This window comes from Schistocerca nitens, unplaced genomic scaffold, assembly GCF_023898315.1.
Source record: "Schistocerca nitens isolate TAMUIC-IGC-003100 unplaced genomic scaffold, iqSchNite1.1 HiC_scaffold_385, whole genome shotgun sequence".
NCBI classification, from domain to species: Eukaryota; Metazoa; Arthropoda; class Insecta; order Orthoptera; family Acrididae; genus Schistocerca; species Schistocerca nitens.
The window spans coordinates 1,130,645-1,192,808 of NW_026045919.1; the positions used below are offsets into that span (position 1 = coordinate 1,130,645).

General features: G+C 42.0%; 1 protein-coding gene across 1 annotated transcript; it reads right to left on the reverse strand.

Moving 5' to 3' along the window:
- Window positions 1–6,723: 6,723 nt before the first annotated feature.
- On the reverse strand, window positions 6,724–60,728 carry LOC126230413 (RISC-loading complex subunit tarbp2-like; the record flags this gene model as incomplete). Its single annotated transcript, XM_049942404.1, is given in 3 exon segments — window positions 6,724–7,298; window positions 36,266–36,558; window positions 60,608–60,728. Coding segments are annotated over 3 exon segments (425 nt in total), but the record flags the coding sequence as incomplete, so codon positions are not given.
- Between the last annotated feature and the right edge of the window lie 1,436 nt (window positions 60,729–62,164).

Here is a 62,164-nt window from a genome sequence, read left to right on the forward strand (position 1 = left end):
GTGCCGGCCGGTGTGACCGAGCGGCTCTAGGCGGTCCAGTCTGGAACCGCGCGACCGCTACGGTCACAGGTTCGAATCCTGCCTAAGGCAGATGTTAAGTCCCATAGTTCTCAGAGCCATTTCCATTCCCACTCTGGTAGTCTGACTATGGATTTCCCTCGTAATTATAACAACGCTGATCATTTGCAAACCCAATCAACAATATAATCAGACAGCGATTGGCGTTAACTCGTTCGGCTTTACTCCGCTCAGCACGTATAGCCCGGTCCCCTTCTGCCTGCTGGAAAGTTTATTTCTAGATGCGACGAGGATTCCCCTGACAGACATCACGTATACTATGCACGCATTCAAAAATCAACTTATGATTCATTCAGAAATCAACTTAAGAGTGTGTTCAAAAACCAACAGGGATGCGTTTCAAAATCATATGAGTAATCAATACACCAACGTGCACTGGATGCTAAGCGCTTTGCGAAACAAGGTTTTTTTCTCCATAAGAATACGAATTTGTTGCCCCCCCCCCCCCCACCGCAATTGTCACCGAGGTCAGATACCTCGGTTTGCCCCCCACCGCCACAGATCCGCGCCTGCTGCGCATGAGTGAATCTAGCAGCTTGGGCGCGGCAGAAAAAATTTTACAGGTTACATCTAGCTGCTTGCTGCGATTGCTTACACAGCCAACAGCCACATTTCTGTAGCCAGAAGGGGGAGAAGGTACAACTCATACGCCACTCAACTGCGCATGCGCATGAGCCCGCTCGTTAACTGCTGGAACGAATCTAATGTAAACATTGTGACGTCACGCTCATCGGAGGCAATTTGTTGTTATGAAGCATTGCATAGTCTTCCTAAAGCCTTTGACACATTTTGCTGTTGGCAAACAGCTTGTATGAGCACTGTGATTTGTTGTGTATCGCACATTTCATATGCAATTTATGTTTTATTTTCATATTTTTTCTCGTTCAGTATTATTCTGCAGTAGCAGGATACAGTAATATCCTTTGTTAGACTATCGATTCTTACCAGTCAAAATTGCAAAAATTTAACGGAAAACTAAAACAACAAAAAATTCCCGGGTTTTTCCCGGTTTTCTCCCGGATGAAAAAATTCCCGGGTTTTTCCTGGATCTGCCGGTTGTCTCGGGTCGTATACACCCTGATTCTTATAAGGTAAAAAATTCCACTTACTCGCAGGTCAAAAATCTTTAGTTTCCTTGTTTCACCCTTCAGCCGCTTTACCTGACAAAGCCTCTCATCATCTTCAATATTGGGCATTATTTTTGTCGAGATATAATTACGAGGTCCATTTCCACCCTATGTTGCAGCACTGCCGATGGGGCCCAATCCCCTGTTTGATCATGGAAGCACTGTTGTTTCCAACTTGAAGCAGAAAGTAGGCAGACTGTTGATGGTTTCCCCATTATGAGCACCAGCATTGCATTTGCACTAGCTCCAGACCAGTGTCTTTAAACAAATTGTGTGCATGATACACCATGCATGGCCTGACCATCCGCTGGATCAGGCAGCCATCCCATTGCAGAATTATGCTTTCTGTTATCTTACCATTAGATGGTGTCATTATCTTATCGACAGAACAGGGTACTCCCAGTGTTGTGATTCCAGCAACATTGCGTGGGGTTTTCTCAGACTGTTACATCAAGGTCATTGGGAAGCCTCCTGCAGTTTACAAATGGCATGTTTGCACATTTTCTGGCCAGGCATTGATCACAAGGTGGAGTACCAGGTTGTAGCCTGCTGCCAAGCGTTCAAATTAACAGGTGACACCACACAGTGTTTTTCTCCCTTGGCCATTGCCCACACTACCATGGAAAAGCTTGCTTACTGATTTTGCTATACATTCTACAGACTCTCATTAATTGTTGATCCATTTTCCAACTCACTTGTGTTGCTCACTGTCTGTCTACTGCAGCAGATGTGACTGACAAGTTGCTCTCAATTTTTTTTTCTAAGGCCTACCTTGTACATTGATTATGGACAGTGGTTCTCAATTTTTGGCTCAATCCCTTAAAAATTTTTGTTCACGCAATGGCATTTGCCACATCACAGTGCCTCTCTTTCCTCTCCAATCTAATGGCAGGGCCTAATGTCCAAAATATAAATGCACAAGTATGTCACATAATTTCCAGTGGAGGAGGCTCTTACAGTCTCTCTCAGTTCTTACAGAATGACTCCAATCGGGGACAAGAGCCCAGCCGAACTCCCGCATGGCCTGCAACTGCGGACACTGCTCTATCTCCTGCTGCTGGACATTCATCCTGCATTTGTACCAACATCAGCACAGTTTGCACCTATAACTCCAGTCTTAGCCTGACAGTTTGGCCGACACCTGCTTTGGATTCCCAGGCATCATCCACAGCTGTGTTTTCATGGAGAGTACCAAGAAGTGCCTTGTACCACGCCACTACAATCAGCTGCTCCCTCAGGTGGGCATAGATGCTTCCCTGTGGTTCATTATGCTAGTCATTCCTCCCACTGACATCACAGTTTGCTGTGGGCAGCATGCTGTCTGGGCTGCAAAACCTACCAATGTCATATCCAGGTGTTCCACCAGTGGACCAGCCCCACCTGGCTTGGCTTCTTGATGCTCCTACATAACCACCAGGCACTGCGGCTCCCAAGCCCATGGCACTTAGAGAAGAGTCCAACTTCGAAATGAACCCTACCTACAGGGTGCTGGGTCATCCACCTGCTCTCTTGGAGGAGGCAGAAGGCACACCTTTTTGCATTCACACGACTTCTGTCTTTACTCACTGGTACTTGTGGATCAGGAACTGTTGACACCCAGTCCACCCACTCCTGTTGACAACCAGTACATCCGCTCCAGAGAATATGGATGTGTCAACCATAGTGCACCATGGAAAAATTAGGCATCTGGTTGCTCTACTCCTTGCCGCCCCCCCCCCCCACCACCACCACCACCACCACCACCACCACCACCACCACCTCTCCAGAAGGAGGGGTGTGGTAACCCACACATTACTGCACATTTGCCATTACTACCATGTCGTGTGTCAATATGCGCATTCATTTATGCAGCATGCCATTCAACCACTCTCGTGTACACCAGAGGCAGCCGAACTTAAGTCTGGAACCTCTATCACCTGCTGCCAATAGCAAGCAGCCCCTGGTGGGCAAATGCTTCTTATATAGCCATGTACCAGCTCTGACTAGCTGTCCTAAACATTTTCTCTAAACTGTATTCTACTTATGCTGTCACACCACAACATAATAAACAATTGGTTTCTGACAACCTCATCTTTTACTGTGGTTGGAGTTATAACAGCTACAATGAAGTTAGATACAGCGGGAATTAGTGAAGTGCAGTGGCAGGAAGCACAGGACTTCTGGTCAAGTCAGTGAGGTTATCAACACAAAATCAAACATGGGTAATGCAGTAGTAGGCCTAATGATGAAAAACAAAATAGGTATGCAGGTAAGCTACTACAAACACCACAGTTGAAAGCATCATCATAGCCAAGCTGGACATGAAGCCAACACAGTAATAAAAGTTTATACGGCAACAAATGCTACAGATGAAGGGGCTGGAAGAAGTTATGATCTGACAAAGGAAATTATTCAAATAGTTATGGAAAACAAAAATTTAATTTTTTTATAGATGGTATGAAAAGGAAGAGAAGGAAAAAGAAAGGAACATGGACTGGGGGAAAGGAATGAAAGGAGCAGCTGCCTGGATGAATTTTACCAGAGGATAATTTTATCATTGTTACACTTCTTTTAAGAATTGTGAACTATAGTTTTTTACATGAAAGAAACCTGTGGAGACTGGAAGGTTTCAGATTGATTATATAATGGTAAGACAAAGATTCTGAAGCCAGATTTTAAATTTTGAGATACTTGCAGGAGCAGATGTGGACTCAGCTAATTTATTGGTTATGGGCTGTAGATTGAAACTGAAGAAAATCCATGGCCGACACAAGAAATGCCAAATTTCATTGACAGAAGGGGAAAAATATAAAAAGGCAACAAATGACACAGGTTAAAGAGAATACAGGTGTCTAAAATATGGTTAAGCCAGAATGTCTTTAGGATAAATGTGAGGCTGTAAACCTAGGGAAAAGATAGATACTGACTACAGAAAAAATTAAAGAGAACTTTGGAAGAAATAGAAATAGCTGTATGAATATCAAGAGCCCCAATGGCAAACCAGCAGTTCGTTGCTGGTCATTCCCACATAGAAGGCTTCACAGCGTAGGCAGGTCAGTTGGTAAATCACGTGGGTGCTTTCACACGTGGTTCTACCTCTGATCGTGTACACCTTCCGGGTTACAGGACTGGAGTAGGTGGTGGTGGTGGGAGGGTGCATGGGACAGGTTTCACACCGGGGGTAGGGGCCAGAGGGTAGGGAAGGTGGTTTGGGTATTTCATAGGGATGAACCAAGAGGTTACCAAGGTTAGGTGGACTGCAGAAAGACACTCTTGTTGGAGTGGGGAGGATTTCATGAAGGATGGATCTCATTTCAGGGCAGGATTTGAGGAAGTCGTATCCCTGCTGGAGAGCCACATTCAGAGTCTGATCCAGTCCCGGAAAGTATCCTGTCACAAGTGGGGCACTTTTGGGGTGGTTCTGTGGAAGGTTCTGGGTTTGAGGGGATTAGAAAGTGGCTCTGGTTATTTGCTTCTGCACCAGGTCGGGAGGGTAGTTGCAACAAACTGTCCATTCACATGAACGGACACAGGCAGACAGTGTTTGTTGGTAATGAGGACCACCCTGTGGCTAAACATGCCTTGGTGCACGGCCAGCACATCTTGGCACAGTGTTACACCGTCCGGGTTATCTGGATACTTCCCACTGACACCAATCTATCAGAACTCCGGAGATGGGAACTTGCCTTTCAATATATCCTCTCTTCCCGTTACCCACCAGGCCTCAACCTCTGCTAATTTCAAGTTGCCGCCCCTCGTACATCACTTGTCACTCAACAACATCTTTGCCTCTGTACTTCCATCTCAACTGACATCTCTGCCCAAACTCTTTCCCTTTACATATGTCTACTTGTTTCTGTATATGTGCAGATTGATATGTGTGCATGTGCGCGCGAGTGTATACCTGTCCCTTTTTCCCCCTAAGGTAAGTCTTTCCGTTCCCGGGATTGGAACGACTCCTTACCCTCTCCCTTAAAACCCACATCCTTTCGTCTTTCCCTCTCCTTCCCTCTTTCCTGATGAAGCAACCGTGGGTTGCGAAAGCTTGAAATTTGTGTGTGTTGGTGTGTTTTTATTGTGTCTATCTACCAGCGCTTTCTCGTTTGGTAAGTCACAGCACCTTTTTTGATATATTTTTCCCATGTGGAATGTTTCTTTCTATTATATTCATAAGTTTATACCTTTATAGATCAATAGAATGATTTCAGCAATGTTTACTGCTATTTGAAATTTTGAGTTGCCATGGATAAAATGCAGGGAGCAAAAATGTTATTATTAGCTGTACAGAAATTAGACTGTAGTTATGCTTAATGATGTGAAAGGGAAATCATAGTTAAATAGGAAGAGAGAGAGGATTGTAGCCTATCAACAATACTATTCAATCTGCACACTGAGCAAGTAAAAACAGAGCATAAATTTGGAGAGAGAGTTAAATTTTGGGGAGAAGAAATAAAAACTATGTGGTCTGCTGATGATATGATAATTCTGAGACAGCAAAGAAACTTTGAAGAGCAACTGAATGGAAAGGCTTGTATATTGATGAGAGATAAGAGGAACATGAATAAAAGTAAAATAAGGCTAATGGAATGTAGGCAAATCAGGTGATGCTGGCAGAATTACATTAAGAAATGAGTCACTGGAAGTACAAGATAAGCTTTGTTATTTGAGCAGCCAAATTACTGTTGATAGCCGAAGTAGAGATGATACAAATGCAGACTGACACTAGCAAAAAAAGCATTTCTGGAAAAAGAGGAATTTGTTAACATCTAACATCAATTTAAGTGTCAGGATTTCGGTTCCTTGTACAGAAGTGAAATGTGAAAGATATGCAGTCCAGACAAGAGGAAAACAGAAGCCCCAGAGATGTTATGCCACAGAAGAATGCTTAAGTTTAGGTGGCTAGACCAAGTAACTATTTAAGAGGTACTGAATAGTATTAGAGAAAAAGGAAATTTATGACACAGCTTGACTAAAAGAAGGGATCTGTTGATAGCAGACATCCAGAGTTATGAAGAAATCATCAGTATGATATCGGATCGGAGTGTGGGTTTGGAGAGATGATAGTAGGTTACCAGGGGTACATAAAATAACATGTTCAGCTGTTTGTAGGTTGCAGTGATTATGCAGATACGAAGAGACTTGCACAGAAGAGATTAGTCTAAGAGCTGCAAATGACGACGACGACGACAACAAAACAACAACAACAACAACAACAACAACGCCACGATCATTTTTTAATAATGTGTCGTATTACTCAGTTTCAATGTACTGTTGAAACGTACGTACGTACGTACGTACGTACGTACGTGTGTGTGTGTGTGTGTGTGTGTGTGTGTGTGTGTGTGTGTGTGTGAGTGCGCGCGCATGCGTTTTGATTATGGAACACATCAATGTGTTGCACCAACCCACTTTCGCACAAGACATTCAATAACTTATTTGTTGAAAATTGCACAGTTTCGAGAGGCCTTTGCCATGTCAAATGCTGCACTATTGAAACTTATTTCAAATGGGAATAGGATGTACTTCTGGGACAAAAAAATTCTACAGTTTAATTAAAAATTTATTCCTTAATATTTACATTAAAAATATAATTCAGTACAATGTGGAAGCCTAAACTACACAACTCTCTGGCTTCAAAATTACTTTATAAACTTCTCACACATGTAACACACACAAAACATTAAAAATGTAGCCAACAAACCGGCAATAAGTTTTTAATAAGCATATATTTTTTACATAACATTTCTGTCCCACTGCTAGAACTCATTGCACTGTTGTGCTGCACACAGCCACTTTTATATCAGAAATTCCTTAACTTACGTTTTGATGACTGTTTACTTTTATCAGAGTCCTATGCAACGTAAAATGTTGCGCTTCTTACAGTTATTTCAGATGGAAATAATTCAAACTTCAGTTGTGAAAAAAGGCTCCACTTTAACTAAAAATTTTTTACTGAATATTAACATCAAAATATATTATAAACTCTGTTCATTACAATGTGAGAATGTCAACTGTATAACAATTTCTTGCTTCAAAATGAATTTATATCTCGCACAGACACAATCCTCACAAAATATACATAGTAAAATGCAGGCTTCTTTTCTCAGTTCTGATCTGAAACAGATTTTGAAAGGATTTTTAGATAATTTCACACACCAATAAACAAACAGATTAATGGAATTTGAAGAGACATAAATCCAGTTATATTAACTGATCAAGTGGATACACTTATCAAAATTACAGGCAATTTTATAGCAACGAGTTACATAAAAAGTTGTGCCACAAGTAAAAGCCTTACACACTCCCCCACCCCTCCCCACTCCCACCCCCACCCAAAAAAAAGGTAGAATACTAACTGAACTGAACAATGAGAGGCCACATCATCTTTCGCCTTTTTGAGGAAATTATTCTGGCATTCACATTCATTGAAGACACTCAAAATCTAAATCACAATTTCTGCATGTGAACTGACTTCAAGGCACTTAGTAAAAACTTAAGTCAATTGGTTTGATATCAACAAAGATTATAAATGAGACTACTTAAAGCTACAAATTTAATAACAGATAAATGTAAAAAAGAAGCAATTACAATTCATAAAAAAGCAGCTTTCAGTCAAAAATATGGTTTTTAATTCAAGTCTAATGCATTTTGAGCACTTGCAGCACACCTTCAGATGCTTACATATTTTGACATCATATGCAAAAAACAGTTTCTTGTTCATCCTGTCATATAATTTTATTTTAATCTGATCATGAAACAAATGTGAGTAAAATAAGTAACTATCAAAATTTACTTACTGCTTTTATCAGGTACAAATAATGGCAAAATAATGTGCTACGGGCTTAAAAGATAGACATCGAGTGCTCAAAATGCATCCTGCTTTGTTTTTTAACTGAAGGCTGATGTTTTCTTTTCCTCTATAGCTTACAAATGTAAATCACTCGTCACTCTAGCCATTATGCACAAAAATGACGATAAGTCACTATTAAGATTACAGGAAAACTTATCATCAAATAAGAGAACAACTTAGAAACCCTCCAAATTACTGATTGATAGAAATCGCAAATGGAAAATAAAACAAACCACCGTTTCACCTCTTTCATTTTCCTGTTTATCAATCCTTCAGAAATGAAATTCCAAATGTTTTCTAAAGGGCATTTACTGACCACTAATACCTTTACACTTCTGGAGTTAACTTGCCAAAACTGCACCCAGACCTTAAAAGGGATCTTTGTTAGTTTTTATGTGACATTTATTGGAGAAATCCTACAGATATTTTTTAATTTGACTTTTCATAAACCAAACATACAATTTCAAAAAAACTCGTTTACTGTTCACTTCACAATACATGAAAATATACCAAAAAGAAATTGATCAGGAAACCTTAAGTAGGCACGTGTTTAGTTACAAAGTGCTTTAGCAAGCTTTACTGCCATTTAACACTGAGCATGAGTTTTGAATTCTGTGGCTTGTCCCAGTTGGTTGGTTGGTTTGTTTACAGGCGGGAGAAGGGACCAAACTACGAGGTCATCGGTCCCTTGTTCCTAATAAAACAATGCCACAAGTGTGAGAATAAAACGAACAAAACATATAACACAAAACAGAAAGAAAGGAAAAGCCACAACAACGAAGGGAAGGCAACAAACACTAAAAGGAACAAAAGAGGAGAAGAAAACAAGAGAGAGATGCTAGAAACAGAAGAGATGAAAGCAAATTACAGCGGCTGGTCAACCACGAGAATAAAAAGGGGAAGCCAGCAACTCTGCAACACATTGAAACCTCCACCCTAAAAGCACTAGGGTGGAGGACACAGAGGGACAAAGGACAAGCGCTAAAACCTACATAGAAGTATAAAACAGACTCTCATAGATAAAATTTAAAACTAAAGCTGCTGTGGAGGCATTGTCACCCAACGCCGAAGGAAGCATTCTGGGAAAGTTAAAAGTCTGCCACAAAGCGGCTAAAAGTGGGCAGTTCAGCAAGAGGTGGACGACTATCATTTGGGAGCCACAGCGACACTGAGGTGGGTCCTCGTGACGGAGTAGGTAACCATGCATTAGCCACGTATGACCAATGCGGAGTTGGCAGAGGACAACTGATTCCCTCTGAGAGGCCTGCATGGAAGGCTTCCACACATTCAAGGTCTCCTTAACGACATGCAGTTTGTTGCGCGTGCTGTTATGACATTCCGTCTCCCAAAGCTGGAAAACCCTGTGGTGCAAGACAGAACGCACGTCAGCTTCTGAGATGCCTCCAGAAGCGATTTCCGCATCACCTGTTTGGCCAGACTGTCAGCAAGTTCGTTGCCGGGGATTCCAAAGTGTCCTAGAGTCCACACAAACACCACAAAATGGCGGGACTGTTACAGGGGATAGCTGGACTCCTGAATGGATGCTACCAGAGGGTAGCCAGGTAACACTGGTTGATAGCTTGTACGCTGCTCAATGAGTCAGTACACAAGGCGTGAGCGGATGTCCTCAAGAGCACGAGATATGGCCGCCAGCTCTGCAGTGAAAACACTGCAGCCAACTGGCAAGGAGTGCTGCTCAATATGGCCTCCATGAACATATGCGAAGCCTATGTGACCATCAGCCATTGAGCCATCGGTGTAAACCGCTTCAGAGGCCTGGAACACGTCAAGAATCTAGAGAAAGTGACAGCAGAGAGCAGCGGGATTAACAAAGTCCTTAGGGCCATGCAGAAGGTCCTGACGAAGCTGCGGCCAAGGCATACACCATGGAGGCATACGTGAACAGACGGCAAGTAAAGGTGGTAAAGGGAAGGACTCCAGTTCGGAGAGAAGGGACAGCAAACGAACCACAATCTTTGGTCCTGATCTGGGCCGCCGATGCAGGAGATTGACTGACGCGGGCGGGAAAAGGAGACTGCAATTCGGATGCTCAGGGGAACAATGAATGTGTGCCGCATAACTGGCGAGCAGTTGTGCACTTATGATCTGCAGTGGAGGCACACCAGCCTCCACCAGTACACTGGTCATCGGACTCTCCTACAAGCTCCTGTCGCTAATCGAACCCCACAGTGGTGCACAGGATCGAGTAAATGCAATGCTGGAGACGCTGCCGAACCATAAACCACACTCCCATTGTCCATTCATGATTGGACAAGAGCTCTGTAGAGCTGCAGCAACGTACAGCGATCCACACCCCAATTGGCGTTGCTCAGGCAACGGAGGGCATTGAGGTGCTGCCAGCACTTCTGCTTAAGCTGACAAAAGATGAGGGAGCCAAGTCAACCGAGCGTTGAAAACCACTCCTAGGAATTGATATGTCTCAAGTACAGTGAGTGGATCGTTATTAAGGTAAACTGCGGGTTCTGGATGAACAGTACGACGCCGACAGAAGTGCATGACACATGACTTTGCGGCTGAAAACTGGAAGCCGTGGGCTAGAGCCCATGACTGCGCCTTGTGGATGGCTCCCTGGAGGTGTCACTCAGCAACAACAACACTGAAGCAGCAGTACGAAATGCAGAAGTCGTCTGTATACAGAGAAGGTGAGACAGAGGGCCTGACAGCTGCTGCTAGACCTTTAATGGTCACTAAAAACAGAGAGACACTCAATACATTGGGACTGGTCCCCAGAGACCCCACTCATACCATGTCGCAAGGATATGATGTTGCCAACTCGTATTGCATGCTTTATGCAAGTCAAAAAAGACGGCAATCAGGTGTTGCCGTCTGGAAAATTCTGTTCGGATGGCAGACTCGATGGACACAAGATTATCAATGGTAGAGCGACACTGGCAGAAGCTGCCCTGACATGGAGCCAGCAAGCCACGTGACTCCAGGACCCAACCAAACCGCCGACATACCATACGTTCCAGCAGCTTACAAAGATTTTTGGTGAGGCTGATGGGCCGATATCTATCCACATCAAGCGGATTTTTACTGGGTTTAAGCACCAGAACGATGGTGCTCTCCCGCCATTGCGATAGAAAGATGCCATCGCACCAGATCCAGTTGAAGATGATGAGAAGATGTCACTTTTAGTCAGATGAGAGATGTTTAATCATCTGGCTGTGGATGCGATCAGGCCCAGGAGCTGTGTCAGGGCAATGTGTAAGGGCACTGAGGGACTCCCACTCTGTAAATGGGGCGTTATAGGATTCACCACAGCATGTAGTGAATGACAGGACATTCCCTTCCAGCCTCCGTTTGAGTGTGCAAAAGGCTGGGGGGGGGGGGGGGGGGGGATTCTCCAACGCAGAGGCTCAAGCAAAGTGCTCAGCAAACGCGTTTGCGTCAGTACATAACTCGCCATTTATGTTAACACCAGGGACAGCTGTTGGGGCCTGATACCTGAAAAGACGTTTGGTCTTTGCCCAGACTTGGGAAGGTGACATGTGGCACCCAACAGTGGAGACATCTCTCTCCCAACACTCCTCCTTCCGTTGTTTGATAAGGTAGTGAACACATGCACAGAGCCGTTTAAAGGCTATGAGGTGCTCCAGGGAAGGGTGCCACTTATGCCACTGTAGAACTTGCCGACACTCCTCAATTGCTTCAGCGACTTCCGGCGACCACCAGAAGAGCGAGGGATCGCGTTTTCTGCTGCAGAAACAATCGTGCTAGTCACCTGCTCAACCATCTCATTGATGTTACCATGTGGGGGACATTCAGTGGTGACAGCAGAGGTGAAAGTTCCCCAGTCCGCCTTGTTCAAAGCCCATCTGGGCAGGCGATTGAGTGCCTGATGCTGGGGCAGTGACAGGAAGATGGGGAAGTGGTCACTACCACACAGGTCGTCATGTGCTCTCCAGTGGATAGATGGGAGAAGTCCTAGGCTGCAAATTGATAAATCAATGGCCAAGTAACTACCATGAGCCATACTGAAATGTGTGGCAGCCCCAGTATTTAAGAGGCAGAGGTCGAATTGCGACAGTAAAGTTTCGACATCTCTGCTTCGGCCAGTAAGGACGGTACCACCCCACAAGGGGTTATGGGCATTAAAACCTCCCGAAGTAGGAAAGGTTTAGGGAGTCGATCAATTAGTGCAGCCAATACATTCAGGGGTAGTGCACCATCTGGAGGAAGATATACATCGCAGACAGTTATTTCCTGCGCTGTCCTTATTCTGACAGCCACAGCTTCAAGAGGGGTTTGAGGGGGCACATGTTCACTACAGACAGAGTTTAGGACATAAATGCAAACACCTCCTGAAACTTTATTATAGTCGCTATGGTTCCTGTAATACCCCTAATAGCCGCGGACAGCAGGGGTCCACAATGCTGGGAACCAGGTTTTCTGGAGGACAATGCAGATAGCAGGTGTAAAGCTTAACAGTTGCCATAGCTCAGCCAGGCGGTGGAAAAAACCGCTGCAATTCCACTGGAGGATGACATTGTGAGACTGGGAAGGCATGGAACATTCAGTGAGGCAGTTTGCACCTCAGTCACCTGCTGCCACCGATTTACTGCCTGAGCAGTCTATATCCATTGTGTCTGCATGTCTGGCGAGATCTAGGTCCTCAGCGGACGCCAAAATCTCCATCCCATCCTCAGCCGCAGAGCTTGTAGGTGGTGGTGTGGGTGCCACTGCAATTTCTTTGGTCTTAGGGGTTTTCTTTTTGGATTTCTCTCACTGCTCCTTGGGTTTCCCTGGCTAGTAGGTCTTCACTGGCTAAGTCTCCGGGACTGAGGATGAGCGTTAAGCCCTGCAACCAGCTGCTTTTGGACTCTTCAGCCACTGGCAGATGTTGTCTTTCCCACTAGAAGAAACCTGGGAAGTGAGAGACCCAAGCGACCCCTTCCTACTTACGCTTCTCCGGCTTAGAAGTGGGGACAGACGTCCCCCACGGTTGAGGAGTGTTGCTCCTGAAAAAGGTGGTGCAGGAGAAACAGGGAGGGAAATGCCCCCCACCATCAATGGGGCAGGAGTAGTCTTCCGGCTCTGAGAGGTGACCTAGGTTGGCAGCATAAGACGATGTCGTACACACAGGATGCAAGCGTTCAAATTCTCCTCTTAGCCTCAGCGTAGGTCAGTTAGTCCAGGGTCTTGTACTCCATGATATGCCTTTCTTTCTGGACAATCCTGCAGTCAAGCAAGCAAGGTGAATGGTGCTCTCCGCAGTTGACACAGATGGGAGGCGGGGCACAGGGAGTATTGGGATGTGATGGGCGTTCACAATCTCGGCATGTGATGCTGGAAGTACAGTGGGAAGACATATGGCCGAACTTCCAGCACTTAAAGCTACGCATTGGGGGAGGGATGTAGGGCTTTACATCATCTTGACCTTCTCAGGCAATGTGTCACTGTCAAAGGCCAAGAGGAAGGCACCGGTGGCAACCTGATTATCCTTCGGACCCTGGTGGACACGCCGGATGAAATGTACACCTCGCCACTCTAAATTTATGCGCAGCTCATTGTCAGACTGCAAAAGAAGATCTCTGTGAAATATGATACCCTGGATCATATTTAAGCTCTTATGGGGCGTGATGGTTACACAACATCCCCCAGCTTGTCACAAGCAAGTAACTCCCGTGACTGGGCAGAGGATGCTGATTTGATCAAGACTGTCCCAGATCTCAGTCTGGACAAGCCCTCCACCTCCCAGAACTCTTGCCGTAAGTGCTCAACAAAAAAATTGAGGCTTCATCATCATGAAAGATTCCCCATCAGCTCTCGAACATATAAGGTACTGGGGCAAATAAGATCCGCTGCCATCCTTAGCCTGACATTCCTCCCACGGTGTGGCTAGGGAGGGGAACGATTTGGGGTCATACTTCTGTGCGATGAATTGAGCTCGTGATTGCTTAGAGACTGCTGGTGTTTCACCACCAGCAAGAGATGATGGACCACGCTTCATCAAATGTCATCCACCCTGATGCCACCCACTCGGACCAGGGGCCCTCCCCACGGGCGCCACCTAGCCACAGCAAAGGCCACCTGGCAGGATGGCGATTGCTGGGAGTCCCCATGCCCCAGGGGGAAGGGCATGTACCCCTTGGCATACGTGGGGAGTTAACGGCACAGGCAACAGCTGAGCGATCCCTGTGTGGTCAGAGGGCTACAACCAACAGGGTACATGGCGGCCCCACCACAACAGACTGGCTACCATGCTGGATATCAGGTGCAAAGAAGTCCATGGTCATCGTCAACACAGAAATCGACACTGCATACTGCATGGTGGAAAACGCACCCAGAAAGGTGTCCTCGCCCAAGAGATGGATAATGGGCAGGACTGCAATGCGGCGACAAGAAAGTGGGCTGAAGATCTCAATGCACGATGGACACGATGCACCTTTTAAGACGCCCTTCCCCTATTGGCTCGCTCTTCGGGAAAGTTTTGACGAATGGAGGTCAAACCCTAGAGGAGACCATCACATAAAGGGCAAACGTGTGAAACTCCTTTTAGTCGCCTCGTACGACAAGCAGGAATACCTCAGGCCTATTTGAATCCCTAGATCTGCAGGGGAGCTTGTCCCAGTTTTTCCTGAAACAATGAAAGTGCAGTTTATTAGTTTTGAGATAGAGGCCCCTGAATGATTTGCAGATCTTTAAAAATCGATGGTGGGAGTGTGAGGAATCTTTTTGCATTTGATTTATTGACATCAGAACTTGAAATTTTATGATATGAGATTTATAGCTGTCACACACTAGTTTACAGGTATTGCACATTCTTTGTTCTGGCATTAGAAGCACCATTTATATAAGGCAAAATTGATAAAGTGGGTATCACTCCAATTCTATAGCTTCAAAATGTCTGTTACAAAGTAACAAATGAAGATACATTACCAACAACATGCAGCCAACAAACCAACTTAAAAAACCTCACATAATTCTTTTATTCTGTGTAAAGGTCCTTTTTGAAGTACTTCAGGGTCCTTTTGAGTGTCCAGGCAATGTGACACACACAGATTCATTATTCAACAGACTGCGTCAACGTTCATGATGTGCCTATAAGTCATTTGTTTCTGACACATTGTGAGCAGATCCTTCAATTTTTATGCAGCAATCTGAATGTTTTCACATATGCCATAGAAATAGACATACATCCAGACTGTTGCTCCTTTCTTTTTGAGGGTACTTCAGTACTGTCACCATTAAATTCTGTCTTAAGAAAAAGTTTAATTTCTTTCACAGTGTATTATGTAAAAGTCGTGCATCGAAGTTTTGGGAGCTGTCCTCCTAGATACTTAAACATGAGAAGAGTAGTCTTACGACATACTGTAGACAACGAAAGGATAAAGATTCCCCCACAGTTTTTCGTGTGCCCAACCTTCAGGAAGATGGAGCACATACTTTATCTTTGAGTCAACAGAGTCACACTTCATTTCTATGTGACCTGTTTCAAAAATATCTGATGAACGGACTGCAATTTTAGGTCATTCTCATGCAGCTGACCACCACATACAACTAACACCATCATCACTTATTTGACACACCGTGACGTAGCGTAGACACGTGGCAATTTTAATTCACACTTTTTATTATTATTATTATTATTATTATTATTATTATCTGTCTCATTCCATGACTAACAAGTAAAATCTTCAATTCTCAGATTGTGTAAAGTCAAATTATAAGCCCGCAATTTTAATTTGGTGTAATATTTAGCCACAGGATCCATTTCGAGAGAACAACAACTTTTAGATCAAATTACACAGCCACAACACTTGAGTTGTACATAATAAACACTGGGCTTCTTTTGAGCCAGTTCTCTTCCGTACAAATATTTTTCATCATTATCATGTTTCAACAGCTTTCTCCCCCTCCCCATTGTCAGATTACATTTGGAACATTTATGACACTGACCTTTCATCGGTCTAAGAATCCTAACTATTGTACTTGTGGGATACTTGTTTGCGGTTTGTAAGAGACATTGGTTTGCAATTATGGTTTTCAAATCTGGCTTTACTGTTGCTGTACATCACAGTAATATTCAGGCTTGAGTCAAGAAACCTTCATTATAAATTCTGTTGACAGTGATTCCGTGGTAGGATAAGTCAAGATGTACTAACAGTTTGCAATGTTGTCAGTGTGTGACAATTTTGTACTACTCAACAGTACTGTAACAGCATTTTGAAAAAGCATTTAACACCAAAGCTTCCACCACACTAGAAGTTGATAACAGAAAAATCACAACTGTATGCTCTCATGGAATGGAAGGCAATCTTTTATATTTCTTGTTATTTGATTTTTATTTCCTGAAATGTTTCATTAACTTTCATAGCCTACTCTCTATTACAACTACATAACAGGAAATGTATTTGAGAATGATCTTGACATTTTGCTATTATAAAACCTACATTTATATTCTATGATGAGAATCATAGTGATGAAGTTCCACTACATTTTCACTTTGATAATTTCATCCTGATTGCAAGTACTTTTATTAGACATTATCACAATAACAATGTGGCCATTATCATTTGAGGTGGGTGTTTTATCATCATTTGAGGTGTGTATTTCATCACAACTTTAAGACTAAAATTGTTCACTAGACCACGTGAGATTCCAGTAGAATTGGAACCATTTAGACTTCTGAATATATTGGTGTACTTTGTAGCTATTTAAGTTGTCCTAAATACCTGTCTGTAATGTACTGTGCACATAAATGTACAGCTAGAGCACTCTGGGCAACACTTGCACTTGAAATGACTTAATAATGAAAGTTTAAATTGCACACAAAAAATTGTTGGCACATCCAATCAATGTATGTAGATCATCCATATTTGAACAGTGAACTGAGAGCATTCAATGGACTGTCAAAATTGCTAATATGACATATTTGTTATTCTAGCATTAGATAGTACGTGCCAAAACAGTCCCATACTCACAAAATGTATTACATTCACTGTTGTGGCACTACAAAGTAAACTTTTTAACCTGATAACGGATCTTACGGATCTTGCTTTTTATCCTAGACTATCACTGCAACACATTCAAGATTTCCCCATAACAAAGAAGACAAAAAAGGAACTCACTGATGTATGTAAGTCAAAATGCTGTTTTCTGCATTTTGTGACATAGGAGGGACGATATTTGAAACTCTGTGTGTGTGTGTGTGTGTGTGTGTGTGTGTGTGTGTGTGTGTGTGTGTGTGTGTAAAAAAAAAAATCACTGTTGCTAATACAAACGTCCATAAATCTAATTTCTAAATAAATGGAAATAGAAAACCCGTCCCTTGAAAAGAGCCTCGATAAATCAAAGAAATCATTTGTTTTGGTACACCTGATAAACTTAAGCAATTGTCATGACAGATCCTCCACAACTGTTGACTAATTAGCCACTCCCAAGTGGAAGACTTGCATTGCTGTTGCTCCACATTTTTCATTGATTTTGTGCGGCATACTAATGCTGCAGCACTCATCTTTAACATGCTAGTGTAAAAGGCAACATAAAATGACCAAAGTGAAAAAACTGTGCAATTCACATAATTGTTCATGTACATAAGCTGATTTTTGGTTCTCTCTCTGTATGCCAAGTTAAATCACATGTTTCAGATAAAAATCACTTTAAAAACTTAGCCACAAAAATGTGACAAAAAATTTAAATTTGTTTTCATGTTGATAGTATCACGACCTGTGAGCATGTTACGATATGTGGAGTATTTTCATAAACTATGTCACGAGAAACATACTTTGTGCTATAGCATCAGCTATAATCAACATTTGAGTCTAATGTACAAGTCCAGCAACAGTATTCTAGTTCAAAGAATCATTCACACGGAATTTCAGTGTATACTGTTGAATAAACATACATTTTTGAAAAATTTTGGATAGTTCATTAAGTTATGAGTGTTGTTCATAACCTATTTTGTAGTAAATCAGGATTTTTTAGTTACAGATACTGTAAATTACCAACATACTGGCTCACATTAGTTTTGTGTTTTAACAGGCGCTTGTATTGTCTGCATTAATCCTAAGTTAACACCACTTTCAAATTTGTTAGTGAATATACCCTGAAAAAAATTTCAGAGAAACTGTAAAATTTGATCTACATTTTTCTGTCACCATAACAGATCTCATTTTCTATCTTTCCGCAGGAGCTATGATTTCCCTTATTTTATCGTGGTGATCGTTCTGCCCTATGTAGGTCAGCGTCAACAAAATATTTTCGCATTCGCAGGAGAAAGTTGGTGATTGGAATTTCGTAAGAAGATTCTGCCGCAGCAAAAAACGCCTTTCTTCTAATGATTTCCAGCCCAAATCCTATATCATTTCTGTGACACTCTCTCCCATATTTCACAATAATACAAAACGTGCCGCCTTTCTTTGAACTTTTTCGATGTACTCCGTCAGTCCTACCTGGTAAGGATCCCACACCGCGTAGCAGTATTCTAAAGGAGGATGAACAAGCATAGTGTAGGCAGTCTCCTTAGTAAGTCTGTTACATTTTCTAAGTGTCCTGCCAATAAAACGCAGCCTTTGGTTAGCCTTCCCAACAACATTTTCTATGCGTTCTTTCCAATTTAAGTTGTTCGTAATTGTAATACCTAGGTATTTACTTGAATTTACGGCTTTTAGATTAGTCTGATTTATCGTGTAACCGAAGTTTAACGAGTTCCTTTTAGTACGCATGTAGATGACCTCACACTTTTCGTTATTTAAGGTCAACTGCCACTCTTCGCACCATTCAGATATCTTTTCTAAATTGTTTTGCAGTTTGTTTTGGTCTTTTGATGACATCATTAGTCGATAAACGACAGCATCATCTGCAAACAACCGAAGACGGCTGCTCAGATTGTTTCCCAAATTGTTTATATGGATAAGGAACAGTAAAGGGCCTATAACACTACCTTGGGGAACACCTGAAATCACTTCTGTTTTACTTGATGACTTTCCGTCAATTACTACGAACTGTGACCTCTCTAACAGGAAATCGCAAATCCACTCGCATAACTGAAATGATATTCCATAAGCACGCAATTTTACTACGAGCCGCTTGTGTGGTACAGTGTCAAAAGCCTTCCAGAAATCCAGGAATATGGAATCAATCTGAAATCCCTTGTCAATAGCACTCAACACTTCATGTGAATAAAAAGCTAGTTGTGTTTCACAAGAATGACGTTTTCTAAACCCATGTTGACTGTGTGTCAATAGACCGTTTCCTTCGATGTAATTCATAATGTTCGAACACAATATATGTTCTAAAATCCTGCTGTATATCGACATTAACGATATGGGCCTGTAATTTGGTGGATTACTCATACTACCTTTCTTGAATATTTGTGTGCCCTGTGCAACTTTCCAGTCTCTGGGTACCAATCTTTCGTCGAGTGAAGAGTTGTATATGATTGTTAAGTATGTAGCTAATGCACCAGTATACTCCGAAAGGAACCTAACTGGTATACAGTCTGGACCAGAAGACTTGCTTTTATTAAGTGATTTGAGTTGCTTCACTACTCCGAGGATATTTACTTCTACGTTACTCATGTTGGCAACTGTTCTTGATTCGAATTCTGGAATATTTACTTCATCTTCTTTTGTGAAAGCATTTTGGAAGGCTGTGTTTAGTAAATCTGCTTTGGCAGCACTGTCTTCGATAGTATCTCCATTGTTATCGCGCGGATTTTCTGCTAGGTTTCGAGACAAAGTTTCGTTGTGGAAACTGTTAAAGGCGTCTTGCATTGAACTCCGTGCTAAGTTTCGAGCTTCTGTAAACGATCGCCAATCTTGGGGATTTTGCGTCTGTTTAAATTTAGCACGTCTGTTTCGTTGTTTCTGCAACAGTGTTCTAACCCATTTTGTGTACCAAGGAGGATCAGTTCCGGCGTTTGTTAGTTTATTTGGTATAAACATCTCAATTGCTGCCAATACTATTTCTTTGAATTTAAGCCCCATCTGGTCTACACTTATATTATTAATTTGAAATGAGTGCAGATTGTCTCTCAGGAAGGCGTCAAGTGAATTTTTATCTGCTTTTTTGAATAGGTATATTTTTTGCTTATTTTTCGAGGATTTGGGGATTACAATATTCAATCTCGCTATGACAACCCTGTGTTCACTAATCCCTATATCGGTTTTGATGCTGGTCATTAACTGAGGATTAATAGCTGTAAATCGCTTCATTCCTAAAAAGCTACAGTTCATACTTATAATATATCAGACCCACAAAGTAAGAAACAACCAGCAAGCTCAGTTTAATGTTATTTGTGGGTTAACTATTCTGTGAAATACTGCAGCAGGCACAATGCAGCCCCACCATGTATGCTGGCTGAAAATCACCCACACTACCGTCAAGCAACTGGAAATTGCTGCAAATGGGTGTGTTAGGAGAGCTTCAAGTACTATTCTCTGCTGTGGATACTGTCTCCTCTGCAGGAAATATGGGATCTATCACTATTTGTCCACCTGACTATGAGTGATGTGTCAGTGATAAGACATCCTTTATATGGGAGACAGAGATGATGGAAAACTCGGGCTGTTACATCCATCCCCCTAACCAACAAGTTTGAGGTGCTTTCTTCCACTGAAAGCAAAACAGAGCCAGTGAGACTCATTTCATCTGTTTGTAAACATGCTGTGTCCCGTGAAAAGGGGAGGCGAACATAAAATGGTATGGGTCTATTGGCAGTTCAAATATACAGCAAACAATGGTACTTCTTAGGAAAGTGACAGCAATGAATGGGAAGGAACACTGCACGCACTCCATGTGTATGCCTGGGAGACTCACTCAAATGCTGAAGAGGCTATTTTGGCTGCCACTGAGGGAACAGGGGTAACCAACTGCAGACTATAGTGCACATAGGGAAAAATGATGCCTGTCAACTGGGCTCTTAGTTAACACCTGAATTATTCCAGCAACTGGCAAAAAAGGCTGAATGTCAGTATTGGTCACAAAGTTCCAATGATGCTCACAATCTACAGCACTGTCCCCAGAACAGACAGGGTCAGAGTCAAATGAAAAGCTTGAACAAGAGACTGCTGAGCTTCTGTGACAAGCTCAGCTCTGACTTCCTAGATTTGTACCATAGGTCTGAGATTGTATGTTGTTGTTGTGGTCTTCAGTCCCGAGACTGGTTTGATGCAGCTCTCCATGCTACTCTATCCTGTGCAAGCTTCTTCATCTCCCAGTACCTACTGCAACCTACATCCTTCTGAATCTGCTTAGTGTATGCATCTCTTGGTCTCCCCCTACGATTTTTACCCTCCACGCTGCCCTCCAATACTAAATTGGTGATCCCTTGATGCCTCAGAACATGTCATACCCTTCTTCTGCTCAAGTTGTGCCACAAACTCCTCTTCTCCCCAATCCTATTCAGTACCTCCTCATTAGTTATGTGATCAACCCATTATCGTCCATGTTTCACTTCCATACATGGCTACACTCCATACAAACATTTTCAGAAACGACTTCCTGACACTTAAATCTATACTCGATGTTAACAAATTTCTCTTCTTCAGAAACGCTTTCCTTGCCATTGCCAGTCTACATTTTATATCTTCTCTACTTCGACCATCATCAGTTATTTTGCTCCCCAAATAGCAAAACTCCTTTACTACTTTAAGTGTCTCATTTCCTAATCTAATACCCTCAACATCACCTGACTTAATTCGACTACATTCCATTATCCTCGTTTTGCTTTTGTTGATGTTCATCTTATATCCTCCCTTCAAGACACCATCCATTCCGTTCAACTGCTCTTCCAAGTCCTTTGCTGTCTCTGACAGAATTACAATGTCATCGGCGAACCTCAAAGTTTTTATTTCTTCTCCATGGATTTTAATACCCACTCCGAATTTTTCTTTTGTTTACTTTACTGCTTGCTCAATATACAGATTGAATAACATCGGGGAGAGGCTACAACCCTGTCTTACTCCCTTCCCAACCACTGCTTCCCTCTCATGTCCCTCGACTCTTATAACTGCCATCTGGTTTCTGTACAAATTGTAAATAGCCTTTCGCTCCCTGTATTTTACCCCTGCCACCTTTAGAATTTGAAAGAGAGTATTCCAGTCAACATTGTCAAAAGCTTTCTCTAAGTCTACAAATGCTAGAAACGTAGGTTTGCCTTTCCTTAATCTTTCTTCTAAGATAAGTCGTAAGGTCAGTATTCCCTCACGTGTTCCAGTATTTCTACGGAATCCAAACTGATCTTCCCCGAGGTCGGCTTCTACTAGTTTTTCCATTCGTCTGTAAAGAATTCGTGTTAGTATTTTGCAGCTGTGGCTTATTAAACTGATTGTTCGGTAATTCTCACATCTGTCAACACCTGCTTTCTTTGGGATTGGAATTATTATATTCTTCTTGAAGTCTGAGGGTATTTCGCCTGTTTCATACATCTTGCTCACCAGATGGTAGAGTTTTGTCAGGACTGGCTCTCCCAAGGCCGTCAGTAGTTCCAATGGAATGTTGTCTACTCCGGGGGCCTTGTTTCGACTCAGGTCTTTCAGTGCTCTGTCAAACTCTTCACGCAGTATTGTATCTCCCATTTCCTCTTCATCTACATCCTCTTCCATTTCCATAATATTGTCCTCAAGTACATCGCCCTTGTATAGACCCTCTATATACTCCTTCCACCTTTCTGCTTTCCCTTCTTTGCTTAGAACTGGGTTTCCATCTGAGCTCTTGATGTTCATACAAGTGGTTCTCTTATCTCCAAAGGTCTCTTTAATTTTCCTGTAGGCAGTATCTATCTTACCCCTAGTGAGATAAGCCTCTACATCCTTACATTTGTCCTCTAGCCATCCCTGCTTAGCCATTTTGCACTTCCTGTCGATCTCATTTTTGAGACGTTTGTATTCCTTTTTGCCTGCTTCATTTACTGCATTTTTATATTTTCTCCTTTCATCAATTAAATTCAATATTTCTTCTGTTACCCAAGGATTTCTTCTAGCCCTCGTCTTTTTACCTACTTGATCCTCTGCTGCCTTCACTACTTCATCCCTCAAAGCTACCCATTCTTCTTCTACTGTATTTCTTTCCCCCATTCCTGTCAATTTTTCCCTTATGCTCTCCCTGAAACTCTGTACAACCTCTGGTTCTTTCAGTTTATCCAGGTCCCATCTCCTTATATTCCCACCTTTTTGCAGTTTCTTCAGTTTTAATCTACAGGTCATAACCAATAGATTGTGGTCAGAGTCCACATCTGCCCCTGGAAATGTCTTACAAATTAAAACCTGGTTCCTAAATCTCTGTCTTACCATTATATAATCTATCTGATACCTTTTAGTATCTCCAGGGTTCTTCCATGTATACAACCTTCTATCATGATTCTTAAACCAAGTGTTAGCTATGATTAAGTTGTGCTCTGTGCAAAATTGTAGGGTTCCCCTAAATGCGCCCGGTATGCTGTAAGGTTGCTACCCTAGTAGGTGGCTGTGTGTGGCCTGCACACAAAGGTCTTTTAGACTGGGCAACTCTCCATCAGTCCAGATGACTATCATTGTAGGAGTCCCAGAACTATCAGTGTAAGATTCTAAGAAATGTACACCAAAAGTGAGAGTATTAAAATTCTAGTGGTTAATTGCCAGAGTACTCCAACAAAATGCCAGAGTCTGAAGTGGTTCTAAAAAGCAGTGATACTTACATAACACTAGGTACAGAAAGCTGGTTAAAGCCTGAAGTTGAGAACAGTGAGATTTTTGAGGAAAAATGAAGTATATATCAAAAGGGTGTGCTAATAGAGGTGGTACATTTTTCATAGTAAACAAGATATTCACATCCATTGAGATAGAAACAGAAGACTGGGCAAGAATTAGTATCAGGGATGGGCATACAATTGTAATTGGATTCTTCTAATGACCACCAGACTTGCCTTTTGATGTAATCAAAAACTTTTGAGAAAACATCAGAGTTCAACTACAATCATACTGCCATCATTGGAGGTGACCTTAATAGTCCAACAATCAACTGGGATAATTACCGTTTAATAAATACTGAAACATTACTGAATCCCTTCTCTGAAAACTACAGACAGTTCGGACCCCACTTATGATGGAAATATATTAGATGAAACGGCAACTATGATCAGCAAAGTACAAAGGGCAATTAAAACAAGAAGAAAGATATATATTTTCAGCATACTACATAAAGAGGCACTAGTGTTATATCTCAATGAGGAACTTTAAACTTGTCGCTCAGGACAGGATCATGTAGAGGAACTATGGCTAAAATTTAAAAGAATAGTTGATCATGCATTGGACAAATATGTATCCAGTAGAATGGTTCATAACAGGAGTGCTCCTCCATGGCATTCTAAAGAAACAGAGACTGGTGCAGAATAGGTGTAAAAGAATAGAGAGATGTTGAATAAAACACATTTGGCTGTCAAGAGAGCAAAGCACGAAGCTGTCAATGACTACTGTAGCAGAATATTGTTGAATGCTCTTTCATAAAACCCAAAGAAATTCTGGTCATATGTTAACGCTGTTAGGGGCACTGAAGCTACAGTCCAGTCATTTGTGTATGAGACAAGAACTGAACTGAATCTGAGTGTAGCAAAGCAAAAGCAAAACCAGAAATGCTTAAATCTGAGTTTAAATGTCTCTGTACAAAGAAGAAATCCAGGAGAATTGTCCCAATTTAATCATCTTGACACTGAGAACAAGAGTGAAGTAAGTATTAGGGTCAGTGCTGGGGTTAAAATCGAAGAAAGTCCCAGGTTCTGATGGAATCCCTATCAGATTCTATACCCAATTTGCTGCTGAATTAGCTCCTCCATTAACTACAATCTATCACAGAACTGTGCTCAGTAGTTGGAAGAAAGCACAGGTCACACCTGTCTACAAGAAGGGTAGCAGAAGCGGTCCATAAAACTACTGTCCAATACTGTTGGCATCAATTTGTTGTAGAATCTTAAAACATATTCGAGGTCAAACGTAATGAGGTTTCTTTAAAAGAATGACCTTATTTATGCCACCAGCATAAGGATTCCGAAAACATAGATCATGTGAAATCAAAATTGCACTTTTCTCACACGAGAAACTGAAAGCTTTGGATCAAGGCAGTCAGGAAGATACAGTATTTCTTGAGTCCCAAAAAGCATGTAACTCAGTGCCACATCTGCACTTATTATCAAAAATACAACAGTGTGCTATATCAAGCAAAATTAGTGACTGGATTGAGGATTATTTGGTGGGGAAGCTGCAGCATGTTACCTGGGATGGAGAGTCATCGAAAGATGTAGATGTAACTTTCAGATGTGCTCTAGTTTAAGTGTGTTGCGAGCCTTGCTATTCATGTTGTATGTTAATGCCCTCACGGACAATATTAACAATAACTTCAGACTTTTCACAAATGATGCAGTTATCTATAATGGAGTACTCTCTGTAAAAAGGTGTACAAATATTCAGTCAGATCTTCATACATACGATTTCAAAGAGGTGCCAAGATTGGCAATTTGGTTTAAATGTTCAGAAATGTATTGCGCACTTCATATAACAAAGAAATAATGCCCAATGACTACAATATCTATGAATCACACTTTGTATCAATCAACTCTTATGAATACCTGGGTGTGACACTTTGTAGAGATATGAAATGAAATGATCTCAGAGCGTTAGTTGTGGGTAAAGCAGTTGGTAGACTTAGATTTATTGGTAGAATACTGGGAAACTGCGATCAGTCTACAAAGGAGACTGCTTACAAATCACTCATGCAACTGGTTGTAGAATGCTGCTCAAGTGTGTGGGAACTGTACCAAATAGGACTAACAGGGGATATTGAATGGATACAGAGAAGGCAGTACAAATGGTCACTGGTTTGTCTGACTTATGGCAGTCACGGAGATGTAGAAAGGACTGAACTGGCAGACTCTTGCATATGGACAACCTATCCTGAAAAAGCCTACTTACAATGTTTTAAGGACTGTCTTAAATGATGACTCTGAGCCTACAACCCCCCCCCCCCCCCTTCCTTCCTCCTCCACATGGATCCTGAAGACAATATTAAATTAATTACAGCACACACAGAGGCCTTTGAACCACCATTGTTCCCATTCTCCATATGTGATCGGGATGAGAAAAAGCCAAAATAACTGGTATAATGGGATACACCCTCTGCTATGTATTTCAACATTGGTTTGCAGAGTACAGGTACAAATGAAACACAATAATTTGAAGTTTGCATCGTCTAATACTTGGCAATTTATTTTGTCATTCAACTATTCACAACAATGCATAATTCACTACAGTAAGTAAATCAAATGTAAAAATGGCTTCAGATAAGTACACGTGTTTTTGGTTCTAGCAAAAAGAAGCGGGTTACTGACACTGTGGAAAGTGGAGTGAAATAAGGATGCAGCGACAACTTTGAGCATTCTGTCATCATCCCCACCATCGATGATCTTGAAACAGCAAACCCAGCAGTTCATGTGTATTGAAGACTGCGAACTGAAATGGGTTAACCATTAAATATGACTGCCTGAGGTTACACACTTTAAATAATTTTTTAAAAAATTAAAGATTTTGCTAAGTCATCTGCTGTTAGTGTCAGTATAAAAGGATTGACCTCTAGTAAGGAGTGGTTCAGTAACTAAATAAAAATTCACAACTTGTTCAGAATGGAAAAATTAACTGGATGCCTGCTGGCCAATACATCTGTGATTGGTGTAGGCGTTAAGTTGCTGAACCACTCCTCACTATTATTGGATGTTCCAGCCCAAGTGCCCATCCACAGATGTCCGGGCAGCTGCAGGCAGAAGTGGTATATGAACAGCTGACATGCAGGCAATTGAGCAGCCTATGTGACCATATGCCTCAGCTTAATGTCCTTAATGTCCATGGAAATAGGTCGGCAAATGATATCTGCACATGACAGAACAAGGCACACAGTGTAACAGGCAGCATGCACGTGGCCCCAAGTGGGCCGACAGGTGACCATGCCATGTGGGATAGTGTTGGAAGCCTGCTGCATTATTGGGTGTCAGAAGTAACAGCAACATCACAACTGTGTCAGGCTAGTGTGATGTGAAAGATGGAAATCCAGTCTGCACTGACAATATAGCATAAAATACCTAGAATATTCCACTTCATTGTATACAGATTGGATGAAATTTACGATTAGCATTAAAAAAATCCAAAATAATAAACTTACATTTTCAATTTTGGTAAAATAAAATTTTACGGACAACATGGCTCAATTCCGTTGCAAGGTAACCTAACATTTTCTCAAGGCAAATAAGGCAATTACAGAAAGGTGACTAACACAACCAACAATTATGAAGAAAATCAAGCCTTCTCAGTAATCTTCCGTGCAGAAGCGCTCTTAATGAAATGAGTCACTCTAGCAAATTTTGGTATAATGCCATGGTCCTGACATCTCAATAAAAAGGTTAAAGAACTAAAAATCTTTGCTCTTTTACCACGTAGCTTCTCGAAACTTCGGATATGTGAGGCCATCTCCTCCCTGTAAAGGCATCTGATGTGAATTTTAAAATTTATTGAGATGTCGGGACCATGGCATTATACCAAAATTTGCTAGATGACTCATTTCATTAAGACCGCTGCTGCATGGAAGATTACTGAGAAGACTAGTCATGCTATTGTCAAAGAGAGGATTTGCTATACAAGACGAAGGTTAGATGCTATTTCAGCAGAACTTTACCAGTTACATCTGAAGGTTGCAAGGTATCTTTCTCCTGTATCATGGGACTGGGTTGATGGAGTGACTTCGGCCAAGTTCGAGTGGATCCACAAGGATGCTAATTGTCGGCAGATATCAAAATTTGACCGCCTGTTGCCACAGAAGCTGTTGCCAGAAAGGATAATGGTACGATGTTCCGTTGTCAATCTCACGGAGAAATACACTCCTGGAAATGGAAAAAAGAACACATTGACACCGGTGTGTCAGACCCACCATACTTGCTCCGGACACTGCGAGAGGGCTGTACAAGCAATGATCACACGCACGGCACAGCGGACACACCAGGAACCGCGGTGTTGGCCGTCGAATGGCGCTAGCTGCGCAGCATTTGTGCACCGCCGCCGTCAGTGTCAGCCAGTTTGCCGTGGCATACGGAGCTCCATCGCAGTCTTTAACACTGGTAGCATGCCGCGACAGCGTGGACGTGAACCGTATGTGCAGTTGACGGACTTTGAGCGAGGGCGTATAGTGGGCATGCGGGAGGCCGGGTGGACGTACCGCCGAATTGCTCAACACGTGGGGCGTGAGGTCTCCACAGTACATCGATGTTGTCGCCAGTGGTCGGCGGAAGGTGCACGTGCCCGTCGACCTGGGACCGGACCGCAGCGACGCACGGATGCACGCCAAGACCGTAGGATCCTACGCAGTGCCGTAGGGGACCGCACCGCCACTTCCCAGAAAATTAGGGACACTGTTGCTCCTGGGGTATCGGCGAGGACCATTCGCAACCGTCTCCATGAAGCTGGGCTACGGTCCCGCACACCGTTAGGCCGTCTTCCGCTCACGCCCCAACATCGTGCAGCCCGCCTCCAGTGGTGTCGCGACAGGCGTGAATGGAGGGACGAATGGAGACGTGTCGTCTTCAGCGATGAGAGTCGCTTCTGCCTTGGTGCCAATGATGGTCGTATGCGTGTTTGGCGCCGTGCAGGTGAGCGCCACAATCAGGACTGCATACGACCGAGGCACACAGGGCCAACACCCGGCATCATGGTGTGGGGAGCGATCTCCTACACTGGCCGTACACCACTGGTGATCGTCGAGGGGACACTGAATAGTGCACGGTACATCCAAACCGTCATCGAACCCATCGTTTTACCATTCCTAGACCGGCAAAGGAACTTGCTGTTCCAACAGGACAATGCACGTCCGCATGTATCCCGTGCCACCCAACGTGCTCTAGAAGGTGTAAGTCAACTACCCTGGCCAGCAAGATCTCCGAATCTGTCCCCCATTGAGCATGTTTGGGACTGGATGAAGCGTCGTCTCACGCGGTCTGCACGTCCAGCACGAACGCTGGTCCAACTGAGGCGCCAGGTGGAAATGGCATGGCAAGCCGTTCCACAGGACTACATCCAGCATCTCTACGATCGTCTCCATGGGAGAATAGCAGCCTGCATTGCTGCGAAAGGTGGATATACACTGTACTAGTGCCGACATTGTGCATGCTCTGTTGCCTGTGTCTATGTGCCTGTGGTTCTGTCAGTGTGATCATGTGATGTATCTGACCCCAGGAATGTGTCAATAAAGTTTCCCCTTCCTGGGACAATGAATTCACGGTGTTCTTATTTCAATTTCCAGGAGTGTATTTGGACAACGCAACACTGTCTGAATTAAGCAAGGGACTCAATTTTGCACCTACACCTATAGCACTGCCATTAATAAGTTTTCTGAGTGGTGCTGAAGAAGCTGTACGACATCTTCCTTTGGATGCTGCAGACAAAATAAAAAGGGAAACTTGCCATGCTCTGTTGAAGGCTCCTCCTCAACGCAGTAATTTAACCTCTGCAGAAAGGGCTGGTTTTATGAAATCGGAGAGGACCCTGACATAGTGGTATTGAAAGCTGACAAAGGTAATGCAACCGTTTTGTTACCTCATGGTGTGTATACAGATAAGATGTATGGTATGCTAAGTAACTCTCCTTATAGGAGGACTGATTACGATTGTACAGTACATGTGCAACGGAAAACTTCAGCACTTTTAAATTCCTCCTCCTTACCACAAGAGACCATCAAGAGGTTAAGACCACATGGTTGCATACCTCCAAGACTGTATGGCCTTCCGAAGGTTCATAAATAGGGTCTTCCTCTGTGTCCAATGGTGAGCGACATTGGTGCTCCTACATATGATTTAGCTAAACATCTCACTTCCTTACTGAGGCCTTTCGTGGGCAAGTGCTCACATCACATACGAAACTCAGTTGATTTTATCAATAGACCGGAGGCTCTTCATCTTAGCAGTGTAGACCTTCTAGTAAGTTTTGATGTGGTCTCACTTTTTACAAAAGTTCCTCTCGCAGATTCTTTGACACTGATTGGTAACATGTTTCCTGTTGATATCACTGCTTTGTTCAGGCACGCTCTTTCCTTAACTTATTTTATGTTTAATCAAGAATATTTTAAACAAACTGACGGTGTCGCCATAGGTAGCCCCCTGTCTCCTTTGGTGGACAACCTTTTTATGGAGGATTTTGAGAGGAGAGCACTTGAATCAGCTGTCCTGAAACCAACAGTTTTTTGGAGGTATGTGGATGACACTTTCATAGTGTGGCCTCATGGAGAAGATAAATTAATGGAGTTTCTACATCACCTCAACTCCATTCATAGCAACATCCAGTTCACCATGGAAATAGAGAAAGATGGTTGTTTGCCTTTCTTGGATGTCCTGGTTCGAAGGAAGAATGATGGTTCTGTAGGGCATTCAGTTTACCAGAAATCCACTCATACTGATTTGTACCTGCAAGCATCGAGTTGCCATCACCCATTGCAAACCATGAGTTTGCTTAAAACACTTGTTCATAGAGCTCATACTGTCTCAGATCTAGATAGCTTACCTCAAGAACTCACCCATCTAAAGACAGTATTCAGCGAAAATGGGTATTCCATCCGGCAGATTAACAGGGCACTAACAGTTAAAACTAAGAAGCAGGAAGTGATTAAAGAGGAGAACATACCGGAACAATCTTTAGCTTTTCTTCCGCTCGTTAAAACAGCAAGAATCCTCCAAAAATTTCAAATAAAAGTGGTTTTCCGCCCACCATCGAATATTGCAGACCTTGTGGGATCAGTTAAGGACAATCTGTTACTACTAAAGGCCAGAATTTACAAGATACCATGCCAATGTGGTATGGCTTACAAGGTCAAACCACATGCACCGTGAAAGAATGCTGTACTGAACATCAACGTTACACCCGCCTTTTGCAGCCGAGCAAGTCCGCTATTGCTGAACATTGTATTTCTACTGGACATTCAATGGAGTATGAGAAAACAATGATTTTGTCCACAGCAACGTCTTTCTGGGACTCCATTATTAAAGAACCCGTAGAAATACGACTGGCGGAAAATCTGTTAAACCGTGACAGCAGCTACCAAATGGACAGTGCATGGAATCCCATCATCTCCACGATTTGCTCTAATCGAAGACAGAGTGCGTCGACGGCCGTGGCAAATAGCAACGCAGAGGGCAACTGAGTTCTACTATTCCACCAGCCAGGGCACTGCCAGTGGGCAGTGTGGTTCATCTATCAAGTTTTCGACGCATGCGCAGATAGTTAGAGTACGCTATATATTGCGGAACGGAGGACGTTTTCGCCAGTCTCCGACGGCTCACCTGAAGATGACTGGCAGGTGCCCAATTGAAATATTGTGCGAAGTATTGAACAATGACCGGCTGCAAGCCCTAAATTTGTTTCAACAATATAGTAGTTCTTTGGCTGATGTTTGACTTTCACGATTGTGACCAAATCAACCTGAATGGAGAACTGCTGATTACTGTAATAACAGTCACCTACCTCCTGCACAATTTTATGTCACATTTATATCACTTAAATTTAAAAAAAATCTCTAGAATCTTAGAATCCCTGGGATCTTGCCAGTGCTCGAGATTCTCGATTCCCAGACTGACACACACACACACACACACACACACACACACACACACACACACACACACACACACACACACACACACACATTGAAGAAGCAAAGATACTGGTACACATGCCTAATATGGTATAGGGTCCCCACGAACATGCAGAAGTGCCGCAACACGACGTCACACGGGATGGACACGGCTAATGTCTGAAGTAGCGCTGGAGAAAACTAACACCATGAATCCTGCAGGGCTGTTAATAAATCCGTAAAGATACGAGGGGTGGAGATCTCTTCTGAACAGCATGTTGCAAGGCGTCCCATATATGCTCAATAATGTTCATGTCTGGGGAGTTTGGTGCCAGTAGAAGTGTTTAAACTCAGAAGTGTTCCTGGAGCAACTCTGTAGCAATTCTGGACATATGGGGTGTCACATTGTTCTGCTGGAATTGCCAATGTCCATTGAAATGGATGCAAGTGATCAGACAGGATGCTTACATACATGACACCTGTCAGAGTCATCATCTAGACATTCCAGGGGTCCAATATCACTCCAACTGAACACGCCCCACACCACTACAGAGCCTCCACCAGCTTGAACAGTCCCCTGCGACATGCAGGGTTAATAGGTTCATGAGGCTGTCTCCATATCCGTACACGTCCATCCACTTCATACAATTTGAAACAAGTCTTGTCCGACCAGGCAACACGTTTCCAATCATCAACAGTCCAATGACGGTGTTGACGGACCCAAGTGAGGTGTAAAGCATGCAGTCATCAAGGGTACACGAGTGGGCCTTCGGCTCCGAAAGCCAATATCAATGACATTTCACTGAATGGTTCACACATTGACATTTGCTCATGGCCCACCATTGAAACTGCAGCAATTTGCTGAAGGGTTGCACTTCTGACACACTGAACGATTCTCTTCAGTTGTCGTTGGTCCCGTTCTTGCAGGATCTTTCCCGGCCGCAGCGATGTCAGGGATTTTTTGTTTAAGTGCGGATTACTAATATTCACAGTAGACTCATGAAATAGTCGTATCCCCACTTCATTGCTACCTGAGAGATGCTGTGCCCCATTGCTCGTGCATCAACTATAATACCACATTCAAACTCCCTTAATCTTAATAACCAGTTTTCCATTAATAAAAAATGTATGATAGTCAGCCAAGAAACCATCTCTTTGGTAATCACACTTAAAGTACATGACAGTCTGAAATCGACTATTATCTTGGAAGATTGACGTTAACAAGAGAATGATTTTGGAGTATAACAATGCTCGTGGTCAGTATCTTGAGGCTTTAAAGCAGATGCAATGTGAAGAAAATGAAGCTGAGACACCTAGGTGGAAGAGGTCCATCCTCTAGCTAGTTAATGAACTGAAGGCCAAAAAACTTGGCCAGGAGTGAGTAGGACACACACGCACTGAGGGTTATGCACAAACTTAATTGTGCAGAACGCTCAGAGTGCGAGTCCTACTGAAGTTTTTTGGCCTCCAGTTCATTAACTAGCTAGAGGATGGACCTCTTCTGCCTAGCTCTCTCAGCTTCATTTTCTTCACATTGCATCTGCTTTAAAGACTTACCATACCCATCTCGAGCATTGTTATAGTTCAGAATCATTCTCTTGTTAACGCCTATCTTGAAAATAATGCTAGTCGATTTCAGACTGTCATGTACTTTACATGTTGTTACCAGAGAGATGGTTTCGGCCGACTATCATACATTTTTTATTAATGGAGAAACCTTGTTCTATGAAGGCTAGCTGGTAAGAGATGGAATAGAGCCACCGTGGTACAACAACCGAGTTAGAAAACTGCTGCGGAAGCAAAGGGAACTTCACAGCAAACAAACATAGCCAAAGCCTTGCAGACAAACAAAAATTACGCGAAGCGAAATGTAGTGTGAGGAGGGCTATGCGAGAGGTGTTCAATGAATTCAAAAGTAAAGTTCTATGTACTGACTTGGCAGAAAATCCTAAGAAATTTTGGTCTTACGTCAAAGCAGTAGGTGGATCAAAACAAAATGTCCAGACACTCTGTGACCAAAATGGTACTGAAACAGAGGATGACAGACTAAAGGCCGAAATACTAAATGTCTTTTTCCAAAGCTGTTTCACAGAGAAAGACTGCACTGTAGTTCCTTCTCTAGATGGTCAGACAGATGACAAAATGGTAGATATTGAAATAGACAACAGAGGTATAGAGAAACAGTTAAAATCGCTCAAAAGAGGAAAGGCCGCTGGACCTGATGAGATACCAGTTCGATTTTACACAGGGTACGCGAAGGAACTTGCCCCCCCTTCTTGCAGCGGTGTACCGTAGGTCTCTAGAAGAGCGTAGCGTTCCAAAGGATTGGAAAAGGGCACAGGTCATCCTCATTTTCAAGAAGGGAAGTCGAACAGATGTGCAGAACTATAGACCTATATCTGTAACGTCTATCAGTTGTAGAATTTTGGAACACGTATTATGTTAGAGTATAATGACTTTTCTGGAGACTATAAATCTACTCTGTAGGAATCAGCATGGGTTTTGAAAAAGACGATCATGTGAAACCTAGCTCACGCTATTCGTGCACGAGACTCAGAGGGCCATAGACATGGGTTCCCAGGTAGATGCCGTGTTTCTTGACTTACGCAAGGCATTCGATACAGTTCCCCACAGTCGTTTAATGAACAAAGTAAAAGCATATGGACTATCAGACCAATTGTGTGATTGGATTGAAGAATTCCTAGATAACAGAACGCAGCATGTCATTCTCAATGGAGAGAAGTCTTCCGAAGTAAGAGTGATTTCAGGTGTGCCGCAGGGGAGTGTCGTAGGACCGTTGCTATTCACAATATATATAAATGACCTTGTGGATGACATCGGAAGTTCACTGAGGCTTTTTGCGGATGCTGCTGTGGTATATCGAGAGGTTGTAACAACGGAAAATTGTACTGAAATGCAGGAGGATCTGCAGCGAATTGACGCATGGTGCAGGGAATGGCAATTGAATCTCAATGTAGACAAGTGTAATGTGCTGCGAATACATAGAAAGAAAGATCCCTTATCATTTAGCTACAATATAGCAGGTCAGCAACTGGAAGCAGTTAATTCCATAAATTATCTGGGAGTACGCATTAGGAGTGATTTAAAATGGAATGATCATATAAAGTTGATCATCGGTAAAGCAGATGCCAGACTTGAGATTCATTGGAAGAATCCTACGGAAATTCAATCTGAAAACAAAGGAAGTAGGTTACAGTACGCTTGTTTGCCCACTGCTTGAATACTGCTCAGCAATGTAGGATCCGTACCAGATAGGGTTGATAGAAGAGAGAGAGAAGATCCAATGGGAGCAGCACACTTCGTTACAGGATCATTTAGTAATTACAAAAGCGTTACGGAGATGATAAATAAACTCCAGTGGAAGACACTGCAGGAGAGACGCTCAGTAGCTCGGTACGGGCTTTTTTTGAAGTTTCGAGAACATACCTTCACCGAGAAGTCAAGCAGTATATTGCTCCCTCCTACATATATCTCGCGAAGAGACCATGAGGATAAAATCAGAGAGATTAGAGCCGACACAGAGGCATACCAACAATCCTTCTTTCCACGAACAATACGAGACTGGAATAGAAGGGAGAACCGATAGAGGTACTCAAGGTACCCTCCGCCACACTCTGTCAGGTGGCTTGCGGAATATGGATGTAGATGTAGATGTAGTGGTGCAGAGGCTGACTGCAAGCTGAGGGGAGCAGCAGGGAAGGGAGAGGTGGTACGAAGGATGGAGTACGTATGGGGCACACGACACCCAGCAGCTACTCAGCTCTGCTCAGTCAGCAATGATGTGTGATATTGCCATAAGTACACCATCTCATCTGTTGAGGCAAAACCAAGATTGTTGTGTGTTTTTTTCCAAATTTCCCTGATATGTTTGAAATTCCCTTATATTGGATGACTTCCCTAATTTCCAAAACTTGTGGCAGCCCTGCTCCCACCCACAGCTGTCCCAACCTTGATCCATAACACTCAAGAACACCCACTATTCAACAGAGTGTGACAGCTAGAATGGAAAAGTGGGCGCGATAGACGGGACGCAAACTGAATCAAAACGATGTACAGAGGGATGAAAGGGTGGCTTGGCCAAGGAGGTAGGGTCAGGGATCCCCTAGCCCCAAAACACAGGAGGACACATCCCAACCCCAACCACTCTCCCCCTGCTCCAAAGGTAGATTAAAGCCTTTAAACTGAGAATAAAAGCCACTTTCACAGAGATAGCCGACAACTACCTGAACTATCCATGAATCATCCACAAATATTAGAGGTAATGAGTCCAGAATACGTATGCATGTACATGTGTGTGTGGGAGGGGGAGGAGAAGAGATGTAGTGTAGGTGGAGGAGGCTGAGCACATAGAAGAGGAGGGGAAGGAGGGAGGTGTGAGAAGTTGCGAGTCTTGCTTTCCCTCTGCATTTCTGTTATACACAATCAAATGTGACTCAGTAACCTAACCATGTCCACCTCATGACTTACCAGTTTTTGTGCACTAAAGGAAAAGAAAGAAGTATCACACTGATACAAAAATACACTGCACATAAATAAGGAATAAAATAATGTTAAAAGAAAAGAGAAAAATAATATCAGTAAACTAACTGTCACAACACAGTGTGGAGATACTCACCAGTAACTTTCAACTGATCCTGGAAACGTCCACATAAGTAGTCTTCAACAGAGGGTAATGGTATTGGCTCTCTACTGCATTCTGTTGCTTCACTTATGGGACGAGAAACTCTTTCAGCAGAAGAGCATCTATCCCTGTCTTCTTTCCCTTTTAGTGCAAGGAGTGGCTGATTACGCAAAGGAGAAGTTTCACGGTAGTCTTCAAAGACTGGCACTGCCTGTAAATGTGGACTCTGGAACTTTCGTTGCTCTCTGTATACAATGTCCACCTGACGACTTACCAGTACTGGTGCACTAAAGGAAAAGAAAGAAATATCACATTCATACAAAAACACATTGCATATAAAAATAAGGAACGAAAAAAAGAAAAAAGAGAGAGAGAGAGAGAGAGAGAGAGAGATCAGACTGCAAGCAGAAGCATTATTTCAATGACACTACAAAAAGAGATGAATAATAAAACTCAAACAACAAAGATAAATTGTTGCCACAAACCACCATGGTACAATAAAGAAAGAATGGAGAACACACAAATGTAATAAAAAATGGGGCCACAGATGGTAGCATAAAATTCTAATACAGGTACAGAAATTTAAATCTGCTTCTTTCTAATATGACATACTCACTTCAGTATATCGAGCACCATGAGCAAACAGCTGCTGGTGATAGAAGTCATACACTGTTGGGCATAGAAAAACTGTCTGCCTTTGGGATATCCAGTATTCAGCTGCTCGACATGTTTTACAGTACAACTCCAGGCACATGAGAGCCTGCAACACCACAGGAGCTAACCTGGACCCTTTTACAAGATACTGGTGTCCCTGGACTAGAGAGATGGAAATTTGCCCTCCAACACATCCAGATCCCCCCCCTTTAACATCATCATAGTCTGTTTTTCCATTACATTTATCCATATATTTTATATGTTATTAGGTCATATTTGATTATTGTCCTTACTGCTTTTGATTTTTCATCTTCGATCTCCACCTTTTTTCTTTTTCTTTTTCCCACCTCATGGCTTTTAATTATACTATTCACTTTTCTTCCTCTTAATTTAGCTTTACTTCTTCCTCTGTCATCATCTCTGGACTGAAGATGGCACAGTAGTGACCAGTATACTTTCTCAGACCACCATCTCTCAGACACCTTCCCTTTATCACTGTCTCCCCCCCCCCCTCCTCCTCCTCCTCCTCCCCCTCCTCCCTACAAGTGGTGTCTCATCCTGAAGTCCAAGTGACCTACCCTTTGTTTTTAACCTTCTACAACCTATCACTCTCTCCTCCATGAGTAAGGAACTAATATTTTAAAAATCTAGGGTACTTCTCTACTTTTATTATTATGTGTCTATTAGCAGTGCTGAATATCTCACCTCCTGTGGGTAAACACTGGCTAGCAATTCTATCACATAATTTAATACTTCATGTACTTAAGAAGTTAATGTGCATGAAAACAACTGCTAACAAACTCTGTTGTCAAGTCGCGTAAAAAGATCCCTCATAGTTGCAGTGGGTGTGGTGACGCAGTTTCAAGTGCCTACCTCAATCACTTAACTTAATTTGGAAACACCTCTATTGCAACCAACACCTCAATGTTACCGGGTCTCTATAGACGGCTACTGTTTTCTCCTGCAGCTGTTTGCAATTTGCAGTTGAAAGCTAATAACAATGTTGCCTACTTCTTACGCATACTCGACTATAGGTATGAACAACAATCTGGATAGAGAACTTCAATAACAGTCTTACAAAGATACTACTTGCATAAACATCTTACAATGATATGTGATAAGAGAATATGTGCTGCAAACTGTCACTTCAGATACAATAGTTCTTAATCATACCAACAGTAGTCTGCAGGGAACATATCTGAAATTATGATTAAGGTGTTAGTTTGACGTAACTTTTTGAATCAATAACAGAAACCGAAATATTATTAGGGTATTTGTTTCTTGAAAGGGGACTGTGCATATTTTGAAACTGCAATTAAAACATATGTATTACAAGCTGTGAAGGCATCAGCTCTGCAAACAATGGAAAAAATGCTTAGAAGTTTAAAATGGAGTTCAGAGAGTACACAGAATTCTAGAGTACATACCAAACTAGCCTCGTACTTTCACAAAATCGAAGATTAATTGCCACTTAAATATGTGCTTCGTTGAACTGTATCAACGAACCAGTGGTGTGAAGTATTCATTGCAATACCGGAGGTATCAGGAAACGTAGAAAGCAATCTCAAGTATTTTCTCAAGATTTGTGATATTTAAAACTTTCCCGGAGTACATATTGTCCTACAAAACTACAGGAGAACTGTCGGATGTTTGTAACTTCCTGTTCTGGCGTAACCACAAACACTGATATGAAGAGGTGGCACGCAAGGGCAGAGAAGGCTGTGTATAATTGGTGACCAATGGTGCACAGAATTGGACCGCGCCAGGTGCGCCCCCTACAACAGTGTAATAGGGGAGAGAGTGTGGCAGATATGATACACAAGTTGGGATGGAAGTCATTAAAGCAAAGACGTTTTTCGTCGCAGCGAGATCTATTTACAAAATTTCAGTCACCAACTTTCTCTTCCGAATGCGAAAATATTTTGTTGAGCCCTACCTACATAGGTAGGAATGATCATCAAAATAAAATAAGAGAAATCAGAGCTCGAACAGAAAGGTTTAGGTGTTCATTTTTCCCGTGAGCTGTTCGGGAGTGGAATGGTAGAGAGATAGTATGATTGTGGTTCGATGAACCCTCCGCCAAGCACTTAAATGTGAATTGCAGAGTAATCATGTAGATGTAGATGTAGATGTAGATATAAACGCAGCTCCTACTAGCCTCAGCCGCACAGGATTGACCCGAGTCTGCAATGTGGTTAGTGCTACGCTGTCAGTATCAAGTGTTTCCTTGGACTCTGTGTATACCAAGAACTGTACTGTTTCATGTCACCTCCCGGTAGCGACATTTGCTGTAAAGAAAGTATTGTCAACTCGCTTTCTTGAAATAAAACTACTAAGGTTATTTGTTTGAAATTGTTGCAATGCATTCCGAGAACGCCGCATTCCATAGGCACCCTATTAGCGACGAATGGACAAGACCTCACCCTTCCTACCACAATATACCAGTGCAGATTCTTCTGGCCATCTTCAGGTGATACCGGTGAAAATGCACTGAGCCTCTGGTATTTAAACTCCGCCAGCAAACGCATCATGGATTTACCTGGTGTTGCGTGTGCACTACTTGAGCGCGTTTGATTCTGGTGCGTCACACGCCCTCTGTGGTGAAAATTCGACACATTGACATCAATTTGATTGTCTTCCCATAATTCCATTACAGAACTATGCTGGCTATGGAGGACACAAAGTTTTTCAATGACTGGATTCTATGCCGAATTCAACTGAAAACTGCTGTCTCGATTAATAAGAGACTCACTGTCAGACAGTTGTATTTCCACGGATTCATTAATAATAGAACTCCAAAAGTCAGAAGTATGGGCTACAATTTCTGTTTCACTGTAATTCATTACATGACCAGTGGAGATACAGTGTTCAGCAATGGCAGCGAAGGAGGTCTGTGCGAGTGGGCTTTCTATATACTGAATGGTCAAGTGAGCCATTGCTCTTACATCACCAAGATATCTAAAAACGGCAGGAAATCCTCCTCCTCCTCCTCCTCCTCCTCCTCAAACTCCATGGTAAATTTTATGTTTTCGTGTTCGGAGTTCAGATGTTGTAGGAACTCTAGTAGACGATCCAAACCATGAGATCGAACTATAAATGTATCAACAACATATCGCCAAAATACTGTTGGTTTAAAAGTGGTTGAAGCAAGCGCTCGCTCCTCAAAATCTGAAATCCATACAAGAAAACATAAAATTTACTATGATGGTGGAGAAGGAGAGTTTCCTGCCATTTTTAAACGTATTGGTGTGACGCAAGAGCGATGGAACACTTTGCCATTTAGTATATAGAAAGCCCACTCACACAGACCTTTACTTGCAAGCCACTACTTGCCACCATCCGGCACAAACTATGGGCGTTTTAAAGACCTTGATTCACTGAGCCCACGTCATCTCTGACACTGATAATCTGCAAATGGAACACCTGCAGACTGTATTTCTTAAGAATGGTTATTCGTCCTAGCAAGTGGAGAGAGCGCTGTAGACCTGTAAATGACAGAGCAAAGAAGAGGAAGAGACCTTCGAAACAACTGCCTGTTTACCATATACTGGTAATATTTTAGTGCAAATAAGCATAATACTATGAAAATATAAGGTGAAAGCAATCTTTCGCCTTCCTGCAAACATTTCATCACTGTTGGGATCTGTCAGACAACCTATAGCTGCACAAGGCAGGTGTTTACAGGATTCTGTGCAAATGTAGCAAATCTTATAGAGGGCAATCAATGCGTACTGTACAGGATCGCAATGTCGAACATCAGCAGCATACTCGCCTCCTTTAGCCTGCCATCGCCGAACATTGTATTTCCACTGGTCATGTAATGAATTACATGAGAGACAAAAATTGTAGCCCATACGTCTAACTTTCAGGGTTCTATTATTAATGAATCCATGGAAATATGACTGTCTGGCAGTGAGTCTTATTAATTGAGACAGTGGTTTTCAGTTGAATTTGGCATGGAATCCAGTAATAGAAAAACTTTGCGTCCTCCATAGCCAGCATAGTTTTGTCATGAAACCGCAGGTAGACAATCGTATTGATATTGATGCGGCAAGTTTTGACCACAGAGGGCGTGCGGCGCAGCAGAAGTGAACCCATTCAAGTGCCACATGCGCAAGCCAAGTGAATCCACCATGCATGTGCTGGCGGGGCCTTAAATGCCAGAGCTTAGTGCGTTTTCACCAGTATCACCTGAAGATGGCCAGAAGACTGTGCCGAAATACTGTGGCAAGAAGTTACAAACATCCGGCAGTGCTCCCAAAATTTTGTGGAATAGTTCTCAAACTTTTTTTAAAAAATTTTATACAAAATCTCTGAACTTTCTATGATCGCAAACAATACACAAAGTTAAATCTGGTAACTAGTTTCAGTTGTTCACACAACTGTACTTAGGTCTGAAAGAAAAAACAGAAACAGAAAACTGCTTCAGACCAATTGTTAATAACATTACTTCTCCAAATTAAGAGTTGAACAAAGAGTTGAATAAGAAATTAAAAGAAGCATATGCTTTTCAGCTTCTTTCTGGTAGAATACAGTTATGAACTTTCAAAATTTTAAAAGACAGATCTTAAAATACCAGATGATGCAAAGCTAACATCTTTAGAAACTACCATTTTGTACACTAATGTCCCTATAAAAGAATGTTTACAGATTATTAAGGATAACTTGCTGACAATAAGGAAGGCAAAGTCGTCGAACTGATGAAGTACTAGACTTAATGCTAAGTTACAACAATTTTGAATTTAATTGGAAAATTTATCATCAAAGAGATGGGCTCTCAGTGGGTACTAGCTCAGCAGGTATCTTATCAGAAATAAAACAGGCAATCTAGGGAACTAGTTTTTCCAAAAGTATAATATAATGAATGACAAAAGTGTATACTACAAACTTTATGTGAATGATATTCTGATTCTGTTTAAAAGTCATGAATATGACAAATAATTATGCCTCCTTGTTAAGTAGTAAGTACCCATATAACTTTTTTTTCTTTGTAACTAGAACAGAACAGTCACAGCTGTAGTTCACCAGCTACAGAATATTTTAACTGAGATAAAAATTACCGTAAGATGCACAAGAAAATCTTTATTTGGTTCACTTTACTGGTTTCAACAGTTTCAACTGGTAAAGTGAACCAAATAAAGGTTTCCTTGCAACTTTTTATGTTTGTTGAAAAAGTCAGTTGCTGCTGCAGGTATTTATTTTAAAACTGGCATGTTTTGCACTAACCACACATCTTCAGAATTTCTGTAAATTACCAATAACCTCTGTGTTCCATAAAGTTGTGAACATGAGCCTATCCAACCCCTGCAACAACTGACTTACGCAACTTATAAAAAGAACTACAAACCATCACACAAATCGCTTCCTGCTATGTTTATAGCTCTGCTCTGATCGATAATATCCTACAAAAAAAGAAAATGAATAAAATTACACCATTTCCATACTCTGGGCAACAGCAATCACTCAACAGTGTCAAAGCCTGATGGAAAATTCCATACCTTGGCAACATTTCAGACAGTGTTGCAAAAAAGTCTCGCAGTTGGAGGCCTTCATTTTATAATACCAATAACGTATCAATATTATATATTGTCAATATTATGAAAAGAAAAATTCAGAGTAGGTATTAAAATCCATGGAGACGAAATAAAACTTTGAGGTTCGCCGATGACATTGTAATTCTGTCAGAGACAGCAAAGGACTTGGAAGAGCAGTTGAACGGAATGGACAGTGTCTTGAAAGGAGGATGTAAGATGAACATCAACAAAAGCAAAATGAGGATAATGGAATGTAATTTAAATAAGTCGGCTGATGCTGAGGGAATTAGATTAGGAAATGAGACACTTAAAGTAGTAAAGGAGTTTTGCTATTTGGGGAGCAAAATAACTGATGATGGTCGAAGTAGAGAAGATATAAAATGTAGACTGGCAATGGCAAGGAAAGCGTTTCTGAAGAAGAGAAATTTGTTAACATCGAGTATAGATTTAAGTGTCAGGAAGTCGTTTCTGAAAATGTTTGTATGGAGTGTAGCCATGTATGGAAGTGAAACATGGACAATAAATAGTTTGGACAAGAAGAGAATAGAAGCTTTCGAAATGTGGTGCTACAGAAGAATGTTGAAGATTAGGTGGGTAGATCACATAACTAATGAGGAGGTATTGAATAGAATTGGGTGGAAGAGGAGCTTGTGGCACAACTTGACTAGAAGAAGGGATCGGTTGGTAGGACATGTCCTGAGGCATCAAGGGATCACAAATTTAGCATTGGAGGGCAGCGTGGAGGGTAAAAATCTTAGAGGGAGACCAAGAGATGAATACACTAAGCAGATTCAGAAGGATGTAGGTTGCAGTAGGTACTGGGAGATGAAGAAGCTTGCACAGGATAGAGTAGCATGGAGAGCTGCATCAAACCAGTCTCAGGACTGAAGACCACAACAACAACATTATGAAAAGGATAGTTGCTACTCACCGTATAGTGGAGATGCTGAGTCAAGGTTACGCACAACAGAAAAAGACTGTCAAACAAAGTTTTGGCCAAACAGGCCTGTGTGTGTGTGTGTGTGTGTGTGTGTGTGTGTGTGTGTGTGTGTGTGTGTGTGTGTGTGTGTGTTCGGATGATGACCTGTTACGCCGAAAGCTTTGTTTGACAGTCTTTTTATTGTGGCTATCTCCAGCTCAGCATCTCCACTTTATGGTGAGTAGCAACTACCCTTTTTGTAAGATTGACATTATTCCATTCTAGATTTTCCATTGTCCAATAACATATCAAAATTTTTATTCAGTACTAAAGATAAAATGCAGCCTTTTGCACAGAGTGGTTTACATAAAAAGCAGTGTGAAAAAGTGTATATTGGTCAGTCCAGGCAGAGCTGTGGCAGTTAGGCTATATGAACTTTCAAGAAGGAGGGGGGGAGGGGGGGTTGACCCTACTGAAAATAATGGAAATCAACAAACATAGGACACAGAATGCCATCCTAGTGTATGATTTCCATTTTCCCCGTTGTTAAATTAAGTTTTTGTTACAAATACTAGATTCAAACTGAAAATTCATTTTATTTCTCAACAATTGTTACACGTTTCTCTACATAAAATTCTTGTTTACCGCTTTCTTGGTTAACATAATTATTGTAATATTTCGTTATGTAAGCATTTTGTCACTTCTGTATTTTCTATACAAATAATACCTGGTAAGACGCACATCATGTTTATCTGTTTGTGATATTCAGTTGTCACCTGGTGATGACCAGTGAAGCCGAAAGCTGGTTCGTGACCAAATAAATATAATTTTGCAGAACTTTAGGAGGCATTTTCCTTTCTAATATTATAATAAGAACTTGCCTTAGACAGCGTAAACCACACTAGTCACAAAGTAAACATTGAATGGAGCGTAACCACAATCATCAAACATAAAAATGGAAACCTGAAAAGAAACTATTTTTTGTAAAAATTCCTTCTATGACAGTTTACGTCTGGAATGAAAATTCTGTGTATATGGGCATGGAGGACCTAACTGGAAGGTAACAGTCAGTCACACTCACCAAATCATGGAGAAAATCTATGTGCTGATGGACTTGCAGTGAACAGGCATATCACACAATACTAAACAATAACCGCACTATGCACCTGTTGGCTGTGTCAGCGAGCCGCGTACTGATCTAACATGAATGAACAGCTAATTGTAAGCACCAAGCAGTGCTGCTAGTTGTGCCTGGTATGTATCAATCTTTTACATATTTGCTTGGCCACTGAGGAACCGGGTAATGAAATTTTTCAAAAGCTGGCATCATTGTGTCAACAAAATTATTGTTCTTAGTGACAAGTTGCTCAATGAGACTAAAATCTTATGAATGCTTCAAAAATTTGTTATTTCAAAGTCCTCTATTAGAGTTAACTTTTTACACTTAGTTGCCACATGAAGGATTTGTAAAGAATCTATTGTTGGTTCAAGCCTGCTAATCATCAGATGTTCTGCAAACAAGGAATTATTCTTCACAGCCTGATTCCAGGAAGTAAGTAAGTGCTTACGAAAACACATTCTACCCACACATCCTGTTTTCCTGATGTATGCACGAGGACACTGGGTGCATGTCAATGTGTAGACTCCTAAATTCACAAAACAATCTCTGCTACATAGTTCATTATCGATAAGCTGATACTGAACCCAAGCCTAGGCGGAATAAGAGATTCTAATCCCATCCTTCTTAAGGAGACTTGCAAGCCTGTATGATGGGTTACCCACAAATGGTATGGTGATATACGTACACTCAGATGTATTGTGGAGCTTACTATTCATAATGGCTAATTTCAAGCAGTGCATCCTGTCTATAAGGCTGGAGTTGCATGCAATATATTTCGAATGATCAATTTCAAGTTTTAAAAATTCATGAATTAGTGGAATACTAGTCACATGATCACTCACTGACAAAAATAACCTGTGTTTATGAGCAGCAGGGTGACATGAGGATCACTCCTTATGGGTCTGCAAAAAATGTCATATTTAATCAGGGTGTATACGCTGACAAGGAAAAACAATTCCCGTATGTTTCCTGGTTAAAAATACACTTTCTCCTGGATGAAAATGCAATTTTTCCATGTTAAGTGACAGTTTACTTTCCCTTGCAATTGTAAAACATACCAATCATTTGAAGGGTTAAGGTTTTATGCACCGGCTTTAAACTCCCAGCACATTAATAAATTACCGTTAGCGGAAAAACAGGACAGATATTTGATTTGCAGCAACAAATACACTGCATATTTTCATATTACAAAACCATTAATTCAAATTCGACCAAACACAGCACGTTAGTTTCCGAAGCTTTGAAATCGAGATTGCGATGTGATTTTGTAAGCCAGTCATAGCAGATGTCACTATCTTGTCAGCCAATCACAGCAGATATTCAGAGCATGGGGCAACTGATGTAGTCACCCAATAGCAACATCACTAGCGTGACCACACAAATAGGAAAAGTTTATGGTTTCAATTAATATACATAGTGCAGGCACAAGAAAACCTAAGCTTTCTCATATAATATTTGTCTCTCAGATTAATAAGCTACAAGAAAAGCTAAGCTTTCACTTATGATGTTGGCCTTTTATGCGCGTGTTACACAAAGATGTCCCCGTAAAATTTTAACGACATAAACGTCGAGTTCTCTGTGCTCGAAATTCTTCTAAGTGGCTGATCCTCAAAAAGTTAAGTTTTAAATGAGAGTCAAACACAATGTGATTTAAGAAATTCATCGCACATTCTCATACGCAACATAATTCATCATGCATCAAAGAAAGTTTACATTGAAAGTGACACTTTTCAAGCCACCATTCACAATATTTTCCCGTGAATTATTAGAAACATATTCATTTCAGCAGTTGCCAATGATCCCAGAAAATAATCATTACTGCGCGTATGCAGCTATGATGACGTAGGAAGCCTGTATGCTCGTACGTTTAAAGCATTAAGAGATCTTACATTACGTCATGAAAGAAACAGGACTCCAAGAGTAATGGAATTTTGTACACCACACTAAAACACGTAATTCCGCTTGATGTGGCCATTCATATGTACAGATTAACAACAAAGTAGGCCCCAACCTGATATTAAGCTTTTCAGTGTGGTTTTCGGCATGTAAAGTTTCTTGGCCTACCAGTCCTGCATTATCTCATGTTTGGTTCTTTATTATGGCATAATGCCTTAAGTGCCAGAAGATGAAAACATGCCTTGTGCAAGGCGCGTAATGCCCAACTGTCAAAAACCTGGAAATAAAATAAAACAAAAAACTTAAACTAATAATGTATATTAGTCTTCCATAATTATGTGAATGTATTTTAATTCAATTGATGGTTCCCGGCCACAGAAATCTGTTTTGTTTTCATTTGACTTGAGAGCTGTGAACGAAGAGGAAACAGCAAAATCACTTAATGTAAACACTGCATGCCAGAAGAATTTTTCCGGGTAGCATCCAGCTGCTTGTTGCTACGGCCGGTACAGCCAACAGCCACTCTTCAAGCAGCCAGACGTAGGAGAACATACTGCTAATACGAGACTCAACTGCACTGGCGCATGGGCTCATTGGCAACTGCTCAAACGAAGCTAATGTAAACAGTTGTGACATCACGCTCATCGCAAACAGTTTGTTGTTATGAAATATTGCATTGTCTTTCATCCTAAGGCCTTTAACACATTTTGCTGTTGGCAGGTGCTAACGTGTGCAGTGTGTTTCACTGCAAATGGCGCATTTCCCTTGCAACTCTGAAGTTTTACTTTATTTCTTTCTCTCATTCATGTTTTATTGCTGCAATATAATTCTGCAGTAGTGGGATACAGTAACATTCTTTGTGAGACTATTAGTTCTTAGCAATCAAATTCTAAAAAATTCCATTGTTCCGGTTTTCTCCAGGAAGAAAAAATTCCCGGGTTTTTCTCGGTTGTTCCAGGGCGTACACACCCTCTTAACGCACTGTTCTACTCACCGAAGGTTTAAATCTATACAGTTCACTGACTGACTGGGCTCCATTACTTCATGTGTAAAAGATAGTTTAGGATGCAAGCCTAAAATAACTACGAGAGTATGAAACTTCCTGGCAAATTAAAACTGTGTGCCTGACCGAGACTCGAACTCAGGACCTTTGCCTTTCGCGGGCAAGTGCTCTACCATCTGAGCTACCGAAGCACGACTCACAGCCGGTCCTCACAGCCTTACTTCTGCCAGTATCTCGTCTCCTACCTTCCAAACTACGAGAGTATAATTACATCTTCAACCGGATGGTTAAAACTGAAAAAACATCAACATTCATTCATAACTGAAAAAACATCAACATTCATAACTGAAAAAACATCAACATTCATATATCTACAGCAGTAACTTACTTTTTGTGCAAGGTGAGATTTCTGCTTAATATAATTGCACTCCAGACTAAATCATCTTACGCATGAACACCAGTAGTAAATCATTGAGGTATTTGGATTTAAACCTTGAATTAGTAAAAGGGCACATCAAGTATGACATTTTCCATAAACCCATTACAAGTGATTCTGTAATCCATGCAGCCCCATGTCACCGTGCAGCTCATAAACAGTTTCTTTCTGTCCATGTCTGATCAACAACTAGTACTCCAATACATCACGAATCTTTAAAACTTGAAATGGATAGTTTGAAATATATCACATGGCTATAAAGTCAGTCTGGCAGATAGGATGCACCACACGAAATAAGCCAATATAAATAACAGGCTTCACAGTTCTCATAATCTTACATCACTTTGCCATTTGTGCGTTAACATATCACACAAGCTTTCAGGTCTCCCTAAGAAGGATGGGGTTAGACACACTTATTCCATCAGGGAATGGGTTCAATATCAGTTTATCACAATGGACTGCCTAGTAGAGATCACTTTGTTAATTCTGAGCTCTACAAATTAACATGTGCCCAATGCTCTCATGCATACATCAGACAAACAGGATGTGTGGTTAGAACACATTCTTGTGAGCAAGAAAAATAATTTGCAGAGCACCTAATGGTTAGTAGACAAGAACCAACAACAGATTCTTCACAAATCCTTCACATGGCAACTAAGAGTAAAAGAGGAAACTGAAATAACGAACTTTCTGAAGCATTCAGAAGATTTGAGTCTCAATGAGCAACTTGTCATTAAGAACAAAATTTCTTATAACACTATGACAGCTTTACAAAAATTTTCAGTACCCGGTTCCTCTATGGTTAAGTACCTACCAGCACGATTGCTGTTTGTCACCCACAATTATGACCTCATGCCAATTCCTTTCATTTTCAACTTCATATTTGTTTTCACTACTATTAAGGCACTATTTACTAACTATTAATTTACTTGAACTATGTAATCTAAACACTATATTGTACCATTGTTTTTACTTATCCTTCAATATGTAAATGTTGGCCACATACCTGGCACAACTAGCACCATCGTTGGGCACTTATGATCAGCTGGTCATTCGAGATGGACAAGTATGCATCTCACTGTCACAACCAACACTCTGTATAGCACAGTTACTATTTATTATTGTGCAATATGCCTGTAGACCCCAAGTTCATCCTCTCATTAGTTTTCTCCATGATTTGGTGAGTGCTATTATTACCTCTCAGTACAGAAAGTCCATCTGAGCAGTAATCTGTATTAGAATGAATTTTTATAGAAATTTATTTGCTCTCTCAGGCTTCCGTTTTTATATCTGATGACTATGGTTATGCTCCATTCAGTGTCTACTTTTTGGCTAGTGCAGTTTACATGCCTAAAGCAAGTTCTTTTTATAAGTTTCTTAAGTCGATAGCTATATAGCAGGGGTTGGAAGGCTCAAAGTCACACAACTTTATGTGATATGTATGTATGTATGTATGTGTATGTATGTATATGTAAAAACAAAGATGATGTGACTTACCAAACGAAAGCGCTGGCAGGTCGATAGACACACAAACACACACAAAATTCAAGCTTTTGCAACAAACTGTTGCCTCATCAGGAAAGAGGGAAGGAGAGGGAAAGACGAAAGGATGTGGGTTTTAAGGGAGAGGGTAAGGAGTCATTCCAATCCCGGGAGCAGAAAGACTTACCTTAGGGGGAAAAAAGGACGGGTATACACTCGCAGACACACACACATATATATATACAGACACAAGCAGACATATTTAAAGACAAAGCCCAAACTCTTTGTCTTTAAATATGCCTGCTTGTGTCTGTATATGTGTGGATGGATATGTGTGTGTGTGCGCGCGAGTGTATACCCGTCCTTTTTTCCCCCTAAGGTAAGTCTTTCCGCTCCCGGGATTGGAATGACTCCTTACCCTCTCCCTTAAAACCCACATCCTTTCGTCTTTCCCTCTCCTTCCCTCTTTCCTGATGAGGCAACAGTTTGTTGCGAAAGCTTGAATTTTGTGTGTATGTTTGTGTGTCTATCGACCTGCCAGCACTTTCGTTTGGTAAGTCACATCATCTTTGTTTTTAGATATATTTTTCCCACGTGGAATGTTTCCCTCTATTATATTAATATGTATGTATATGTATGTATGTATGTATGTATGTATGTATGTTATTAATTCACAGATCTTCTCAAGATGTGTTTCTAGTGCAAAATGCGTCAATTTTAAAACACAAACCTGCAACATGGACTGCCTTTTCATTTGAAAATTGTGTTACTGTTGTTGTACCAAGCTGGAAATTGAGTGGAGAAACGTATTTAGAACAGAACTGCTCTGTTAGTTACCTAGGTTTGGTTACCACTAGGGAAAAAAACACGCACGTATATGGACAGTATTGTGAAAAGGGTAGATTGCTATTCACCATACAGAGGATATGTTGTGTCGAGGAAAGCACAACAGAAAGATTGCTACACATGTGGGCTTTCAGCCAAAGGGCCTTCCAAACACACACACACACACACACACACACACACACACACACACACAAAATGACCACTGTCTTGGACCACAGCACTATGCCTAACCATAATGACAGTAGGTAGTCCACAAACAGATCTCCTGTGCCATTTCCCCCCTACACCACAATCTTCCCACCATCCCCATGAACCAGCCACAAAGGAGTGCCCCTTCGTCACCCATTACCACACCAGACTGGAAAAACTGAACTACATCCTTTGCCAGAGCTTTGATTAACTATCATCATGTACTGAAATGAGGGACATCCTATCCAAAATCCTTCCCACTCCACCTAAAGTGGTGTTCCATCACCCATCCAACCTTCATAACATCCTAGTCCATCCTTACGCCACTCCAAATCCTGATCCCTTGCCACACAGATTGTATCCCTGTGGAAGACCCAGGTGCAGAACCTGTCCTATCCAGTCCTGTCACGGGCATATCCTAACCCATCAGAAATGAGGACAACTGAGAAAGCAGCAATGTCAAACACCAGCTCTGCTGCAATCATTGCACAGCCTTTTATATTCGTATGACTACCAACCAGCTGTAAACCAGGAAGAATGGCCACCGTCAAATTGTGAGAAGAGAGCAAAGTAGACCACTCTGTGGCATAGCATGCAGCTGAACATAACACTTGATTTTAATGGCTGTTTCACTGCCCAAGCAATTTGGATCCTCTCCTCCACCAATAGCTTTTCTGAACTGCACAGATGGCATTTATCCTTACAAGACATTCTCTGCCCATGAAATTATCATGTCCTCAACCTACAGTAACATACTGTCCCCACACCCTCCACCCAACAGTTTCCATGCCCTCTGTCATATCACCTCCTCCCTATTGTTGTCTCCCATATCTTCCATCCTCCATGTGCCGCTCTGTGCCAATGCAGCCATCCATCTTTCTCCGCAGCGCCACAGCCCCTCGACACTGAATCTGTTGGCAGTCTACTCCCTGCACACTCCACCAGACTTTATACTCCAATCTGCAGTTTTCACTGTTTAAATCTTCAAATGTGATTACCTCAAATTACTACAGTAAATAAAGAGAGAGAGACTATTCTATTTTGGATTCTTTATTCCATCATTTTCTGGTCATCAGGGCTTTTGATATCTTCCACAGAGGGTACTTAACAACTGTACAACATAATAAAGGATGTCAGATTTAATCTGAGTACCAGTGCAATGCGAGCCCATTTTCAATGCACCTCCACTATGTCATTATTTTTTAGGGCCTTACATGCTTGCGTTTCAAAACCGTATGCAAAATACTAACGCGAATTCTTTACAGATGAATGGAAAAACTGATGGAAACCGACCTCGGGGAAGATCAGTTTGGATTCCGTAGAAATGTTGTAACACGTGAGGTAATACTGACCCTACGACTTATATTAGAAGAAAGATTAAGGAAAGGCAAACCTACGTTTCTAGCATTTGTAGACTTAGAGAAAGCTTTTGACAATGTTGATTGGAATACTCTCTTTCAAATTCTGAAGGTGGCAGGGGTAAAATACAGGAACCGAAAGGCTATTTACAATTTGTACAGAAAGCAGATTGCAGTTATAAGAGTCGAGGGGTATGAAAGGGAAGCTGTGGTTGGGAAGGGAGTGAGACAGGGTTGTAGCCTATCCCCAATGTTATTCAATCTGTATATTGAGCAAGCAATAAAGGAAACAAAAGAAAAGTTCGGAGTAGGTATTAAAATCCATGGAGAAGAAGTAAAAACTTTGAGGTTCGCCGATGACATTGTAATTCTGTAAGAGACAGCAAAGGACTTGGAAGAGCAGCTGAACGGAATGGACAGTGTCTTGAAAGGAAGGTACAAGATGAACATCAACAAAAGCAAAACGAGGATAATGGAATGTAGTCGAATTAAGTCGGGTGATGCTGAGGGAATTAAGATTAGGAAATGAGACACTTAAAGTAGTAAAAGAGTTTTGCTATTTGGGGAGCAAAATAACTGACGATGGTCGTAGTAGAGAGGATATAAAATGTAGACTGGCAATGGCAAGGAAAGCGTTTCTAAAGAAGAAAAATTTGTTAACATCGAGAATAGATTTAAATGTCAGGAAGTCGTTTCTGAAAGTATTTGTATGGAGTGTAGCCATGTATGGAAGTGAAACGTGTACGATAAATAGTTTAGACAAGAAGAGAATAGAAGCTTTCGAAATGTGTTGCTACAGAAGAATGCTGAAGATTAGATGGGTAGATCACATAACTAATGAGGAGGTATTGAATAGAATTGGGGAGAAGAGGAGCTTGTGGCACAACTTGACTAGAAGAAAGGACATGTTCTGAGACATCGAGGGATCACCAATTTAGTATTGGACGGCAGCGTGGAGGGTAAAAATCGTAGAGGGAGACCAAGAGATGAATACACTAAGCAGATTCAGAAGGATGTAGGCTGCAGTAGATACTGGGAGATGAAGCTTGCACAGTATAGAGTAGCATGGAGAGCTGTATCAAACCAGTCTGAGGACTGACGAACACAACAACAACAACAACAACAACAACAACAACCACAACAACAACAACAACAACATCTAGTTTTTGGGTGGTTTAAAACATGGCCTTTCTAATGAAAACAGCTTAAGAGTTTGCAGAACACTCTTTTGTAAAAGTTGATCAGAAATAGCCGTTTTGGGATTTTTAAAAAATTGTCAACTTTGCCCTCAGTTATTGCATTATTGGAAAATATTAGGAGAATGAAATTTTATATTCTGAAACTTTGTATTGGTACATTGTCATGTGCATAGTTTCATGTGTATCCTGTAATTACTTTCTGAGATACAAAAAGCTGAACTTCAGATTTTTTTGTGCACATAATTTTTTAGTTGACTTTGCTTCAAATTATTGATATGCAAATCATCCTTCAAAGATTTTTTTTTATTATTATTATTTTGCTTAAGAGAGCACAAGAAGCTGTACAAGATGGTATATTTTTATTTCCTCCAAGAAAATATTGCTGGAGATGATATGTCTCAAAGTTGCTGAAAACTCACTGGGGCTCTGTTGATACTTGCATTATGGGGTCACACAAATGACTATATCTCTGCAAGTATTAAACTGGTGAAAGTAAACATTTTTCCAATGTTCACTGGGAACATGTGCGAATGATCAAATAAAAATTTCAGCAAAATCCACGATGGTCATGCAGGAACTTTTTTCCAAAATTAGATCACTTTGCACAGAATGGCCCTGCTGCATCTTTAGCGCACACAATTTTCTGAAGTCAAAGTGTCCATACTGAAGACAACCTTGTAAAGGTAGTCCATTACGGAAAGCCATAATTCCATGACTACTGATCTCACTAGCATCTTCCACAGATATTGCGATCCACATTGCAAGAAACTGTCATTAAGCAGCTGCTGCTCAAGAGTGTGTGTCCAAAAAACTTGATACCTAAACACAAAGAGAATCACTTTATGAGGTTCACTGACATTTCTGCAGCAGTACCTTAATGATGGCAAAGAATTCCTCCACAGGAATGTCACAGGTGATGAGACATGGGTTGCTCACTTTACCCCAGTGATCTTGCTCCCATCTATTTCCATTTCTTCTTGCACCCTAGACAATATTTTCACAATGATGATGAGCTGAAGACAACTGTCATGTGCTGGTTCCATTCCCAGACAGTGAACTACTATGACACAGGAGTACCCAAGTTGATCCCATAGTATTATGAGCATTCAAACATTGTTGTATCTGTTGCCAACAAAGTTTTTCAGGTAACTATGTTTTCTTCTTTTTAAAAAAGTAAAGAAACCTCATATCAGTGAAAAGGTTGGCTAGAAGACTTCAGTATAAGGACATTTTAACAGCTTTGTGGTTGTGTTTATATTATTACCATACATTCTCCACAGCTGCCTTTGTTTGAACACAGCCTGTTGGGTGTACGATGTCTGTTTTGCCTAGCCCAGTTCCAATTTCAGCGACTTCCTTGCATGAAGCTTCACTGTAGATTACCATCAGCTGTTTATTTTTATGCTCAGTGGTACCAGTTTTGATCAGCAGACCATTATCAAGCCAAAGCAAAGCGTAACCAACTTATTACAACAACATTTGAAGTGAACAACTTGATACGCACACAAAATGTATGATTGGCTTGTGTGCATCTCCTACATTTACTTCAAATAGTGAAAAATCCAGGATGTAATGTAAGAATATTATGAAAAGGATAGTTGCTACTCATCATATAGCAGAGATACTGGGTCACAGATAGCACAAAAACACACTCACACAATAAGCTTTGGCCAACAAGAACTTTCTCAAACACACACACACACACACACACACACACACACACACACACACACACACACACACACGCGCGCGCGCGCACACGCACACGCACACACACACACACACACACACACACACACGACCATAGTCTCTGGCAGCTGAAGCCAGCTGCCAGGATTGAGGTAGAGTGTGAGTGTGAGTGTGAGTGTGAGTGTGTGTGTGTGTGTGTGTGTGTGTGTGTGTGTGTGAGAGAGAGAGAGAGAGAGAGAGAGAGAGAGAGAGAGAGGTAGGTTTATTTTTGACACGGGCCTTGTTGGCCAGAAGCTTATTGTGTGACAGTCTTTTAGTTGTGCCTACCTGCGACTTAGCATCTCCACTATATGGTAAATATCAACTACCCTTTTCATATTTCTACATATCTTTGTCTTTTGGAGATTATTTTGAAACAGAATCTATATTTTTCTACCCACATCGAAGTTGTTCACTTCAAATGTTGTACTGACACGCTGATTAAGCTTTGCTTCACCTTGATAATGGTCTACTGTTTGAAACTGGTAGCACTGAGCTTTAAACTAAACGGGTGAAGGCCATCTACAGTGATATTTCACAATTATTTGACACCTGTTAAGCCCCACCTTATAACAAATTTAAACTTATTTGCATCCTCTGTCTGAAATGAGTATCCAAATCATGATGTGGTCACTTGAGCATGAATCTTTTATCACCTCCCTCTGACTTGTGCCTGCAAGGGAAGGAGAGAGAGTAACAAGAATGTAATACCTGACAATGGCCCTTAACAATGCTGAAGTGCACTCTTGATCTGTGTTATGAACATACAGGTTGCCAGTCACAGTGGCCAAGCGGTCCTAGGCGCTTCAGTCCGGAACCACGCAACTGCTATGGTTGCAAGTTCGAATCCTGTCTCGGGCACGGATGTGTGTGATGTCCTTACGTTAGTTAGGTTTAAGTAGTGCTAAGTTCTAGGGGACTGATGACCTCAGATGTAGTCCCATAGTGTTCAGAGCCATTTGAACTTACAGGTCTCCCAACATCACAAAGCCGTTCAAAAGCTTGACAACTGAGACAAGAGGTACTACACCAGAACCTTATATGACCTAAAATCTCCACAACTAAGAAATGGTTAAAAGAACTGTGGGATGAACACCTGAAGCCTGACCTCTCCTCAATTTGATAAATTTAAAAAAAAAATAAAAATAACAATTAGCACGCATGACACATCCACTGCCATGGCCACTGCTTTAGCTGACATGCGACATTTGACAAACTCTCAACAGCAGCTGTGGCAGTGAAAGGAAAATGTTGGGAGGTAGATATTGTTAATAAAACGGTCTACTTATTGCTCAGCTGTCTCTATATTCATTATATCTCTGCCTTCACCAAGGTAAGCTTTCACTGGTGCTGCATTATTATTCCCTCCTGTTGTTGCTTTCCCATCCCAGTGTACCCCTTGCCCCTCACTTTCCTTCTCCCACTCTACTTGTTTAACAGTCTCTCTGTTGCGCCCTTCTGCATCTCACCATATGCACTATATGGTGAGTAGCAATCTATCCTTCATAATATTGTCTGTATAACAATAAAAAGTTTTCATCTTATACACTCTGTGGAGGAGTGAATGAAGAGTCCTGTGCAGAATGAATCTTTAAATCTTAAGTGATTATGACAGAATTATCACGAACCTGATATTGTGCAATTATGGAGTACATCATATACACTTTGTGAATGGCATAATGCAAAAATGCTGATATTTGCACCAAGAAAATACTATCTTTAATCCTGTCCTTCATAAACAAATTTATTTTTATTTTAATTTTTTTTTTGGCAAAATACATTAGTTTATTTAAGGCTTATGACTCAGGTGACGTACCTAGTTACATGAGTGCAAATACAATGCTCATGGATCACAGTTTATCTCATTCACTTAGGAGATAGCTTGTTTTGGAGCTGGGAGATAGTCTGCCTTGACTTAACACTTTGAATGTCAAAGTTTCAATCAATCATTACTCCACATTGGTGCCAGTACTGTGAGAGCGCCGATTCATCGGTACCCTGATTGCTTTTGTTTAGCTTGTGAAATTTACCTCTAGATGTCACTAGCATGCTCAGTACTGATGCTCAACATGTTTATTTCTATGCACATTGACAGTTATCGACTTCTGAGTGTCATTACAGGGAAATAGTGACTATCTATAACTCTGATACTCCATTGTTCGTTTGTTGACATCATGCTTCTTAATAGTTGTCTACATTTTGTTATGTCATCCGACATTTTTGTTTTTGTGCAGTACAGTTGTTTCATATTGTTTTCATTTTTCTTTAAGTTCAATGTTTTCAGTTTCTATATTTCATTCACTTTTGCAATTTGTTTTTTAAAAATGTGTCCAACAATGAAATTTGTGAGTTATTCCAAAACAGTAGTTATACAGAGCATTTTGTGAATGCAACAGGGGTTCAGAAAGTGACAGTGATGTTCTTACTGGAATATAGATGGAAAGTGAAGACAGAATGGAAAATACGCAGTACACTGAAGTGACTGTACCTGAAACACCACAGCCGCTACCACATCAATTTCATGAGGCGCCTGGACCAAAGCATATGCCATCACTAGGATCTACTGCACCTGAATATTTCAATTTGTTTTCCACTACTGTATTACCTCAACTGGAAATGGAAATGAAGTCCCATGCTTCTTGACAGAGCATACGGAAATAATGCGGGAGACCTGCACCGCAGTACTAATGGAGGCGGTTTGCCCATGCCTTCCTTCGACCATAATAGGGATGAATGATGATGATGATGGAAGATGACACAACAACATCCAGTCATCTCGGGGCAGGTGAAAATCAATGACCCCATAGAGAATCGAACCCAGGACCACGTGCTGGGGAAGCAAGAACGCTACTGCGAGACCACGAGCTGCGGACCTTATTTCAAATGTCACACAAGGAAGAAAAAAATAATAATAATAATAATAATAATAATAATAATAATAATATAATAATAATAATCATTCATCTACGCAATTTAAATTGAAACATGCTGCTACTTTGTCCAGCTCATATAAAAAATGGAAGAATGTCATGACAGACGAGGTAAAAGGTTTCATTAGCACACTTACTGAATATGGGACTCAATGAAAGACCAACATCCTCCTCATACTGGAGCACAAAACCATCTAATGCATTTCCATGGTTTGGTAAAGTGTATTGTGCTCGAAAACACAAGTGTTAGGTGATAACTACATACATCAGTTAGATTGTAATGTACGTACCAATTATTACAATTATTATCTCTGTAAATAATATTAAAATTTCATTCTTTCTATGTCATTTTATTTGGAAATTTGTATAGATTTTATGTATATTAGTGAGCTTTCTTTAAAATCACGTGTAGAGTTAATTACACAGAAAGAAAATCAAATTTATATTATTTAAAAAAATGTTTTTATTTCATCACTTGTAAACAATTAACACAGCAATATGGCAATCTGGGTACATCATAATAAATTACATACTTTTGTGGGTAAGTGGTATTTTTTCATAGTTTTAAATCAAATGCAGCATGATATAAGACAATTTAAGTAGAACACTGCACGGCAGTTTAAAGATATTTGACATTTTTATCATCCATCACTCAAAACAACTGACTGCAAAAGGGATAAGTATCGAGGAGACAGGATCTAATTTTCAGAAAGTAAGAATGTACCAGGAGTGGCTCTGAACGTGTTTATGAAAGTTTATTTGGTTTTGCCTTTTTTTTGCTACTTGTCTTAACATCACATGGCACCATTTTGATTAGAGACACTAGTTTGATAATGACTAAATAAATGTGTAATATTTTGGTTCCTCACAATTAATTGCTGAATACTGTGTGAACATTTGACTACCATCAAACAGACTCTGTTGCGACTTCTTATTAGAAAGTTGTTGGTTCGATACAGATACTGACTGCTAAGGTGTGTTTCGTATGAATGAACTGAAGAGTGAAGGAATAGATGAACATGTACAATGAACTGTGCATCAGATATGTATCCTTGTTATAGTATGGATTTGTGGCAGTTGTGTGGTACTTTTCTATTTGAAAACACGTTTCAGTTATTTTTCCAAGCACTTTCCTCATGTAGTTATTGAACCTAGACATTATGTGTAGAACAAACTATCAACAGATTAACAGTTAATAAAATACAGTCTAGGGACACACACAATGTAGCCAGTTTCCATCAGTTTTTCTTCACTAAGAAACTCAATCAGGCTGAAGGCATGTGGAGATTACTGTGGTTAACTGAACAATGAGCATAAACTCAACCACACCACCTGAAGCAGCCCTAATATCTGGTAGTCTCACGGTACCAGATATGGGCTGGAAGATGGATACGGCTGGGTAGTACAATGCATATCAGCCAATGCCTATTGTATTATTGCTGTAATCAGGGGACACTGTCCTGAAGAAGCATCAGAAATCTTATCTAAGTGCCACAACTTTCTAACTGGGTGGTAACTTAAACGTCATGATGTAGATCGCATTAATAGGCAGCACAAATGATCTGACATCTTCAGGTGGTTCAACCTTGCTGGTGGCTAGGAGCCACTGATGGTATCCGCACATAAATGCCATAATTCTAGAACACGTGCACGAAGAATGTGCAGGCGGTAGTGCATTACGTATGTTAGTTCATAGAGCAAATGTGGTATCTGATCCTGTATCCCCGTTGAGTGGAATACAACATTTGGAGACAGTGTTCTGACAAAACGGTTATTCTGAGAGATACGTAATGCATTCAGGCCCAGGCGAGTTCCATCTGTGCAGCAGAATTAAGATACGAAGACACCCATCACTTTGGCCTTTTTGACATATTTTGGTGCCATGTCGTCAAGAATCTCCTAAGGAAGATCTTGGCCTGAGGAAATGTGGTGTGTACAAGATTCCCTGTCCATGTGGGGGCAGCATATATAGGCCAGACATGTCTCACAGTACAAGAATGCTGCGATGAAGATCAGCGTCATACATGCCTTCGCCAACCGGATCAGTCGGCAATTGAGGAACACTGTCTAAATACAGGACATCGCATGATTCATGAAAAGACTAAGCCGGCCACTGGTGGCCGAGCGGTTCTGGCGCTACAGTCTGGAACCGCGCGACCGCTACAGTCGTAGGTTCGAATCCTGCCTCGGGCATGGATGTGTGTGTTGTCCTTAGGTTAGTTAGGTTTAAGTAGTTCTAAGTTCTAGGGGACTTACGACCTCAGCAGTTGAGTCCCATAGTGCTCAGAGCCATTTGCACCATTTTGAAAAGACTAAAGTCTTACCCCCGGCATCATCTTTCTGGGATTGCGTCATTAAGGAAGCAATACGAATATGTACAGCTGATAATCTCATCAACAGGGATGCAGGATTTCAACTGAGCACAGCCTGGACCCCTGCATTGGCTGCAAAGGCTCACTGATTCAAATTTGTAGTGGGGAGAGGGGAGAGAGAGAGAGAGAGAGAGAGAGAGAGAGAGAGAGAGAGAGAGAGAGTGTGTGTGTGTGTGTGTGTGTGTGTGTGTGTGTGTGTAGGAAGAGATCTGGCAGTGGCTAGCTTATTTTCATCTAATTCATCAATGTTAAAATTTACTGTGGGGACTACAATAATATGTAAATTTGGTGGCTATGTGTGGCACAAACCTTTCATGTATTGTGGACAGTGAAGTAACCTACTTGAGAATGCATACTTCAGAAGTGAATATTTTAAAAGGATAAATTTCTCAATCATTTTTAGTTTTTGCTTTGCTACTGTTTACACCTCAAATCCGAAAATAAATTTCATATGAATGTTATGACTGATATCAGTTTAACTAGCCACCATATGACTCCTATTTTTTTATATTTCCAACATACCTCACCATAAAACAAATTAATGAGTAGATTTTAAGAATGTTTAATCCTATTTCATACCACACTGAAAATCAGTACTTCACCGAAAAGTCTGCGACAAACATTTCTGATATCTACATTTTTAACTGAAAAAAAAGTAACAACAACATACCACAGAGGAGGAACTCGACCCACAGGGACTGATCCTCGGTCTGGGTTCCCAGCTTCTCTAATCAAATCCATAAGATTCTTGGCAGCGGAGTGTTTTGCTTCTTGCTTGGTTTTACCATCACCTGGGTGAAAATAAATGTATGTGTTCCATAAATCAATATGCAATAACATGCTCTTTGCTTTTCAGAAGCTAGCTTTACAATTAGTAAACACATCACAAACTGAGCTCAAAAAGTAAACGAAATCCGAAATTTATTCAATGCCTAAGCATAAACAAGTAGTGAATGTCACCAACTGTACTGCAAACAATAGATTTGTAGATTTGTTTCAAGAAGTGGGGGGTGGGGCACTGGTGGGTGGACACACACACACACACACACACACACACACACACACACACACACAGACCGGTGGGGCAGGGTGGGGTGACCGGTAGTTTGGGTGGACCAGTAGTGGGGGAGGGGGAGCACCGGTGGTGGGAGGGACCGGCAGTTGGGGGGGGGGGGAAGGGGGACTGGTAGTGGAGGCGGACAGGTAGTGGGGCGGAACGGTGGGGGAGGGAACGGTGGGGGGGGGGCCCGGTGGGGGGGAGACCGGTGGGGGGAGGGGAGACCGGTGGGGGGGAGGAGAAACCGGTGGGGGGGAGGAGAGACCGGTGACCGGGTGGGGGGAGAGGTGAGACCGGAGACCGGCGTGGGAGGGGAGACCGGCGGGGGGGGGGGGGGGGGGGGGAGACCGGTGACAGGCGGGGGGGGGGGGACCGGTGTGGGGAGGGAGACCGGTGTGTGTGTGTGGGGGGGGAGGGAGGGAGACCGGTGTGTGTGTGGGGGGGGGGGGGAGGGAGGGAGACCGGTGTGTGTGGGGGGGGGGAGCGAGACCGGTGTGCGGGGGGAGGGAGACCGGTGTGCGGGGGGGGAGGGAGACCGGTGTGCGGGGGGGGAGGGAGACCGGTGTGCGGGGGGGGAGGGAGACCGGTGTGCGGGGGGGGGAGGGAGACCGGTGTGCGGGGGGGGAGGGAGACCGGTGTGCGGGGGGGAGGGAGACCGGTGTGCGGGGGGGAGGGAGACCGGTGTGCGGGGGGGGGAGGGAGGAGACCGGTGTGCGGGGGGGAGGGAGACCGGTGTGCGGGGGGGAGGGAGACCGGTGTGCGGGGGGGAGGGAGACCGGTGTGCGGGGGGGAGGGAGACCGGTGTGCGGGGGGGAGGGAGACCGGTGTGCGGGGGGGAGGGAGACCGGTGTGCGGGGGGGAGGGAGACCGGTGTGCGGGGGGGAGGGAGACCGGTGTGCGGGGGGGGAGGGAGACCGGTGTGCGGGGGGGAGGGAGACCGGTGTGCGGGGGGGAGGGAGACCGGTGTGCGGGGGGGAGGGAGACCGGTGTGCGGGGGGGGAGGGAGACCGGTGTGCGGGGGGGGAGGGAGACCGGTGTGCGGGGGGGAGGGAGACCGGTGTGCGGGGGGGAGGGAGACCGGTGTGCGGGGGGGAGGGAGACCGGTGTGCGGGGGGGAGGGAGACCGGTGTGCGGGGGGGAGGGGAGACCGGTGTGCGGGGGAGGGACGGG